The sequence below is a fragment of the Bombina bombina genome, chromosome 4 (genome assembly GCF_027579735.1).
Source record: "Bombina bombina isolate aBomBom1 chromosome 4, aBomBom1.pri, whole genome shotgun sequence".
Classification (NCBI taxonomy): domain Eukaryota; kingdom Metazoa; phylum Chordata; class Amphibia; order Anura; family Bombinatoridae; genus Bombina; species Bombina bombina.
In genome coordinates, this window is record NC_069502.1 from 975,856,837 (window position 1) to 975,928,925 (window position 72,089).

The window sequence follows — 72,089 nt, forward strand, 5'->3', positions numbered from 1 at the left end:
CAGTTCCACAACCACAGGTACAGAATTCTAAATAAAAAGTTTTATAACCATTAAAACCAAAAATGTTATATATTTATTACAGTGCGGTTGTAAGAGCCAATATTTAGGACAAACCTCTAGATTTTAAAAACTAGAATCTTAGAACATCTAAATAAAATACAAAAAGAATATGATGATCATGGAGTACTCATCAATTGCAATAATTGCACAACATTTACAAAAAATTCCTTTATATGACTTGGGATGTAAAAAGTCTCAATACATTGGAGAGGGGGAAAATAGAAAGAGATCTAAATCAAAGAGAACTTTGGTGGATACGCACTCTAAAAACTTATGCACAATGGGGTTTAAATAAAGTTATTAGAATTGCAGCTTTTATAAAGGTCTTATAATATATTTTAGTCGTTTAGCACATAATTTAAGTCCTATTATATGACATTAATAATATAACACTTTAGATCCTAACCAGGACATTAAATTACCTTAAAATATTGCTTATATATTCGCATAAATCTGGGTATGCACAATCTTAATGTTAGAATGAAATTGTTTCTTTTGTATATATAATGTATATCATCTGTATATTTTTATTTTACGATGTATATCAAACTATTCATGTTTATTCTCTCTTTAAAATTCAGTGTAATTTAGAATAAGGGGACTTTTTTCAGAACTTTTGATTGGATGTTTCCTTCCATGTGACTGAAAAAACGTCAAGAGCTCCATTCTGGATATCCTTATAATTGAAAGAAAAGAACTCCATTTCTGATTGGATAATTTCTGAACTGGTGATATAAAGACTCCCAGCGGACTTATTTGGGAACTAACAACACATGCAGTACTCGACTGAGAACTCGAAAATAGGTGACGCAGGAGTGGTGAAACTCCCACTAAATATAATTGGCCTTTCTCATTTTTTGAATTGTGAAATGTAATGTGATTAGTTTGCTCATGTTTTTCCTTCCTACTTAGTGATAATATCCCAATATATACAAGTACGCTTTATAGTGCTTGTTTTTATTGTATTTTTACTTTTTTGCACAAGAAAGGAATAATGCTGCTGAGAAGAAAGGAGGAACACATAATAAGATAGAGATGAGTAAGCTTATTATGATACGGGTGTAAATCCATTCCGTCTAATGACGTAACGGATGGTGCGAAAAAGATTGTGCACAATAAAACAACTTTTATATTTATATTCAGTTGTATCCTGATTTTAATAAAGAAACAAGACACCTGATCCTATCTTGTGGGTATATGTATTGAATACTATACATGTTTGGATAAACTACGCTATTGTGACTATTCCTCTACAGAGAGTTGAGGATACACCAACCCTTGGCGACTTTGTGTCAGACCTCAATCAAGTTACCCTCTGCATTTGCTGTGAACCAGCACCTCCATCTATATACACACATCTTTGAATCAGTCTGGGAGAAACTGCAGGATGGCTACGGTTCTACCTATTCCATAGGGGAGTATTATTCTTTTTGAATCAATATCTAAAATATTGTTATCCACTATACTCAAAATAGTTTGTGTCCCATTTTGTTTTCTATTATAAGATCAAGAAGACAGGTCAGGTACATACTAAATTACCAAGCACAGAATCAAAGTCTGAGATTGCCTTTTAACTCCTCCAATCAGGGTTGGCACCAGGAACAAGGCCAGGGTAACTTCTGATAAATATAAACTTAGCTTACAGTGTCCTTAAAAGTATCCAGACAAGGCATAAAAAACATCCAGAAAGCCAGCTGAGCTAATCTGACCATTTTTAGTGCAGCATTTGGCTCTTGCTGGAGCAACTTTTTTCCCCTATTTGATTTATATTTTCTTTTTTCTGTAGTGTAGAGATCCCTACTCCCCCTCCCTACCTCCCCTTCAAGCAATCAACCCTTTTTCTGTACATTAGGGACCCTCCTCCCACCTCCAAGTGAGTACTGTAGTGTAGGGACATCATTTGTTATTTTCTGCAGTGTAGGGACACACCCTTCCCTCTCTCCTCCAAAGGTTTATTTTCTGTATTGTAGAGATATACCTTTCCCTCCACCTCCTCACGATTTACACCCACCCACCCCTTTCCTCCCCATCCACCACTCCCAACTGTCGTAGTAATGTCAATGTCACTATCTGTATCAGATCTGCCTTAATACGGTAAAGTAGCACGATCAGTGCTCCCTTACCATATGAAGGCTGATGTCTTCTGAACCCACTGGACAGTGGGACCACAACCTGTGTCTCTGTGCAGGAGGTAGCTACTACCTCAATACAGTAAACTGTATGAATAAACTATTTCTATTGGCACAAAAGGTTAAATATATATTTTAATTTATGTTGCCATATTATAACTATCTATCTATCATCTATCTATCTATCTATCTATCTATCTATCTATCTATCTATCTATCATCTATCTATCTAATCGATTGAATGATCTATCAAAAGAACCATTGATCTATCAATCTATAATACAGTATATGTAGAGAAAGGGCAATACTTAGGAACTAAATTAATAATTTTCAGTTACTAGAATAAACCAAAAGGTACAATTCCAGTAAATTTAATGGGATGTGGCTGGTATAACAAGTAATTGGGAAAACTATAAAGGGACAATGTACTCTGGCAAGTAGCTGATAGGAGTTAAAGGGACACTGAACCCAAATTTTATCTTTAATGATTCAGATAGAGCATGCAATTTTAAGCAGCTTTCTAATTTACTACTGTTATCCATTTTTCATTCTCTTGCTATCTTTATTTAAAAGCAAGAATGTAAGTTTAGAAGCCGGACCATTTTTGGTTCACAACCTGGGTTGTCCTTGCTGATTGGTGGATAAATGCTTTCCAGGGTTCTAAACCAAAAATTGGCTGGCTCCTTAGTTTAGACAGTATATGGTACAAGCAATATACAGAAGTGCTAGATGGAATAAACACAATATTGGGAAAAAACACAATATTCTGTAATGGATGAACTAAGAACTGATACTCTCCTTTAGATCAGACCGCAGCCTTCTTGCAGTCTCTCCTTTGTGACTGTATATAGATAGGTAGTGGTGATAGATGGCTCAGGTCTATTGCGTGATTTTCTCTAGTGAATGAAGAGAAAAAGGCTTGAGGAGTATATAAAAAGCCAATTAATATGGGTGCAGTATACTCACTCCATACAATGTATTTGTTCAGCTGGAATTGGGTATAACATCAGATGACAAGAGTCCACAGGATCCAGGTGTTGAATGCCCAGAGTATTCAAATATATTAACTTCAGTAGTAGGGAAATTAATGGAAAGCCTCTTAAAAGAAAGAGTTATGACTTACATAAAGACAAACAATTTAGAGGACCAAAATCAGCATGGTTTCACTTTAGGGAGATCATGTCAGACTAATCTAATTGACTTCTTTGATTATGTAACAAAAGTATTAGACAAGGGAGGAGCAGTTGATGTAGCATATCTAGATTTCAGCAAAGCATTTGACACCGTCCCACACAATAAACTTATTCACAAACTATATCTCCTTGGTCTAGATTCAAAAATTGTGAACTGGGTGGAATGCTGGCTTAAGGACAGAAAACAAAGTGTCTTAGTAAATGGAGTTCATTCAGCAGAGGGGGCTGTTACTAGTGGTGTTCCTCAGGGGTCAGTTCTGGGGCCTGTTTTGTTTAACATATTTATCTGCGATATCAGCAAAGGGCTACAGGGGAAAGTATGTCTCTTTGCAGATGATACAAAAATTTGCAACAGAGTGGATGTTCCAGGGGGGGGTAGACAAAATGAGAAGTGATATACAACAATTGGAGGATTGGACAAACAACTGGTATCTAAAGTTTAACACAGCAAAGTGTAAAATAATGCATTTAGGGAAGAAAAATCCAAATGTTAATTACAGACTCAATGACACTTTACTGACTGTTACAGACGAGGAACAGGACTTGGGAATTATTATTTCAGATGATTTAAAACTTAGTAAACAATGTAGTAATGCAGCGAGTAAGGCTAGCAGAATGCTTGGATGTATTGGTAGAGGTATTTGCAGCAGAAATAGTAAGGTTCTTATGCCACTTTATAGATCATTAGTTAGGCCTCATCTTGAGTATTGTGTGCAGTTCTGGAGGCCATATCTTCAGAAGGATATTAACAAACTTGAATCTGTGCAAAGGAGGGCTACCAAAATGGTACATGGTCTAAAAAATAAAACTTACCAGGATAGGCTCAATGACCTAAATATGTATAGCTTAGAGGAGAGAAGGGAAAGAGGTGATATGATAGCAACTTTCAAGTACATTAAAAGGTTTAGTAAAACTGAGGCTGTGGGTATTTTACATAAAATGGAAAATTCAAGAACAAGGGGTCATGAGCTCAAGCTAAAGGGTAGTAGATTCAGGAGTAATTTGAGGAAGCACTTCTTTACAGAAAGAGTGATTGATTTATGGAATAAACTTCCTCAAGAGGTAGTAGCAACAAACACTGTGGGGGACTTTAAAAATGCATGGGACAAGCATAGGGCTATCCTACGAACTAGATAAGTTTATACTGTTAGGTAAGGTCGGGCAGACTTGCTGGGCCTATGGCTCTTATCTGCCGTCAATATCTATGTTTCTATGTTTCTATGTTTCTATATAGGACTATAAATGAATGGAAACCCAAGTGACAAAGATATCCAATGTATAATAAAAAATGTAGTAACTTACTCCATATATAAGAAAATTCCGGCCCAGCACAGCAAAGAAAGATCTTGACAGTCTTTCAAATAAGGTAAAAAAGGTTTTATTTTCTCAACGCGTTTCAATGTATTATACGTCTTTGTCAAGAGAATAAATTAAAACAAGTAATACAAATAAGTAAAACAGGTAAGTAAAAATGCTGAATATATATGCTATGACTGAAGAGCCGGTTTATATACAGAATGAACAAACGTTCCAATTTCCTGTTTGACACAGGAAATTGGACTCACAAAGTTTACACTCCTATGAATATGCATCAATATCAAACTATTACTATGTTGGAATACAATTACAATTGTAATAATGTCGCTGAATGACCTTAAAATCAATTTAAATAAATTTGGAGAATCAAAAGTATAGTTTGGTATTGATACGTTTTTTAGCCAATCAAAATACATACTAGATATTTTAGCCAATGAGCGAATGGTATGAAGAAAGTCTTCAAACAAGTAGTCCGTTGTGTGTCAGTGCCTTTTCAGGTCCGATCCGTGGTCATGTGTTGTTATAGTCCAATGGGAGAGGAGCTGTAGTTCCAAGGCAGTGTGAAATGTTTGAGGGAGGTGGCAATCCGGAATGTGTCCATGTTCATTGCGCTATGTAAAAAGGGGGGTGTCCTAGATAACATCAACATGTGCAGCTTAACCAATGAACAAGAGGCAGAGTTCTGCAATGGAAGCAAAGAAAAAGTGACCAGCAACTGTTCTTTGAACTGCTATAATGCGATTGCACCATAAAAAAATTGTGCCAAAAATATACAGTAAACATACATATTTCGTTCGTTTCATTGCTATTTAACCAGATATATGCACAGTATCAATAAACCTCTATGTAAGAAAAAGTATATGAACCGCTTATAGTATCTCTCATCAGAACCTCATATATTCTTTATTTTTCACTTTCTCCTTGCATGTCCCATACAATATGCTGATCAGGAAGACATGTGTATTATATGAGAGTGATTCCGCTGTTATCCGTGTCATAAATTTATGTTGTTAAAGGGACCGTATATTCTAAATGGTGCTTAAAGGGACAATGTATACATTATCTGGAAAAGCTAATCTTTGGTTTTAATAAATGAGTTGCAACTATTTGTTATTCATTTTTAAAGTTACAGTTAGTACGTTTGTAAATGGTTCATCCTGCAGAGAATATTCTCTGGCGGGATGGCAATAAAGATAGAATAAATGTTAGCTAGAACATAATAAAAAGTTATAAATAATCTGTCTCACTTGATAATTAGAAGAATAAAAATGATAAAAGGAATAATTGAAAATTTTGGAAACTTGTATAAACTATGAGGTGGTTTAGAAAAAAATTCTAACATTTATTCACAGTGTTAGCAAGACTAAATGCGGTTACCAATATACCCATATTTGTACAAATATATCAAATCACTGTATAAAATAAATTATTTATTTCCATTTTCAAAGTGTTTTTAAAAACTTAGTGGTGTCCTACACTTTCAAAGGCTTCTATAAGACCTTCTATTAAAAAGATATCTAAATTCAAAATTCCTAATTATATTACAACTATCTATAGCCTAAATAAAGGCTGCTATCCTAATGTCCTTGTTAAGCCCCCAATGATTGTAAGTTCTCATAGTATGTATCCACCAGAGTTCTCTTCTATCTAATTCCTTTTCAAGTGTTCCCCCCTCCAATGTGTGGACACTTTTTCTATGCCTAGCCAGAGAAGACTATTTTTATTGAGGTCTCAGCAAGAGTTACAATGCAAGGGTACCCCATGATCCTCATGTTTTTTCTCTATTTTATTTAAGTGTTCCAATATAGGTGTTTTTAGAAATCTGGTTGTTTGTCCTAGATATTGAATCTTACAATTGCACTGTAATAGATAAATAACATTTGTAGTTTTGCACGTAATGAATTGTTTGATAGTAAATGTTTTTCCTGTAATGGATGAAGTGAATGACTTGTGTATAATTGCAACCCTTACATCTACCGCAAGTGTAAAAACCTTGTAGGTTTGAGATAGATAAGGGAATTTTCGGGGTCATCCCCTTTATTAGTGAAGGGGCTAATATAAGTTTAAAATTATGACCTTTTCGGAATGTAATTTGTGGTTTAGGGGGTATAATTTTATCTAAAATGTTGTCACTTTGTAACACGTGCCAATGTTTATTAATAATATTCTTGATTTGGTTATGTCCAGAATGAAAGATTGTTATGAACCTGGGAAAGGAATTATTTTGTGATGGATTATGTTTTCGTCCTGTAAGTATCTCTACCAGGTCTAGAATTTTAATTGTAATTGTATTCCAACATAGTAATAGTTTGATATTGATGCATATTCATAGGAGTGTAAACTTTGTGAGTCCAATTTCCTGTGTCAAACAGGAAATTGGAATGTTTGTTCATTCTGTATATAAACCGGCTCTTCAGTCACAGCAGATATATTCAGCATTTTTACTTATCTGTTTTACTTATTTGTATTACTTGTTTTAATTTATGCTCTTGACAAAGACGTATAATACGTTGAAACGCGTTGAGCAAATAAAACCTTTTTTACCTTACTTGAAAGACTGTCAAGATCTTTCTTTGCTGTGCCGGGCCGGAATTTTCTTATATATGGCGTAAGTTACTACATCTTTTTATTATACATTGGATATCTTTGTCACTTGGGTTTCCATTCATTTATAGTCCTATATTTGGATACTCTGGGCATTCAACACCTCGATCCTGTGGACTCTTGTCATCTGATGTTATACCCAATTCCAGCTGAACAAATACATCTTATGGAGTGAGTATACTGCACCCATATTAATTGGCTTTTATATACTCCTCAAGCCTTTTTCTCTTCATTCACTAGAGGAAATCACGCAATAGACCTGCGCCATCTATCACCACTACCTATCCTTAGTTTAGACGCCTTCTTTTTCAAATAGAGATAGCAAGAGAACAAAGAAAAATTGATAATAGGAGTAAATTAGATAGTTTCTTAAAATTGCATGCTCTTTCTGAATCTCGTAAAAAAAAAATGGGTTTCACTTTAATTCTATTCCAAGCACTGGGAACTGATCTTTTTTTGAGTTTGAGGTTTCAACAGGGAAAAGCAACTATTTCAAATGACAAAAAGGTAAAGGATATATTTGAAAACAATGTCCTTCAACAGGTGTAGTGAATCATTGGTAGCACATAACAGGAAAGATAATTTTACAGAACAATGTCCCTTTAATATCACCTAATTTTCATACATAAATAAACTATTTTAATGTTTAAAATATTCAGACTATTCAGAAAAATTAGTCAGGCTCTTGTGCTATTCAGTATTCATTTTGTTTTCAATTAAACAAATCCTGAATATTCATTTAATATTTTAATTAGTTTTCATTAAATTAATGCAAATATTTCTTTGCTACAGGTAAAAAAGTTTGCCTGTAGTGTTATGTACTTACCTCTAGCTCCCTAAGAGCCACATTAATTGCAATCCTTCTTCACAGAGCCGCGGGGCGCTAATAGGAGGCTTAGCGCGGTGGATCCCAGCGCCTGGGCCGTGAAAAACAATCGGGATTAGCTTGCCTCTCCAGCGCGCTAGAAGTAAATATTTTTAATCCCTAAGGTAATTTAAAGGAAACAAATTAATACTGATTAATTTCATCAGTATTTATAATTTTTCTTTAAATTTCATAGTGTAATTGCTGGATATTTGTTTTGTGAAAACAAAACAAATATCAGTGTTTCTTTAACGGATTTGCATTTATAATATATATAATATAATGAATTTATAATGAAATAACTGCACATGTCTAATTAATGCTTGTGTTGTTTTTTTTTTAAAAAAATGGTTGCTATAAAATACAATATGAATTCAACTTAAATTTCATTTATATATTAGGTAATTGAGAGAAAATGTCTTCAATTTACAGCAAAATAAAGATATTTGAATCTAAACAATATTGCATCAGCAATTACTATCAATGCAATTCCTTACAATATAGTAAAGCACTATTGACCTTGAATATGTTGGCATTAATTTGGCAATAAGCTTGATGTATGATGTTTTTACATTCTATTTTATCAGCACTTCAGTACTAGCCAAAACAAACTGCCTGTTGTCTATATTAAGCAAGTAGACACAAGCCTTTTAACTAAAGTTTGCATTAACTTTGTAAAATAGCTCAAATTTATCTTAAACCTACAGCACTGAATCACTTTGCTTATTTAGTCAATGCCTAGTAGAATGTTTTCTTAAAGTTTGTGATCTTTATTATGTTTTTCTAGATATGATATCAACTTAAAGTGCCATAATAGTAAAACAATTATATGCTTTAATTGGCTAGAACATGTAATTTTACAACCATCGACCCTGCACTACTGTGTGTTTAAACCCTGCAAAGGAGTTAAACACACAGCAGAAATGCCACTCATTACCCGCAGAGCACTGCTGGTTCCGGGCAGAAACCGACACTGATACAGTCAGCAGCATTAGTTTCACATCAGAGTTGTACAACTAACACTGTTTATTGGATCAGTGGCAGGTTCCACTCAGGACCAGCAGTGCTCTGCAGGTCCCAACCGTCACTTTTACTGTGTGTTTACACTCTAAATATATATATATATCTCTACAAATAACCGATAATAATCATCATTATCTATCTATCTATCTATCTATCTATCGATCTTTCTATCATCTATCTATCAACCACACAAAACACATTTGCTATTCCTAAAAAAATATACGGGATAGATTAGGGGTGGCAATAGTGATCTATTGCTTAAAGAACGAGAGACCTTTTGGATATTCCACCTCAATACTCTGGAACCGAAGGGAATGAATAGGGAAATTTATTGGTCAGCATTTTATTAAGATAAATTTTATGATATATATTTTTTTGTTTAAAATCTTCTCAAAAAGTTATTTTTGTTTGACCTTGTTCTCTTTTTTCCTTCATTTAGGTTATTTGATTTCTACTTATTAAGCAAGTAACAAGTGAACAATGTATATAGAATCATCTATTTTTGATCTGATGTATTCATAAAAAGTATATTATGTGCAATTGATGATGTGTTTTATTCTGTATTACACTGGTGTTTTAGTTTCCACATTATCTGGAGGTTTCATAGCTGTTTTTTCTTCAATAGATTCGCCTAATGGATCCACTAGATGGCGCTGTTAGATTTAGCATAAAGTGTTTGCATAGGATGTAAGGGTTAAATCCCAGGTGTCTATTTAAACAGGTGAATCTGTGCATTTCTTTATCACATGATTAAGGGGCATGTGCCCCAAAACGTTGTGTTTTTTGACCCTATTATGGACATTATGCAATAAAGGAATTTTGGCATTTTTGGATACCCTCCGCATCTTTTTTTTCACAATTTTCGAACCTTGTTAATGGGCCATTATAGTCAAAACACAGCATGCACTAATGTTACAGCATGCAATTTTAAGACTATCAACCCTAGACTACTGTGCTTTTTTTTTTTTTTGCTTGGGACTAGCAGCGCTCTGCGAGTCCAGAGCGGGATTTTTATTTATTGTTTAACCTCATTGTGGGGGTTCGAAACACAGTAGTGCAATGTTGATAGCGTTAAATTTACATGCTCTAATTGACTAAAGCCTGTAATTGTTTTGACTATAATAACCCCTTAAAGCAAGATCATTGTAGAAATTAATAGAGTCTCACTTATTATTTTGCTAGTGGGTATCTGTCCATTATCATATGTTACGTACCCAAATTCATGATGCCTTGCACAGCAAACAAAAAGCTTAGAAATGCAGAAAAGCGACAATTACATCCACAACAGCCTTGCAAAATGGCTTTTGCTAATATTTGTAATTGTGATTTTTTATTAGGGAAATGTAGTTTCACTGCATAGGAAGAGAACTGTCTCAGAAACCTCACAGAAGCAAACAAGGGGCTGACTGGGGAATGACAAGGGTGCCCAAATGTATGCACCTGTCTAATTTTGTTTTGATGCATATTGCACATTTTATGTTATAAATATTACTGTTTCCTTCAGTTATTTGATAGATCAAAATGAAATTGCTGATCCAAGCACCCAATTATTTATAAATGAAAATCATTGAAATTGTCAGGGGGGCCTAAACTTTTGCATATGACTGTATATAGATATATGAACTTATGAATTAATAGAACATATTATAATATGTGAAGAACATTGGAATGTAAAATATTCATATTTTCATGTTGGGCTAGCGCACATATGTGATCGGGTTTGCGCACCAGTTGGGTGTTTTTTCCACTTTTAATTCATCATTGAAGGGACTGTCAATCATCGAGATCGAGCGAGCTCTCTGTGATTTCTCTCTGAGGTGGCGAAGAGTGTAAGAAGCAGTGGTCTAATGACTGCTGCTTCTTACATTACGGGAAGCAGGCTCGCATGTGCAAACCTGCCCTGCAAGGGCTCCGGAGCAGCTCTCGCTGCTTGGTGCATGAAGCTGTAAGTTCTATTGCATTGTCTTGTTATCATGCATTTGTTGATTATGCAAATCTACTGTATTTACTGATCCTTTCACTACTACAATACAATACAGACATCCTCCTTCCTATAACTGCACTGCAAATCTCAGCAAGCACCACACATTATCACATAACTGCTTTGTATTCTATCCTTCCTCTAGATTTCACTCATCCTCAAATAAAAAAAACCCAATTGTTATAGTAATGTAGTTCTTTCCCCTCTCCGGCTGTGTTCTTTTTTTCTCTCCTTTAGATTGTAAGCTTTAGAGCCTCTCTAATTGTAACTCACTTTGTATAAAAGTGCATCTGCAACTAATTGTGCACAAAGGCAGGGCACTCCTCTCCTTTTGTTTACGTTTGGCAATGTAAGTGTTGTAATGTACATTGTATAGTTTTATATAACATCTTATTGTAAGTTTTTATTGTAATGCACCCTTTTGTTTATAATGCACTTTTGTATAGCGCTGCATAAAATGTTAATGCCTTATAAATAAACAATAATAATAATAATTAAGGGGGAACCAATTTTATGGTATACTGTCCCTTTTACACTGATTTATTCCACACAGTAATTATCTGCACAATGTAGTGACCCATTTATAATTGTTGCATAGTTAATGGGCTTTAAAGGGAGAGTCTACTTCAAAAATGTTACTGAAATGTATTAGTAGAACAGCACAATTGACAATTGGGTGCTCGTGAAGACAGGTGAGCTGCCAGTTCACCCAAAGTCAGTCCACAATGTATAGATGTCCACAGCACTCAAGGTTACAAAATTCTTTATTCAGGACATAAAATAACAGCAACGTTTCGGGGTTAATACCCCTTAATCATGCATGGGTTAACAATCTATGTTACAAACTTTTATATCATGTACTTTGGCGCCAAAGGGCTAATTCCCTGGATTTCATGCATCTCTACCTCCACCTAGTGGTGAATCCCTATAATACAATCTCTATTGCTAAATATTAACTCTATTTTAAATCTAATTTAAAAAAAAATAATATATACACACAATTTTCTTGGTTACCAAATGTTTGTTACACTAAATTTGATGGTAAGAAAAAGATTTATTATATATCTAATATTTTAGATTTTTCATTAATATCCCTAAAATTGTAAAAAAAAATGGATTACAAATATACTAACATATCAAAATCTCTATTGAGGCCTTCTGGGACCATAGTCTCCAATTTATGTATCCACCTAGTTTCTTTTTGTCTAAGCAACTTCTCCCTATCTTGACCATTTCTCTGAGTTTGTATGTGGTCTATTATCTGCCATCTCATCTGGCTAATGTTATGTCCCTTCTCAATAAAGTGACTAGAGACTGGAGCTTCGGTATTGCCACACCGTATATTAGAGCGGTGTTGGCTCATCCTGTCTCTTGCTTTGCGGGTGGTCTCACCTAAATATACAAGGGAACATGGGCATTTAATGAGATATAGCACATGTGTAGTTTCACATGTATAAAATCAATTGATTCTATGCTGTTTGCCATTGTGTGGATGATAAAAGAATTTGCCCCTGATTATAGAACTGCAGCTCATACAATTTAAACAAGGGTATGTACCCAAATTCTTATCGCTAATGTGAGATTGTGTACTACCCCTACTGGGGCCTACATCTGATCTAACTAAATGATCTCTTAAATTTTTCACTCTTCTATGGGCCATTAACGGAGGATTTTTAAATATGGGTATTTTGTCATTGCAGTCCCTCAGTATATGCCAATGTTTACGTACACTCTTTGATACTTCATTACTGAGAGGACTGTATTGAGACATGAAGACCATTCTATTTTCTTTATTGTTTGATTTTCTTTCTTGCTTATCTTTTTTGAAAATATCTGTCTTTTTTTCTTCAATTCATTTTTTTGGGTAACCTCTTTTTAGAAACCTGTTTGACATTTCCTCAATTCTATGTTACAGTTATATTCATTACTGACAATTCTTTTAACTCTTAATAGCTGGCTTTTAGGTAGTGATTCAACTAATTTCCTTGGATGAAAACTATCAAACCTTAATAAAGTGTTCTTATCAATGTCTTTAGTATATAAGTCAAACTCTAGTCTATTGCCTATTTTGCTTATCTTAGTGTCTAGAAAGGTCACACTTTCCTCACTACAAGTTACTGTCAGTTCTAAACCATTCACAGATGAATTTAAATCTTTAACAGATTCCTCAAGGGAGCCAATGTTGCCCCACCATATGCCAAAGACATCATCTATATATCTCCACCAAACTGAGCCATATTGTTTAAATCTCATATTTTCATAGATGACCCTTTCTTCAATTTCATTCATAAACAGGTTGGCATATGATGGGGCAACATTGGACCCCATAGCAGTACCCCTCAATTGAACATACTCGTCTTGAAACAAGAAGTAGTTCCAAAAAAGAATGAGTCTTAACATGTCTTCAATAAACAAACCCTGAAGTTCTGTACATTTGTTGTTAATTAATAAATTCTTCATTACAATTGATATACCTGTCTCATGTTTAATACATGTGTACAGGTTTTTTACATCCATTGTAAAAAGTATAAACCTGTTAGATGGAAATTCAAGGACCATTGCTTTCTCAAGGAAATGGTTGGTATCTTTAATATAGGATGACATTTTATTAACTTTTTGTAATAAACTTACAGGATTAGACTTCAACTTTCTGTATGTATTTGTATCTTGTAACTGATCATTTATTTCCCCTATATAGTAACTCATCCATAAGGACTGTGGCGCTTCCTTTGTCTGCCCCTTTCAATATGAGGTTAGACTGACCTTTTAGTGATTTAAGAGCTTTGTGATCATTAGCTGTAAAATTGGTGTTAATGTATGTAGCAACTTTTTTCTGTTTGTGTAAATTTTTCAATTTTTTTACATCATTTTCCACCAACTCTATGTATGTGTTTATACTATGATCGTTGGTATTAGGGTTAAATGAACTATTTTTTCTAGAGAGCCCTAGTGCTGCCAATGACCAATTACTGCCTTGTTGTTTTTGTGTGATGTTGCATGTTGTTTCATTATTTGCAAACCAATATTTCAACTTTATATTTCTGAAAAATCTATATAAATCTTTCTCAAGCTCAAAAAAATTAGTGTTTGCAAATGGGCAAAAAGAAAGTCCCTTGTCAAGGAGTTCTTGTTCTTGTTTAGATAGTTCATATCTGGAGATATTGATAACAGTAGTGTCACTCTGCCTATGGCAGTTTACTTGCGGTTCTGTGTCTTCTTTTTGTTGAAAACCCTCCTTGTCGGCATGCCGCTGCTCTTGCCTCCACTTGCCGTGTTTCCAACTTTTGCATACGACTGTATATAGATATATGAATTTATGAATTAATAGAACATATTATGTTATGTGAAGAACATTGGAATGTGAAATATTCATATTTTCATGTTGGGCTAGCGCACATATGTGATCGGGTTTGCGCACCAGTTGGGTGTTTTTTCCACTTTTGTTTCATCATTGAAGGGACTGTCAATCACCAAGATCGAGCGAGCTCTCTGTGATTTCTTTTTGCCACCTCTGAGGTGGCGAAGAGTGTAAGAAGCAGCGGTCTAATAACCGCTGCTTCTTACATTACGGGAAGCAGGCTCGCATGTGCAAACCTGCCCTGCAAGAGCTCCGGAGCAGCTCTCGCTGCTTGGTGCATGAAGCTGTAAGTTCTATTGCATTGTCTTGTTATCATGCATTTGTTGATTATGCAAATCTACTGTATTTACTGATCCTTTCACTACTACAATACAATACAGACATCCTCCTTCCTACAACTGCACTGCAAATCTCAGCAAGCACCACACATTATCACATAACTGCTTTGTATTCTACCCTTCCTCTAGATTTCTCTCATCCTCAAATAAAAAAACCCCAATTGTTATAGTAATGTAGTTCTTTCCCCTCTCCGGCTGTGTTCTTTTTTTCTCTCCTTTAGATTGTAAGCTTTAGAGCCTCTCTAATTGTAACTCACTTTGTATAAAAGTGCATCTGCAACTAATTGTGCACAAAGGCAGGGCACTCCTCTCCTTTTGTTTACGTTTGGCAATGTAAGTGTTGTAATGTACATTGTATAGTTTTATATAACATCTTATTGTAAGTTTTTATTGTAATGCACCCTTTTGTTTATAATGCACTTTTGTATAGCGCTGCATAAAATGTTAATGCCTTATAAATAAACAATAATAATAATAATTAAGGGGGAACCAATTTTATGGTATACTGTCCCTTTTACACTGATTTATTCCACACAGTAATTATCTGCACAATGTAGTGACCCATTTATAATTGTTGCATAGTTAATGGGCTTTAAAAGGAGAGTCTACTTCAAAAATGTTACTGTTTAAAAAGATAGATGATGTCTTTATTACCCATTTCCCAGTTTTGAATAACCAAAATGATTATATTAATATACTTTTTACCTCTGTGATCACCTTGTAGCTAAGCCTCTTCTGACAGCTCCCTTATCACATTACTTTTTATTTATTATCTATTGACTTGCATTTTATCCAATTAGTGCAGTGTCTGCCACAAATCTCGGGCATTAGCACAATATTATCTATATGGCTCACATGAACTAGCACTCCTCTGTTGTGAAAAGCAAATAAAAAAGCATGTGATAATAGGCTGTCTTTAGTGGCTTAGAAACATGTAGAAATTTAGAGGTTTAAAGGTTATAAAGTATTTTAATATAACCATGTTGGTTGTGCAAAGCTAGGAAATGGGTAGTAAGGGCGTTAGCTATCTTTTTAAACAATAACAATTCTGGTGTAGACTGTCCCTTTAACAGAGAAGAACACCTATGTTACAACATGGCAGTGCTATTGCTTTATGGACTTTGTAATTATTTTTTCCATATTGAAATAACTAGTATAACTTTAAAAAAAAAATTCATCTACATTTATTCGCTGGCTAATCTTGGCTTTGAATATATCATCATATCTAGCATTTATTTAGGGTTAGATTACAAGTCGAGTGCTAATTTATTGCACGCACGCACGCACGCACGCACACATGCAAATGTCCAAATTTGCCTATTTGCGTGCGTGCGATAAATAACCAGCCATTATGAGCTTGCGGTAGAAATTAGCTATAATAAAATTAACCATGGATCAGATTTCTGATTTAATTTTATAAATGTCCACCAAATGCCCCAAAACTTAAGAGTTAGTTTTTTTTTAATGTAGCTTTTCTTTTTTAAAAAAAAGAAAACTGCATTTAGCAAATTTTGGGGGCTAAAGTCGGCTGTAGGGTGTTAGAAAAAAAACGGCACTGAAAAGTGCCTTTACGTTGCGTGTTCCCTGTAAATAAATATATGTATATGGATAAATATATAATTATGTGTTAATATGTGTATATACATATTAACACATGAATATATATGTATACAAGCGTAAACATATATATTTATATTTGCTGCCATTGCTGAACTACTTACCGCGTTTTCTGTGCTTAGTTTCTGACGACATCAGAACGAGGCTCTCATTGGAGCCTATGGAAGCGCATTCTCGTGAGTGCAATGTGAACACATGCTCGAGATCAAATTGCGCTTAACTTCTAATACCAACGCACATTAACGTGCGCTGGTATTACTGAGTGGAGTGCTAATATCGCTTGCGCGCAAGGGATATTTAGCGCGCTCCACTTGTAATCTAGCCCTTAGTGTTTAATGTCCCTTTAATAAGCATGTCATCCACAAAAGAGAACATGGAAACAAATATATCTGGTGCTTAAAGTCAAAATGATCCTTTACCCACTTTAGCTGTATGTATTTTAAGTAGCTATCATGTGCATTCGTTTGTTTAGCCAAATACCACACCATCAACACCCCTATCCTGCTACGTGGAAGTTCCGTGGGAAAAAAAGCGTTGCTTGCACAGGTAGGAAATAACAAAAGACAATATTCTGCCTGCTCGGTGTCTATGTTTTATAACTCCCACAAATACTATTCTTTGTTACTAGATTTCTAATAAAGATACTATCATATTTGCATGATGTCTTGACTCACCTTTGAATATTTTTTTACACAGGATATTTTTTTCCTCCATGCTTATTAATATACACAGACAGGTTTTTTTGACAGGTTTTCCCAGATTAGCAGGCTTTACTAGGTTTAAAATAGTTATAAAAATGCATTTGTTGATCCAAAATTAAAAAAAAATATATATAAGTGCATTATTTTATTTTTTTGGTCGGGGGATGGATGTTCTTGTACTGAGGAAAAAAGTTGTATGCTTAAGAGGCATGTCACTGTTCAAAGCTTAATGAGTTCCACTTATCATTCAGCGACCAATCAGTCTCTTGGGTTCAGTTTTACACAGACAAACTTCCTGTTAGCTTTAAAATCAAAATAAACAGCTTCCACTTACCCTTTATTTTATGCAATACATATATATGTAAGAATGTTAAATTATTCTCTTTCATATGCATAATATGATTTTTAGACCTCAATGTCCTTCAATTAAATTATTGTGAACACCAGTTCATAAAATATTAGTCTATCAAGTAAATCTACAAATATTTAACTGAAGCATAAATAAATACATTTTGGGATGGATTACAAGTGGCATGCGAACATTAGCGTGTGAACAATAATGTTTTTTGTGCGCAACAAAAAGCGCTTGTATTACAAGTTGAAAGTAAATATGATCACAAAAATCACAAAAATGCAATTGCATTTTACACTCGCAGGGTTAGCGTGACTAAAAACCTCACTTAAAGGGTAGTGCCTTAAAAAAAAATTTTTAACTAAACATTTGAAAAATTTGATTGTTAGGCTTGCTCGACAGAGGGCTATCGCAAACCTTCAATTTGTGAAAAGAGCAAGGAAAAGAGCAATATCTGTGAAACGCAATAAAACAAGGTATGCCGGTACACTGAAAATGACAGTTACATCCATATAAACACTATCTGATAAAAATTTGTCATACAAATATTAAAAAAAATGTTATAAGGGTTAAAAGGTATATGGTATATGACAAGGTGTTTGACTTCAAAGGACTATATTGTATATATACATAAATTTATATGTCTAAATATTTTGACGTATATATAGATATATGTATATATTTGTGTACATATGTATTAATGTGTTTTACTATATATTTACTGTACGTATTTAACATTCCAATGTCTTCACGTACATATATATATATATATATATATATATATATATATATATATATATATCTGTATATACCTATATATCTATTCCTATAGATATATAGGTATAGATATCTATTTATATTAACATTATCATATATATATATATATATATATATATATATATATATATATATATATATATATATATATATATATATATATATATAAAAATACACATAGAGAGAAACATACTCTCAGGAATGAACAACCAGCTCAATTACTTGTTAGCCTGTTCTATAGTGGTTTACCACCTGGAGGAAGCCTCTTTTTATCCCAGGAGACATAATACACATAGATTAATTCTTTTTTTTTCTATGTGAGGAACATAGGAATGTAAAATATGCGTAAAAATATTAATAATAATTATTAAAAATTATTATAGATACTTTAAATGGTCTTTGAAGCAGTATATAATATATATTCTTTCTACAGTTGACTTACAGCCAAGGGTGTAACTAGAGCTCTCTGTGCCCTAGGACAAAGGGTAGTTTGAGTAATACAGTGTTAATTTGAAGCTTATTTATCCCAGGGTACTTTGAGGAATACAGCGTTCATTTAAAGTGATTTTAGCACCGGATAGTTTGAGGAATACAGCATTAATTTGAATAGGCATTAGCCCAGGGTAATTTTAAGAATACAGCGTTAATTTAAAGCAGTTTTAGCCTGGGGTAATTTGAGGAAAGCAGTGTTCATTTGAAGCAGTTTTAGCCCAGAAATAGTTTGAATATGCAGTGTTCATTTGAAGCGGTTTTAGCCAGGGGTATCTTGAGAAAAACAGCATTCATGTGAGGCAGTTTTAGCCCAGTGTAGTTTGAGGAATGCATCGTTCATTTGAAGCTGTCTTTGCCCTGTGTAGTTTGAAACAGGAGATCAACCTTTGGATACGGAGTGGTTGTACTTAGCTTAGCAGCTTCTGAACTAAAATATCCAAAGAAACATCTGAGAGCAATTACCCATATGTGAGTACTCAGAAGCGGTCTCTCTTGTTTGGATTGCCTGCTTAGAGCGTTTGAAGTGTGGGATATGATAGGGACATAGACTGGTATGAGTTTAATGGTTATGAGATAACTTACAGTTTTGATATCACTATAAGGAGCTTAGCCAACCTAGTCCTATCTGAATGAGGTTTTTGCTGGTTAAGCACTGAATTCCATATATATATATATATATATATATATATATATATATATATATATATATATATATATATATATATATATATATATAAACACAGTGCAAAAGTCTTAGATTTATTGTTTTAGCAATGGTATAATAAAAAGATATAATTATTTTTCAGTCAACAGAAGACAACCTAAAAAAAACAGCTTCTATAGGCTAAAGTGGCAAGTATTTAGTGTGACCTCCCCTTACACTTGAGCAATTGCAGGAACCTGGCTCACATAAACCTAAATAGATGGAAACCCTAATTAATGTCATTGCTAACACCTGTATTTGACCTACTATTTAATTTCAAAATGACTGCTGTGAAAAAGGTATATTACACCAGATTTGTGCAAGACATGCTTGAGCCTTACATGCACATGTGGCATGAGTTTAATCCATTGGAAGATTGCTAATAAGATCAACTTTCAATCACATCATTTCATTCAAAATGCCAAAGATCACAGAATTTGAAAGACATAAAATCATATTTTCGCTTCAGCAAGGCCACTTTCAAAGGAAAATCAGCAAACAAACTGGATACTCAATATATGGTATTCAAGCTGTTATATAGAAATTTGAAGAATCAGGAGAGGTCAAGGACATAAAATGGACTGGAATGCCAAGAAAACTTTCAAAATCTCATGAGAAGTTTCTCTGAGTTTCTTCTTTAAAAGACAAGAAGAAGCCAGCAAGGACCTGGCTCAGCATCTGGCGAGCTTCACGGATGCCAAGTTGACCCTTCTACAGTCCAAAGAAGCGTGATCAAGAATGGTCTTTGTGGAAGGGTAGCAACCAAGAAACCACTTTTTCGGAAGGGGAAGAGGGTGAAAAGGCTAAGATATGCTAAAACTCACAAAGATTGGAATAAAGACAAATCCAAGTTTGAACATTTTGGGTCCAATCGTCAGCAATATGTGAGAAGAAGAGTTAGAGAGAGATGGAAGAATAAGTGCTTGCAGCCTTCAATGAAACATGGTGGAAGGTCTGTCCTAATTTGGGGTTGCATTTCTGCCATTGGTGTTGGTGATATTGTCCGAATTGATGGGATCGTGAATGCTGAAAAGTACAGACAGGTTTTAATTAATCATGGCATTCCTTCTGAGAAGCGACTAATTGGGAATGGTTTTATTTTTGAACATGATAACGATACCAAGCACACTGCTAATGCAGTAAAATCATATTTGGAGAGAACAACAACTGATAAAACACTGACAGTCATGGACTGGCCTCCACAGAGTCCAGACCTGAATATTATAGAGGCAGTATGGGATCACTTGGAAAGAGAAATAAATAAAAGACAACCTAAAGAAAGAACTCTGGAAAGTGCTGATTACTTTAGAAAACTTCAGGACAGTCTACCCAAAGAGTTCAAGATGTGCCCAGTGCCAAGAGAGGTCACACTAAATACTGACTTTTGCCTGAAGAAGCCATTTTGTTTTGAAAATTGTGTTTTGTTTTAATTTTGTGTACATATTTCCTGAATTTCCTGTGTGTATCTTAATAAAGAGATCGATAAATAAATATGAATGGTCATTAAAATTTTGCTAAAACAACAAATCTAATGGTGGCCTAAGACTTTTGCACAGTACTTTTGCACATCTTGCACTTTTTGGGGGAGACTGTCCTGAAGTATTCTGAAGTAATATTCTGGTATATTATACCATGCTTCTTTTAGCACTTCCCAGAGTTCTTCTTTAGATTTAGGTTGTCTTTTTTTTTCTCTGTCCAGGTGATCCCATACTGCCTCTATAATATTCAGGTCTAGACTCTGTGGAGGCCAGTCCATAACTGTCAGTGTATTATCAGCTGGTTTTCTCTCCAGAAGGAATAGCATGATGAACTAAAACCTCTCTGTACTCTTCAGCATTCATGATCCCATCAATTCAGACAATATTTCCAACACAATTGGCAGAAATGCAGCCCTAAACCATGATTGACCCTCCACCATGTTTCATTGAAGGCCACAAGCACTCATTCTTCCATCTCTTTCCAACTCTTCTTCTTACATATTGTTAACGATTGGACCTAAAAATTTTAAACTTGGATTTGTCACTCCATAACACTCTTTTCTGCTGATCTTCATTCCAATAATTGTGAAGTTTAGCATATCTTATCTTTTCACCCTGTTCTCCTTTTGAAAATGTGGTTTCTTGGCTGAAACCCTTTCAAAAAGACCATTCCTGATCAAACTTCTTCAGACTGTAGAAGGGTCAACTTGGCATCCACAATGAAGCCGCCAGATGTTGAGCCAGGTCCTTGCTGGACTTCTTCCAGTCTCTGAAAGAAGAAACTCTGAGAAACTTCTCATCTGATTTGGAAAGTTTTATTGGCCTTCCAGTCCTTTATTTTGTCCTTAACCTCTCCTGATTCTTCAAATTTCTTTATAACAGCTTGAATACCACATCTTGAATATACAGTTTGTTTGCTGATTTCCCTTGTGGCCTTGCTGATGCAAAAGTATGATTTTATGTCTGTCAAATTCTCTGATCTTTGGCATTTTAAATGGAATGAGGTGATTGAAGTTTGTCATTAGCAAGCTTCCAATGAAGCAAACTCATACCACATGTGTATTTAATGCTCAGGCATGTCTTGCACAAACCTGGTGTAATAGACCTTTTCACAGCAGTCATTTTGACATGAAATAGTAGGACAAATGAAAAATACAAACATAAAACCTCCCACAGTTTCTCCCAGTGAACTGTTAGTAGATATGATTTAGTTAGAGGGGCATTTGCTCCAATGTATAATCCACCAACTCGATATCAGTCCAGAAGACTCTGGAAATGAAAGGACTCCAATTTTGTGTTTGTATACACTGAATAAAAATAAGTGCGGTATACTCACTGAATAAAAAATCCAGTATCAGCAACGCCACAATATGACAAGAAAGAAACCTTATTGTCTTTATAAAAACATAGGTTTATTAAGCTCTATGCATTTCAACAAATCAGTCGTCTTTTTCAAGAGCAAGTTAAAAGAAGTAAGCTCCATTGTGGCAGATACTGGTGGCTTAAATACACTGTGTAAAATAAGCAGCTTCCGGTCTAACGGAAGGTGGTTTCACATAATAATCACATTCCCAATTAAACTTATTTCCAACTGAAAACAATAAAAAATTATAAAAATTTACATCCAAACTACAAAAAACGTAAGTAGAGAAAAAATTTCTAAAAAGATCTCATAAAAATTATCATTAAGTATCCCTTTCAGGTGGAAATAAAACTAACCAACACCCATCAAGCTAAAGTTTGAAATGACCAATCAAATTTAAAATTCCCATTCGAGTAGGCCCAGGTCAGTTAGTCCTCAAATAGGTACAGCAATATTTGGGAGTCACGTGTTGTTAGTGAGCCAATCCAAATTTGGTCTTCGCTTCTGTGTTAGGTTTGTAGTTCCAGTTCCCAAATAAGTCTGAGCTGTCCGGAATGAGTCACATGTTGGATTTAACCAATCATCTGTTACTGGTGTTCCAGTCTGACTTGGAAAATCACATGATTGACGGCTTCCATTTGCAGAGTCACAAAAACGTCATTCTTTTGTACCCATAATAAACAGTAAAACTAAATATCTTTATGATACAACCTTATGGAAAAGATAGAAACAATTAATCCTCAGATAACAAACATATTCAAATCATACCATTAAAAGGATATAGTGTTGGAAAAATCTTAGAACTTATTTTAATGCTGGATATTCACAAAGACTTCGTAAAATATACAGCATATACATATACAAAAATCAATATCCACTTTCAAACAAAAGCTGCAATCCTGATATCTTTATTAAGACTCAATTGGCCATATGTTCTAATGGTATGTATCCAACATAGTTCCCTTTTTATAAGCTCCTTATCTATTTGTCCTCCTCTCAGATTCAGTGACACTTTGTCTATAACCAGCCAAATAAGACCCCCTGTTTTGAATCTCTGGCAATTGTTGAAGTGTAAAGGGAGACCATGATTTGTGAGTTCTTTATCGATCTTGTTTAGATGCTCCAAGATCCTAGTTTTTAGGAATCTAGTTGTTTGACCTAAATATTGGATTTTACAATTGCACTGCAACAAGTATATACAATTTGTGGTTTTGCAACTGATAAAGCTCTTAATTTCAAATATTTTCCCAGTAACTACTGATTGAAAGTTCTTATATACCTTCTTTGAATAATTACACCATTTGCATCTTCCACATATGTAAAAGCCCTTTAAATCTGATATTTGGATTGGTTTTGGAGGGCACATACCCTTCACAAGGGAAGGGGCCAGTTGCTGTTAAAAACTGGTTCCTTTCCTAAAAAACTATCTTTGGTGTCTGAGGTATAATGTCCTTGAACAATTAATCCTCTTTGAGGATATGCCAGTGTCTCCTAATAATATTTTTAACCTGTCTGTGTCCTCTGTTAAATGTGGTAATGAATCTTGGGAAACTAGGTTGTTGATTGGTCCTGTTGTTCTTATCCTTATCAATTAGTAGGGGATTTCTTTCTAATTTATTTATTTGGATTCTCTCCTGTTCTAAAACTTTCTCCTCCATCCTATCCCAGTTCCTCCGAATCCTAAGGAGTGGTCCCCTAGGGATAGCTTTTAACCATATGGGGTGATGATGGCTCTTTTTTTCTGATATATGGATTCATATAACATTTTTTGAAAAAACATTTTAGTGTGAATATGATTATCTGATATAAATATAGAGAGGTCTAGAAAAGTGATCTCTTTTTTATTTATTTCAGGTGTTAAAACAATTAACATATCATTTTTGTTTAAATGTGTAATGAATTGATCTAAAAATTCTAGATCCCCTTTCCAAATACACAGTATGTCATCTATGTATCTCCGCCATGTGACCAGGTCTACCTCATAAGAATTATTTGCCCATACATAATGGTGCTTAAAATAATCCATATAGATGATGGCATAACTAGGGGCGAACCTGGTGCTCATGGCACTTCCACATATCTGAAGATACTGTGTATTGTTGAATCAGAAAAAAATGAGTGGGAATATAGTCAATGGCCTGTATTAAAAAATCCAAAAGGGAGTGTGCAAGGTCTGGATCTTGCTCCAATCTCCATTTAATAGCTTTTGAACCTTTTTCATGATCTCTGATGGAATAGAGGGATGTAACATCTATAGTTACCCAGTGAAAATCCTCCTTCCACTCTATATTATTTAGAATATTTAATATATGTTTAGTATCATTTAAATAATATTTCATAGTCTGTGCATACAGTTGCAAAAAAAAAAATCTACAAAGGCCGTAAGGTTGGACGTTAGTGAATCTATGCCACTGATTATGGGTCTCCCTATTGGTCTGGTTGGGTTTTTATGCACCTTAGGGAGAAAATAAAATATGGGGTCTTTGAATCAGTGTTATATAAAACATACAGGTGTTAGCAATGAAATTAATTAGGGTTTCATTTCATTTAGGTTTACGAGAGCCAGGTTCCTGCAATAGCTCAAGTGTAAGGGAGGTCACACAAAATACTTGCCACTTTAGCCTATAGAAGCCTATATCCTGTATTTTCTGATTGTATTCTAATAAAGAGACTGATAAATAATTATATATTGTCATTATTCCCTTGGTAAAACAACAAGTCTGGTGGCCTATATATATGAGAAAAATATGCGCAAATAGAATATACCACTAACCAGTAGTGGTATAAGCTCTGGAACTAATCAAGCGCAAAGCTAAGGGAGAAAACTTACTATAAATCTAGATATAAAGACGTATAAAAATGCTGACACCCCAATAAAAGCTGCTAGAAACAATACCCCCCAAACAAGCGAAATATATTTTCCAAATATTTCTTAAAACATAATATAATACAGAAGGGATATGGGGGAAATGTAACCAGCGCTAATAATAGGAAGCCAAAAAATATTTAAATATCTAACACAGTTAAAAGTGGTTATTTCATATGTGTGAAATATAATAAAACATTAAAACCTTTAACCTGCAAAAGTTACCTCATATAGATATAAATGATAAAATATAAATATCACAATAGAGCAAATGTAAATTAAAACAACAGTCTCAATCAGATGTAGATGAAAACGCATAGATGGAAAGTGAAGAGAGTCCCAACATAAGAAATCCCAATTGGTGTCAATAGGGTGTAGTTGTAAAAGAAATTAGCATTTTGTGTTTGTTTCCTTTCAATTTCAAGCACCCTCCAAACGGTGAACAGTACTCCAGGTTATCCCCGTAGGGTATATACTCACAAGAGCTACCCTCAATCTATATGAGGTAAGGTAAATGTGTGAACCCTCTGTACAGCTCTGGAATCTGTCAGATGTCTCTCCTCTCACATAAGCTTCCTGTCAGGCTCGGGCAGTGCAGGCAGTATGTAAGAAAAGAAAGGAGTGCAACAACTAGTGCAATATTGTCGAACACAGATTTATTAGAACACAAGCACTCTGTACATAACAAATGTTTGCACATTTATAACCCTCAATGATATGAGGTAACTAGAAACACGTAGATACCAATGGAAATATTACAAACGTAGTAGAATAAGGTGGTCTGCGGTGTGTCGATCCGATAATAATATTCTAAGAAGCCTTCTTCCTCAGAGGCTAGAATAATACCACCTTATTCTACTACTTTTGTAATATTTCCATTGGTATCTACGTGTTTCTAGTTACCTCATATCATTGAGGGTTATAAATGTGCAAACATTTGTTATGTACAGAGTGCTTGTGTTCTAATAAATCTGTGTTCGACAATATTGCACTAGTTGTTGCACTCCTTTCTTTTCTTACATACTGCCTGCACTGCCCGAGCCTGACAGGAAGCTTATGTGAGAGGAGAGACATCTGACAGATTCCAGAGCTGTACAGAGGGTTCACACATTTACCTTACCTCATATAGATTGAGGGTAGCTCTTGTGAGTATATACCCTACGGGGATAACCTGGAGTACTGTTCACCGTTTGGAGGGTGCTTGAAATTGAAAGGAAACAAAGACAAACGGCTTATTTCTTTTACAACTACACCCTATTGACACCAATTGGGATTTCTTATGTTGGGACTCTCTTCACTTTCCATCTATGCGTTTTCATCTACATCTGATTGAGATTGTTGTTTTACTTTACATTTGCTCTATTGTGATACTTTTTGTGATATTTATATTTTATCATGTATATCTATATGAGGTAACTTTTGCAGGTTAAAGGTTTTAATGTTTTCTTATTTTTCACACATATGAAATAACCACTTTTAACTGTGTTAGATGTTTAAATATTTTTTGGCTTCCTATTATTAGCGCTGGTTACATTTCCCCCATATCCCTTCTGTAATATATATATATATATATATATATATATATATATATATATATATATATATATATATATATATATATAGCAAGTAGAAGACAGCACTCTCTGGTCTTAATACAAAAGAAGATTTATTCAGTAACATTTTGGGAAATGCTCCCCTTCATCAGACCAACATAACATACAGTGAAACAAGCATTTATACTATAGCACAAGACCCTCCCCCTGTGTAAAAAAAACGTTGCCAGGCCAACCAATTCTTGGTAAATAAACCCAGTGTCAATCAACCACTCAAAGTGAAACATATAAACATAAATAAATGTTACAATTGTGCAAAAGTGGCATCTAGACTGCATACATATGATTAATATATAATTCATATAGAGCAGATGTTGCATGTGTGTATGGCGTGTGGGTATGGCGGACAGTCCCTGCAAGAATTATGCTAAACCCCAACCAGATTTCCTAAATTAGGCACATGAGATAAGCAGACAGACATCGTATAATCCGTACATTATGTATAGTGACAGGAGCAGGGTTGGAGAGTTACTGCCTGTTGCAGCATAATGTAGTGACAGTTATTACTGAAGAATACAACTAAACAGTCTCAAAAACACAGAGTGCTTAACGGAGACAAATTACAGTAAAAAACAGCTCTCTAAGAGATTCTGCCTAAGTGTAACAATGTGTCAAAGTCTTTCTGTGCACTAACATACATAGTACTCACAACAGAGCTGCTATTTGATCCGCAATATTAGCAATCCGGAAGATGGTAATTGTATAGCGGTAGCAGAAGAGCTGCATAATGTTGTGGACCTATGAGTCAGTTGCTTACAGATCAGGGGGCGCAAGGACATTAAGAAGCATGTTGCGGTCCAATCGGTCTGCGCATGCATATCACGCATCAAGTCCCGCCCCCTGTACCGGTAAATAGTCTCACTATGTGCCACAAACAATATAGCAAGTCAAGGCTATGTATATGAGTAGGGATAAAGTGTCTCAATCATCAATTGGCTGAAGCTGCGCTAGTGGGGCATCAAGCGGGTGCAATGGCCATATAAATATATACCCACACTATTATACATCTACCATGGGGGCCGGTAGGAGACAGAGTGCCCACTAAGTCGTAACATTATGCTAAGGCCTAATTGGCCAGATGTAAGAGCTGTACAGGGGAGTGTCGAATATAGATGTCAATCAAAAAACAATGTGTACACAAAAATGATAGGAACAGATTCATGTAGTAGTAAAATTATATCAGAATGATATGTAAAGCAGTCACCCAGTAGTCATATGTACATCAGAGGCACCAATTGTGCAAGCACGGGTAAAGTCCCTTACCCAAAGCAATGAATATTGGGATTTACAGATATGTCCTCACATTTAAGATTCCACCCCATAGAGGAGTGGGTATTACATGACACCCATGGGGTGTTATAATCAGATCAGTCAACCATGTCTACTGATAGGCTACCAATAGACACCAGTGTATCATAATTTGGAACAATCCAAAACACAGTGACATATGGAATCCTAATTAATAATCAGAACAATCAAAGAAACGACCATAACTAAATACATGGTTAAATGCAGCAAATAGCAATGTCTATCAGAAATTGAAATAAGGACAATATAAGTTTAAGCCTAACATTCCTACTGGTGCTCTAAAAGTCACAAGAAGCAATGCCAGTCAATGCCCATATTGAGACCCCTGGGGTGTATAGTACCCAGTTTATATATTCACTCAGCTTCTTTTTTTAGCAGCAATTTGCCTCTGTCACCACCCCAGGCCAGAGGAGGGACATGATCAATGAGCATGAATCTCAGGTCCGCCATAGAGTGGCCATTTTCCATAAAGTGCCTTGCTACAGGGTGATCACTGGTACCCTTATCAATTGTGGTGCGGATGGCACTTCTGTGATTCGCCATCAGTTTCTTAATGTCATTAGCTGTTGTACCTATATAGAACATATAAATTGCAGTTAAACATGTAGATTACGAATTTCGTGGAACATGTGAGGTAGTGTCGAATTTTGTACCTGTCATTAGTATGGGGGTGCTGAAATTGTGTACCTTGAAGCATGGCATTGCAAGTCACGCAGCTGGGGCATTTGTATGATCCTTTTTGGTAGTTGTAATGAATTTACTGTAGCTAAATAATTGGGTCTGTCCTCATCAGGATGTCCCTCAAGTTTCTACCTCTCTTATAGCCGATCCTTGGTGACCCGTAGCTCCTGTAGGGTAATGACTCGTCAGACTTCACAATGTCCCATTTTGCCTTCAGGGTGGTTCCCAGCGTCCTTGTTGCTGGAGTATAAGTGGTGATGAAGTTGATTCTCTTCTGAATGTTCAACTTGTTAGTCTGCTCAGTGTTCAGGTTTTGTCTAGCTTCCTTAATGAGTGCTCCGTTGTATCCTCTGTGTCTGAACCGATTCTCCATTTCCATCAGCTGGACATCCCGCCATGTTCCAAAAGTGTTTATCAGCATCACTTTCATCATCTGTGCTCGTGGAATGGCTTTGATGAATGATTTTGGATGGTAGCTGGACACATGTAAGAGCGTGTTACGGTCTTTTTCCTTTTTGAAAAGAGTGGTGCCCAGGCCTGTGTCTTCTTTGAAGATCCTGAGATCCAGGAAGTCCACCTCTGTAAGACTCACAACAGTCTTCAGTTTTACCTGCCCCCCGATAGTGTTAAGGGCCTTAATCCAATCGTCGTGAAACGTCTCCAGGGTGCCACGCAGACCACTATGATGTCATCAATGTACCGTTTATAAAACATCTCTTGGCTGTGATATCTGCTTCCACATATTACATAAAGAGGTTAGCAAAGGCTGGGGCCATATTCGAGCCCATTGCCGTGGCCATCAGCTGTAAATAAAACTTCTTTTCAAACTTGAAGTAGTTAAGCTTAAGACACATGGAGAGTAGGTCAATGATAAAGCCAGTCAGTGGTCCCACATAGGGATATCTGTCCAGACTTCTTGCCACAACCTCCATCCCCAACTCATGTGGGATGATTGTGTATAGGTTTGCCACATCAAGGCTAGTTAGCACATCATCCTGTTGTATATGGGTCATTTGTGCCAGACAGGTAATCAATGCAGAAGAATCCCGTATGTAAGATCGCTTATTCAGAACCATTGGTTGGAGTTGTGAGTCGATATATGTTGCCAGTGGTTGGAGTAACGACCCACAGGCTGAGACAATAGGTCATCCGGGGGGTGGGTTTAGCTGTTTATGGATCTTAGGAATGGTATATAGTATAAGTCTGATTGGATGTGGTGTAGTCAACCAGTCCTGTAGGGTAGAGTCTATCCAGTTATTCTGTATTTCTTGTTCAATCAGTGCGACAATGCACACTTTGTAAGAGATCGTTGGGTCACAGGAGAGAGCCTTGTATGTACTGGTATCTGCAAGTTGTTTCTCAATCTCATGTCTGTAATCCTCGTAGTCTTGCACAATAGCCCCACCCTTGTCGGCTGGGTGTATCACAATCAATGTGTCAATACCCATTGTACCTGTTCATTCAGAACGTGTTTGCTCAAGTTGACCGTCACATCCTCCTCCGTCTGCGTGGGAATGGGGGTCTTCTTCCATACCCCGCCCCTCCGGGTATGTGGTCGTCGCATCTGCCTTTGGAGCAGGTAGTTATCCCTAAAAAAGGCTGTTCGGTGTTGTTGCTTTCTTGTGCTTGTCTTTGGTTTACTTTCCCCTCTGATTCAGAGTCAGAACTAGTATCCACAGTGCTCATTTGGTGATGGGCATAAGTCCTCTGTCACGGCTGCCGTCTGGGTTGATAGTAGGCTCACTCCTCAGGTCCCAGGGTCCACCTGTAAACCTTCTTTTCCCTGTGTTTTTCACACAGGGGGAGGGTCTTGTGCTATAGTATAAATGCTTGTTTCACTGTATGTTATGTTGGTCTGATGAAGGGGAGCATTACCCGAAATATCACTGAATAAATCTTCTTTTGTATATCAATCCACATTCTAGCACCCTGGCATATGATGAACTGTTCGTGAGAGTGCACCTGTCTCTTTGCTTTAATATATATATATATATATATATATATATATATAAACAGTATATATATATATATATATATATAATATATATATATATATATGTGTGTGTGTGTGTGTGTAGTGTATGAATGCAGGATGTTTGTAGTGTGTAGTATTTGTATATATGTACATATTATGAGCCAGATTACGAGTGGAGCATAAACGTTTGTGCCCAGCGATAAGGGGTTTATTGCTGGGGTTTGCGCTCGTCGGGCTTACCGCTGGTATTAAAAGTTGAAAGCAAACTCGATCGCTTGAGTGCAATCGCAAGTTACCCTAAAACACTGCTTTTCAAACCTGTCCTCAGGCCTCACCAACAGGCCAAGTTTTCAGCAGGTAAAATAACCATGTTTACTAATCAGTTGATTGTTTCATCTGTGCTCCACTTCAGATATCCTCAAAATGTGGCCTGTTAGGGAGGCCTTAGGACAGGTTTGAAAACCAGTGACCTAGAATGATTACCATGACTTCAGAGATCTGGTTAACTGTTTACGGAAACATAAAAGAGTCACAAAACACATCAAAAATACATTACAAAATATAGTTACACTCATAATAACACTATCTAATAAAAATGATTAGAAACAAGTATTGCATACAAAAGTTATCAAAGGCTGAAAGATATGAGGTCTCGGGTGTTAGAAATAAAAGCAGGCAAAGGGCTTTAACATAGAGATACATACATATACATGTCTAAAGATATATATATATATATATATATATATATATATATGTATAAAACATAATTTATATAAGAACTTACCTAATAAATTAATTTCTTTCATAGTTGCAAGAGTCCATGAGCTAGTGACGTATGGGATATACATTCCTACCAGGAGGGGGCAAAGTTTCTCAAACCTCAAAATGCCTATAAATACACCTCCCACCTCACTCATAGCTCAGATTAACCAATAAGTGAGGTGTAAAAAAAAAAAAAGGAGTAAAAAGCATTTAAAAAGAGGAACTGGAAAAAATAATGTGCTTTATACAAAAAAATCATAACCACAAAAAAAGGATGGGTCTCATGGACTCTTGCCAATATGAAAGAAATGAATTTATCAGGTAAGTTCTTACATAAATTATGTTTTATTTCATGTAAGTGGCAAGAGTCTATGAGCTAGTGACTTATGGGATATAATACCCAAGATGTGGAAGTCCACGAGTCAGGGAGGGATAAAATAAAAACAGCTATAACCGCTGAGAAATTAAATCCAAAAAATAATTAAGTTTTCTTAAAAATTTCAAAAACTCAAAACAAAGGCATAAGAATCAAACTGAGACAACTGCCTGAAGAATCTTTCCACCAAAGGCTTGTTCTGAAGTTCTGAAGAAGCAAAAACATCAAAATGGTAAAATTGTGTAAAAGTATGCCAAGAAGTAGCAACTGATCTAGTAGAATGAGCTTTAATTCTCTGCGGTGGAGACTACCCCACCTCCAAATAAGCTTTGTGAATCAAAAGTCTTAACCAAAAAGGCAGAGAAATAGCAGAAGCTTTCTGACCTTTCCTGGAGCCAGACAAAATAACAAATAGACTAGAGGTCTATCTGAAATCTTTAGTAGCATAAACATAATATTTAAAAGCTCTTACCACATCCAAAGAATGTAAAGACTTTTCAGGAGTATTCTTAGGATTAGGACACAAAGAAGGAACAACAATTTCCCTATTGATGTTGTTAGAATTCACAACTTTAGGCAAAAATGTAAATGAAGTCCGCAAAACAGATTTATCTTCATGGAAAATCAGATAAGAAGACTCACAAGAGAGAGCAGACAATTCAGAAACTCTTCTAGCAGAAGGGATAGCCAAAATAAATAATACTTTCCAAGAAAGCAATTTAATGTCCAGAGAATGCATAGGCTCAAAAGGAGGAGCCTGTAAAGTTTTCAAAACCAAATTTGAATCAAAGCCTGAACAAAACATGTCAGGAAGTTTAGCAAACTTTCTATGAAATAAAACAGAAAGAGCAGAAATTTGTCCTTTCAAAGTATTTGCAGACAAACCCTTATCAAAACCATCCTGAAGAAACTGTAAAATCCTAGAAATTCTAAAAGAATGCCAAGAATAATCATGAGTTAAACACCAGGAAATATACTGTAGGTTTTCCAAACCTGATAAAAAAATTTCATTGAAACAGACTAACAGACTTACAAGCATGTTTCATAGTGCTAATCACTGAGTCAGAGAAACCTCTATGACTAAGCACTAATGGAAAAATGGCCCCTGAGACAGAAGGTCTGGCCTTAAAGGAAGTGGCCAAGGCTGGCAACTGGACATCCTGACAAGGTCCGCATACCAAAACCTGAGATGCCAAGCTGGTGCTATCAGAAACACATACGATTATTCTATTATGATCTTGGAAATCACCCTTGGAAGATGAACCAGAGGTGGAAAAATGTAATCAGGTTGGTAAAACCAAAGAACTGCTAGAGCATCCACCATCTCCACCTGAGGATCCTTGGACCTGGAAAGGTATCTTGGAAGCTTCCTGTTCAGACGCGAGGCCATCAGATCTATTTCTGGAGAACCCCACATCTGTACCAATTGAAAAAACACATCTGGATGGAGAGACCACTCTCCCGGATGTGAAGTCTGATGACTGAGATAATCTGCTTCCCAATTGTCTACTCCTGGGATATGAATTACAGAAATTTGACAAGAGTTGGATTCCGCCCAAGAAAGTATCACAGATACTTCTCTCATTGCACAAGGACTGCAAGTCCCCCCCATGATGATTGACATATGCCACTGTAGTGACATTCTCTGTTTGAAATTGAATATAAAGTTCTCTCTTCAATAGAGGCCAAGTCTGAAGCGCTCTGAAAATAGCACAGAGTTCTAAAATATTGATTGGTAACCTCGCCTCCTGAGGTTCCCAAACCCCTTGTGCTGTCAGAGACCCCCAGACAGCTCCCCAACCCAAAAAACTTGCATCTGTTGTTATCACAGTCCAGGAAGGACAAACAAAGGAGGACCCTTGAAAAATAAGGTGATGGTTTAACCACCAAGTCAGAGAGTGTTGAATGTTTGGATTTAAGTATAGCAACTGTGATATCTGAGTATAATCCCTGCACCATTGGTGCAACATGCAAAGCTGTAGAGGTCTCATATAATAACGAGCAAAGTGGATCGCGTCCAATGCTGCAGTCATGAGACCTAAAACTTCCATGCACATAGCCACTGAAGGGAATGATAGAGACTGAAGGGTTTAGACAAGCTAAAACTAACTTCATTCATCTCTTGTCTGTCAAAGAAAGAGTCATGGACACTGAATCTATCTGGAAACCTAAAAAGGTGACCTTTGTCTGAGGAATCAAGAAACTCTTTTGTAAATTGATCCTCCAATCATGTTTTTGAAGAAACCACACAAGTTGTTTTGTGTGAGATTCTGCTAAATGAAAAGATTGAGCTAGTACAAAGATATAGTCCAAATAAGGAAACACCGCAATACCCTGCTCTCTGATTACAGAGACCTTTGAAAAGATTCTTGGAGTTGTCGCTAGGCCAAATCAAAGAGTGACAAATTGATAATGCTTGTCTAGAAAGGAGAAGCTCAGAAACCGATAGTGGTCTGGATGAATCGGAATGTGAAGATAAGCATCCTGTAAGTCTATTGTGGACATGAAATGACCTTGCTGAACAAAAGGCAGAATAGTCCTTATAGTCACCATCTTGAAAGTTGGGACTCTTACAAAATGATTTAGAGATTTCAGATTCAGAATTGGTCTGAATGAATCTTCCTTCTTTGGGACAATGAACAGATTTGAATAAAAAAAACAAACCCTGTTCCTGTTGAGGAACTGGAAAAATCACCCCTGAAAGCTCTAGATCTGAAACACACTTCAGAAAAGCCTGAGCCTTCACAGGGTTTGTTGGAACATGGGAAAGAAATAATCTTCCCATGGGAGGTCTTATTCTGAAACCTATTCGATACCCCTGAGAAACAATATCCTGAATTCACTGATTTTGGACAGAATCTGCTCAAATATCTTGAAACAATTTCAATCTGCCCACCCCATCAGTTGAACTGGTTTGAGGGCTGCACTTTCATGCAGTCTTAGGGGCTGTATTTGGTTTCTTATAAGGCTTGCATTTATTCCAATTCTTGGATGGTCTCCATTTGGAACCAGAGGCCTTAGGGGAAGGAGTGTTTTTTTGTACTTTAATCTGACAAAAGAAATGAAAACGATTGGGAGCTTTAAATTTACCCTTAGATTTCTTATCTCGGAGCAGAAAAACTCCCTTACCCCCAGTGATAGTGGAGATAATAGAATCCAATTGAGAACCAAATAAATTATTACCTTGAAAAGATAGAGATAGTAATCTAGATTTTTTTTGGTTGGATAGCATTCCATGATTTAAGCAATAAAGCTCTTCTAGATAGAATAGCTAACAACATAGATTTGATATTATTCTTAATAATATCAAATATATCATCACAAATTAAATAATTAGCATCTTGAAGTAAACGAACAATGCTAGACAAATCAGGATCTGATAACTACTGTGCTAGACTGTCCAACCAAAAAGTTGAAACACCAGCAACATTAGCTATAGAAATAGCAGGTCTAAAATATAGCCAGTATGTAAATATGCCTTCCTAAAATAAGATTCAATCTTCCTATCTAAGGAATCCTTAATAGAAGTACTATCTTCCATAGGAATAGTAGTACGTTTGGCAAGAATAGAAATACCTCCATCAACCTTAGGGACTTTCTACCAAATCTCTAAATTGGACACAGGTAAAGGATAAAAAATTTTAAACCTAGAAGAAGGATTAAAAGAAGTACCAGGCTTAGACCATTCCTTAGTAATCATATTAGAGATAGCATCTGGAAAAGGAAAAACTTCAGGAGTAACCTCAGAATTCTTAAAAAAAGAATTCAAATGTTTGCTATTCTTGATATCAAGAGGACTAGATTCCTCAATACCCAAAATAACCAATACTTCTTTAAAAAAAGAAAGGTTGATTAATCAATTTCAGTGTCTGAAGTAGGATCTTCTGAACCAGAGAAATCCTCATCAGCAGAAAATACTTTAGTATGCTGTTAATCAATACAAACTTCATCAGATTTATGAGAAGTAAGGAGAGACCTTTTACATTTATTTGAAGACGGAATAGCAGTCATAGCCTTCTCTATGGCTGCAGCAATATAATCTTTTATATCTACAGGAATATCATGTACATTAGAATGTGAAGGCTTAACAGTAGATGTATTTATACTTATAGAAACATTATCAGCATGAAATAATTTATCATAACAAGTGCCATATATTTGAGCTAAAGAAGGAAGATCAACTCATTTACATACACACTTACTTAGCTTTGGTAGATTTGTTTTCAGGCAACTTGATTCCTACTATAACATCAGAGGCAGGATCAGTTTGAGACATCTTGCAAAATGTAGCAAAAAAATTAAAAAATAACATTTAAACAAAATACTGTATCCAATTTCCTCAAAATAGCAGTTTCAGGAATGGGAAAAAAATGCATATGAAAAAATACTTATATGCAAAACAGAAGCAAACATCATAGCCCTCTGTAACAAAGAAAGCAGAGAGCAAAAGAGGGAGACTTAATATAACAATTTTCTTTGCACCAAAAATGACACTAACAAAGATGACACAAATGCAGAAAGAAGAAACTTTTGGCGCAAAGGTTAACAGGATTGCATCATAACAGGTGCGACTTCGCGCAAAAAAGATAGCATCAGCAAAGACGCAAGAAATGACATGACTCGCGTCACAACAAACTCAATCTCCACTACAAAAATATTCGCACCAAGAATGATGCAATAAATATAAGCATTTTGCGTCATTGTGAGCCTAATTTGCCCACAAAAATTTGAAAAAAACAAGTCCGAAGTTACAACTAGCTGGAACCCGAGGTAAGAAAAAATTACTAAATTTCTCCCAAAACGTAATTTTCCATGCTGAAACTGTTAAACTGCAAAGGGAAATAAACATAGACCTGACTCATGGCAAATATATGCAATATATATTAAAATTTTAAAATATAAAGTGCCAAACATAGCTGAGAGTGTCTTAAAAAAAGATATATACTTACCTGAAGACACCCATCCACATATAGCAGACAGCCAAACCAGTACTGAAACATATCAGCAGAGGTAATGATAGAGGAGTATAATATCGATCTGTAAAGGGAGGTGGCAGATGAATCCCCATGACCGAATTTACGGAGAGCCTTAGAATAAATTTCCCATAGGTGAAAACATGGCAATACTTCCTTCATATCCCTCAGACAAACACTGTACTTTGAGATGAATTGGGCTTCAAAATGCTTAGAAGCGACTTTCACAGAAGAAATTAAGCACGACTTGCTTCACCATCCTCCAACGAAGGCAAAGTTTGTAAAACTGAGGTATGAGTGAGGTAGGAGGTGTATTTATAGGCATTTTGAGGTTTGGGGTTTGCCCCCTCCTGGTAGGAATGTATATCCCATATGTCACTTGCTCATGGACTCTTGCCACTTACATGAAAGAAAAATATATATATTTATGTGTGTTTATGTGTACATATGTATTTATGTATTTATATGTGTATTTGTTTTTAAAGACATATATACAGGTTTAAACACATAAATACCTATCTACACATATAGAGACATATATAGAAGTGCATTGGAGCCCTTTGCAGTTAACTAGATGAAAACATGTTAAAGCATATTTATGCAATATTCATGTTTAATAAAGGTTTTAACTATGTATTGTTATATAGACGTATGGAGAGAAATATACATTAAAGTTAAATTTGAGTCCCCAACTTAATTATATTATGTATCATACAGGGAAGCAAAGTGTATCAACCCTGTGTAAAGAGAATCAATCTCTAAGCTAATTAAATGGGCAGGGGGGTGCTCTATATCCTAGCATAAACGTAGACAAATGTGAAGAGAAAATGGATATATCAGAGCACACAATCGCCACAAATAAAAGTGATGTGTAAGTGAGTTGGCTGAGAGCGAGCCAAGTATAATAAAATATAACTTTTAATATTACATATAAAATAAAATAAAGTTGGTGAAGAACATTCACACATGTACAGTGCAGGGTTAAAAACAATTAAAAATTGGGAACTGAATGCTGAGATGCCCAGGTAATAACCATTAATGTGAGTTTGAATGAGAGAATCTGGCAGGGAGGCACCACAAAATGCTCACGGATTGCACAAAAAACTAAGCTATAAAAGAGGATTGACCTCACACAACAATATATCTATCTAGTGCAATGCTGGAGCAGTGCCTAAGCCTGTCAGAGTCCCAAACAATAGTGTATCAGGTAGTGAAGTAGTTAACAAAACTCGAATATCAAATGTAAGATGTAGGACTAATAATAAAAAGAGCCCAAAACAAATACTGGACTAGTATACACTTTGATTACGTATTAGTTACATATACCATTCCCTATAAGGTACCAATTACCACGTAACCCACATAAGGCAAATAGTTTCAGCATTCATAGAGAGCGCCTGATGCGCATTTCACCACGCTCGTGGCTTTGTCAAAGGCAAGCGTGGCGAAATGCGCATCAGGCGCTCTCTATGAATGCTGAAACTATTTGCCTTATGTGGGTTACGTGGTAATTGGTACCTTATAGGGAATGGTATATGTAACTAATACGTAATCAAAGTGCATACTAGTCCGGTATTTGTTTTGGGCTCTTTTTATTATTAGTCCTACATCTTACATTTGATATTCGAGTTTTGTTAACTACTACACTACCTGATACACTATTGTTTGGGACTCTGACAGGCTTAGGCACTGCTCCAGCATTGCACTAGATAGATATATTGTTGTGTGAGGTCAATCCTCTTTTATAGCTTAGTTTTTTGTGCAATCCGTGAGCATTTTGTGGTGCCTCCCTGCCAGATTCTCTCATTCAAACTCACATTAATGGTTATTACCTGGGCATCTCAGCATTCAGTTCCCAATTTTTAATTGTTTTTAACCCTGCACTGTACATGTGTGAATGTTCTTCACCAACTTTATTTTATTTTATATGTAATATTAAAAGTTATATTTTATTATACTTGGCTCGCTCTCAGCCAACTCACTTACACATCACTTTTATTTGTGGCGATTGTGTGCTCTGATATATCCATTTTCTCTTCACATTTGTCTACGTTTAACTATGTATTTACTGTAAATGTTTCACATTCCAATATTCTGCCCAAATTCATTGGGGTAGATTTATCAACTGTCGGGCAGACATGATCCACTGTAGTGAATCATGACCGCCCGACATCTCTAAACGCCGACAGCATGTGCTGTCAGCATTTAACATTGCACAAGCATTTCAGGTGAAATGCTTATGCAATGCCGCCCCTGCACATTCGTGGCCAATCAGACGCTAGCAGGGGGTGTCAATCAACCCGGTCGTATCTTACAACTGCTGCTTCTTAACTTAAGTTTCTCAGGGGGTGCCAATCAACGATCGGGATGATTGCAGCCTGCCACCTGTTTTTCTGGCAATTAAGTAAATTCATTGGGGTAGATTTATCAAATGTTTCATTGCCAGTCTCTGAGGTTGCCCAAAATGTTGTCAAGATTCAAAGAAATTTGTTCTCACAATCTACTAACGTCCAGCTATAATAAATAAGGAATTCCTGTTCAAATCAGCCAATATGATTTAAGCAGCTCTTGTCCTATTGACTGATTTGATTTTTTTAAGCCAATATGAATGCAACAGTACCCCAATATAAAAGGGGTACCTTGCATTCAATCCTCAGTGTGCGTCGATGATCATACAAAGAGGATGCTGGTCCTGTTCTGTGGTCACCTCCGCTCCATGCCACCTTCACCCTGGGTGAAGATAGAAGAGGTCCCCATGCTGGATGAAGACCTTCACCGTCTGGAAGAAAACCTCTGCCAGACTTCAGGAACAGTGAGTACCTATTTGGGGGTTAGACTTTTTTTTTTTTTTTTTTTTTTTTTATATTAGGGCTTTTTTATTTTAATTTGCAGTAAAAGAGCTGAATGCCTTTTTAAGGGTGATGCCCATAATATGCCCCTTATGGGGCAATGGGTAGTTTAGGTTTTTTTAGACTTAGTTTTTTTATTTTGGGGGGTTGGTTGGGAGGGGGGTTGGTTGGGAGGGGGACTTTGTAATTTTTTAATGTAAAAGAGCTGTTTAACTTAGGGCAATGCCCTACAAAAGGTCCTTTTAAGGGCTATTGGTAGATTATTTTTAGGTTAGGGGTGTTTTTATTTTGGGGTGGCTTTTTTTGTTTTTGTAGGGCTATTAGATTAGGTTTAATTTTTATTATTTTGGATAATTTAATTTATTATTTTTTGTAATCTTAGTATTATTTTATATTCCGTAATTTTAGTGTTAGTTATTTTTGGTCATGTTAGTTTTTTTGTTATATTTCATAATTTTAATGTATTAAAAAAAAAAAAAAAAAAAAATTAGTATTAGGATTTTTTCATTTTGTAACTTTGTTTTTTTTTTATTTTTCGTTAATTTTTTTTTAAAAATAGTATTGTTAGGTTAATTTATAGTTTAATCTTAGTTTTTTTTTTATTTAACAGGTAAGTTTTGATATATTTTAAGATAGTTATATTGTAACTTTAATTTAAAGTATAGAGGATAGTTAGGTTAAGAAGTTAATAGTTTAATTTAGTGTGTTGCGATGTGGGGGGCCGGCGGTTTAGGGGTTAATAACTTTATTATAGTAGTAGCGATGTGGGGGGCTGGCGGTTTAGGGGTTAATAACTTTATTTATTGTAGGTGATGTCGGGGGCGGCAGATTAGGGGTATTTAGACTAGGTGTTTATGTTAGGGTGCTAGGTTTTAACATAATTTGTCTATGGGGAAAACGTGCAAAAGCACGTCAAGTCAGGCCTTGGGTTTTGTGCGGTATGCAGCTTAATGCACCACACCGCACAACAAAAGAAGGTTTATCAGTAAATTGTAATGGCAGCACTATGGAGAGTGCGATACCGCTCCTTTTTTTTGCGTTATTTACACACCCGGTTTAGCGCATAACTTGTAATCTTGGTGATAGTCTCTTCAAAGTTTTGTCTATATCCACTCCTTGTGTATCATGTGACAACCATCAGCCTATCACAAATGCATATACATATATTCTGTGAAATCTTGCACATGCTCAGAAGGAGCTGGTGACACAAAAAGTATAACTCTTAAAAGACTGCACATTTTGTTAATGGAAGTAAATTGTTTAAAATTGCATGCTCTATCTGAATCATGAAAGTTTATTTTTGACTTGAGTGTCCCTTTAATGAACATATCACTCATCTACAACACTTGTCATACTGATTCACACCCACAATATATTCGACAGTACATTTTTATCATGCTGCTGTTAAAGTATTTATCGAAGGCATGAAGTGACGTTTGCTGTCCTAAGCGTTGACTTAAGGCTTAACATATTAAAGTATTTTGTCTTACTTAGATATTCAAACAAAATATGAGGAGATTCATATCTCAGTCTTGTTGCAAATTTGTGTTTCCCTACGTATGTTACTTTGAAAATTGGACTTAAATATTGTCAGTAAAGATAAACCAAGCGTAGAAAGGAATGTCTGCTTTTCATTTTGTATGTATAAGGTAGAAGAGCAGGAAGACAATGTTGATCGTTCATAACAGTTTTATAGATATAGATCAGCCTTTTAGTAAAATAGAAATCTAAATAATTATCACTCATAATTAAATGGACATTGTCTATAAACATCCATATTTACTTGTCATACACTTACATTTAAATAAATATGCACTTTATTTTGTAAAACAATTGTTTAAGACTAAAAATCTCCTCTGAATTGTATTTATAAAAAAAATACTTATTCAGAATTGTGTATACCTAGATTACAAATGGAGTGCAATCACTACTGTGAGATATACAAACACATTTTACTGCTACCGTTTAAAAATATATTGAAACTTTGCTTGCATGAAACTCACGGGGACCGATTTATCATTTGTCGGACAGACATGAACCGCTGTAGCAGATCATGTCCGCCCGACATCGATAAATGCCGACATTGTATCATTGCACAAGCATTCGTGGCCAATCGACCGCTAGCAGGGGGTGTCAATCAACCCGATCGTATCCGATCAGGCTGATTGCTGTCCGCCGCATCAGAGGTGTCGGACGAGTTAAGGGGAGCAGCGGTGTTATTACCGCTGCTTCTTAACTTATGTTTCCAGCGAGCCTGGAGGCTCGCACGAAAAATGCTGCATTTGCAGCATAATAAATTGGCCCCACAGTATTAACTAACACTCCCTATACTTTCAATGATGAGTGCAAAACTGAAACTCACCGCCATATTACAAGGTTAACCCTTGCATTCAAGTGATAATCACATTAACGCTAGAAATGTTGCCCAAAGTGAAAATCTCTGGTAATGTCATTATAAAATCATACAGAACTTCAGAAACCACAAAACTGGCCTCTTGGGTTTTATTTTAGCATTATTTCAAGACCCTTCACAAAGAACATTGCTTATGTGCATAGACAAAACACACTAGTTTTAGATGTACTTAAAGGGACAGTGTACTTTAAAATTAGTTTCTCCATGATGTGTTTACAATGACTTGCTATACCAGCTGAAGAGTTTAAAATATATAGGAAATTGCTCCTTTATGTATATTTTCTATATGAAATAGCAGTCTCTGCTTATTGAAACCACAAGCTCATGAAATTGTATTATCTCATTCAAAATATTTTATTTTCTCTCTGTCCTCTACCTTTTCTCTATCTGCTTGACATCTTTTAAATATTCTATACTTTTCTATAACAAGTATTTAAGTATTGAAATTTACAGTATAGGTGAGGATACAACAGATTTAGGCAGTTATTTCAAATAAAAAAAATAAAATGAAAACAATTTAACACACTCCAGCAGGTAAAATGGATGATCCATTAAAGGGGAGAAAATAATTACAGTACACTGTCCCTTTAATATACAATGATCTAGATTCAATAAGGCTTTTTTTGAAAGTATATATACATTTGTATATGAGATATAATGTATATACATTATTCTCTAAACTGTTCCTTATACATTTTTCTAAGTCTGTTTACTGTAAAAAATGCATTTAGCATTTTGGTTTAGAAACAAGATTAACAGGATAGGATATTAATATTCCTGTATAAAAACATGGCAGTGACTTTTCCCAGTCACGATAGTGCGTTTTAAGACATTTCTCACATTGTAGAACGTGTTTTGTGCAAAGGCACCATTTCTAACATTTAAAATAATGAGCCACTTCTTTTGCACTGTACTGGTCGCTTTTATGAAAATCCGTATTGCACTGTTCCAATCACGTTTATGAAAACTCTACCAACCACATGTATGCAATCTCACTGTAACAACTACACTTGCATTAATCAGGACCTACATTTTTCAGTGTACCCTATAGAAGTCTATAATGTGAAGTATTTATCATGGCCATGTTATCCACCCTCTAGATGTTAGCATGCCATTTATCTCAAGCACTAACTTTATATATATATATATATATATATATATATATATAATATATATATATATATATATAATATATATATATATATATAATATATATATATATATATATATATATATATATATATATATATATAGGAACAAACGTTTGCACCCACAGGTCTTTTTTTAAATTTTTTAATATGGAACGTTTTCGGGGTATTACAACCCCTTCATCAGCATAAAAACGTTTGTTCCTGCATACTGCCTTATCTTTGCACCCAGGTTGTCGACATTTGGTGGGTTAAACTGGAAGATGTTTAATATATATATATATATATATATATATATATATATATATATATATATATATATATATTTATTTTATTAGATTTCTTTTACATATAACAAATAAACATTAATTATAAAAGCATACTTGGCTCATATGACTTATTACAAATCTAGAAAATTAATCATTAACATAAAAAACAGCAAAATAAGGAGAATGAAATACTTGAATGTTTAGTCAAACCAGCTCTAAGTATCACCTGGATTAATAAAGTAATAGGGAAAGCCTAAGACAGCTAATGGTAAATTTCAGAGGGTTCTGAAACAGAAAAGGAAATGTATAGAGAGAAGATATAGGACAAGAAAAGACAATAGGATTCCTTAGCCAGCACTTCCCATATCCTTACAGTATAATTTAGTCAGAGATTAAGCACCCAATGGTCAATCAGAACCACAGCAAAAGCAAAGAATCAGAATGCACAAATAGTATACAAATTGTGTAAATTTATTGACTACCAAAATATACAACGTAAACATATCTCTGTAACCCTTAAATATTTAAAAATACAAAACCATGGCCATGGTAGAGAGAGTTATAAACAATTAAAAATAAAACGTCTATAATATGCATATGTTAAAGGGACACTGAACCAAATTTTTTCTTTCGTGATCCAGATAGAGCATGCAATTTTAACCAACTTTCTAATTTACTCCTATTATCAAATTTTCTTCGTTCTCTTGCTATCTTTATTTGAAAAAGAAGGCATCTAAGCTTTTGTCTTTGTTCAGTACTCTGGACAGCACTTTTTTATTGGTGGATGAATTTATCCATCAATCAGCAAGGACAACCCAGGTTGTTCACCAAAAATGGGCCGGCATCTAAACTTGCATTTCAAATAAAGATACCAAGAGAATAAAGAAAATTTGATAATAGGAGTAAATTAGAAAGTTGCTTAAAATGGCATGCTCTATCTGAATCACAAAAGAAAAAAAATTGGGTTCAGTGTCCCTTTAACCCCTTAATGACCGGACCATTTTTCAATTTTCTTACCCTTAATGACAATGGCTATTTTTACATTTCTGCAGTGTTTTCCTCTTACTCGTTTACTGTACCCACACATATTATATACCGTTTTTCTCGTCATTAAATGGACTTTCTAAAGATACCATTATTTTCATCATATCTTATAATTTACTAAAACAAATGATAAAATATGAGGAAAAAATGGAAAAAAACACACTTTTTCTAACTTTGACCCCCAAAATCTGTTACACATCTACAATCACCAAAAAACACCCATGCTAAATAGTTTATAAATTTTGTCCTGAGTTTAGAAATACCCAATGTTTACACGTTCTTTGCTTTTTTTGCAATTTATGGGGCAATAAATACAAGTAGCACTTTGCTATTTCCAAACCACTTTTTTTCAAAATTAGCGCTAGTTACTTTGGAACCCTGATATCTGTCAGGAATACCTGAATATCCCTTGACATGTATATATTTTGTTTTAGAAGACATCCCAAAGTATTGATCTAGGCCCATTTTGGTATATTTCATGCCACCATTTCACCGCCAAATGCGATAAAAAAAAAGTTCACTTTTTCACAAATTTTGTCACAAACTTTAGGTTTCCCACTGAAATTATTTACAAACAGCTTCTGCAATTATGGCACAAATAGTTGTAAATGCTTCTCTGGGACCCCCTTTTTCAGAAATAACAGACTTATATGGCTTTGTGGTTGCTTTTTCGTAATTAGAAGGCCGCTAAATGCCGCTGCGCACCACACGTGTTTTATGCCCAGGAGTGAAGGGGTTAATTAGGAAGCTTGTAGGGAGCTTGTAGGGTTATTTTTAGTTTTAGTGTAGTGTAGTAGACAACCCCAAGTATTGATCTAGGCCCATTTTGGTATATTTTATGCCACCATTTCACCGCCAAATGCGAGCAAATAAAAAAAAAAACTTTACATTTTTCACAATTTTAGGTTTCTCACTGAAATTATTTACAAACAGCTTGTGCTATTATGGCAGAAATTGTTGTAAAAGCTTCTCTGGGATCCCCTTTGTTCAGAAATAGCAGACTTATATGGCTTTGGTGTTGCTTTTTGGTAATTAGAAGGCCGCTAAATGCTGCTGCGCACCACACGTGAATTATGCCCAGCAGTGAAGGGGTTAAATTAGGTAGCTTGTAGGGAGCTTGCAGGGTTAATATTAGAGATCAGCCTCCCACCTGACACATCCCACCCCCTGATCCCTCCCAAACAGCTCTCTTCCCTCCCCCACCCCACAATTGTTCCCGCCATCTTAAGTACTGGCAGAAAGTCTGCCAGTACTAAATAAAAGTTTTTTTTTTTTTTAAATAAAAATAATAAAATATTTTAGTTGTGATGGACCCCTGCCTTAGCACCAACCTCCCTGATCCCCCCCTCCAGCTCTCTAACCCTCTCCCCTACCTAATTACCGCCATCTTGGGTACTGGCAGCTGTCTGCCAGTACCCAGTTTGGCCCCACAAACCAAAGTATTTTAATTTTATTTATAACTTTTATTTTTATTTTTAATTATTTCTGTAGTGTAGCAGATTGTGATCACTTCCAGCACTCTGTTAGACAACTGACGTACCAGGTTAAGGGGTTAATCATTATGGAGAATAATATCAATAAAGGGCCCTAATATGTATGCAGTTGGACATCTAAAACAATAGTGCTGTTATAAGGCACTGACATACATCATTGAATAATTCTCATATTTATGAATACTTGATTCAGAGTAACAAGCATGTATAACAAGTATAGACGTATAGATAAATACAGTCCAGCAATATTCCACAATTAGTTCTTATGGTCATTAGATGAAGCAAGAAATGAGTTCTTGTGATAAGGCAGTTAGTAGCAGGTTAATAACTTGTTATGATAAGCAGTTTGTGCATGTTAGTCATTAACCTTAGCAGCAGCAACCATTAGCAGAATGGCAGTCCCTTCATATAGTGACATGCAGCGGGGAGACTATACACTTAGTGCACATATATGCAGGTGTGATGATTATTCAAGGGAACTCCTACTGAGAGCTTTACTCTCTTCTAAGGGGCCCTTTTCAGGTCTCATCACTCCCCAGAAAGTTTTTTCCTCTCCTGCATGTTATGCCAAAATACTGATAAACAGTCACAATCCTGCGGATGTTATATCCATACGACCTGTACTCCTCCCCGAGTCATGTTAAAACATGCAACACGTGTTTCGCCGGTAGCGATGTCGCGAATAGTTCGCCGGAGAACAGTTACCGGCAAACATAGCTTGTTCGTGTTCGCCGCGGCAGACGAACATATTCGATGTTCGGTCCGCCCCCTATTCATCATCATTGAGTAAACTTTGACCCTGTATCTCACAGTCTGCAGACACATTACAGCCAATCAGCAGCAGACACTCCCTCCCAGACCCTCCCAGCTCCTGGGCAGCAGCCATTTTAGATTCATTCTGATCCTGCATTCTTAGTGAGAGGAGGGATAGTGTAGCTGCTGCTGATTTTATAGGGAAATTGATAGCTAGGCTAGTGTATTCAGTGTCCACTACAGTCCTGAAGGACTCATCTGATCTCTGCTTTAAGGACAGCACCACAAAAAGCCCTTTTTAGGGCTACATCAGTCATTTTTTGTTTGTTTTTTTTCTTTGTAATCTAATAGCAGTTGCCTACCTGGCACTGCCAGCCTGTGTGTCAGGCTCACAGCATATACTGTGCCTACTTGCTCAGTGCCACCACTCATATCTGGTGTAACATTAGTGTAAATTTAAAAAAAAAAAAACTTTTACATCAGTCTGCTATTGTAATTTAATTTCAGTTGCCAGGCCAGCCTGCCACTGCCAGCCTGTGTGTCAGGCTCACAGCATATACTGTGCCTACTTGCTCAGTGCCACCAGTCATATCTAGTGTAACATTAGTGTAAATTTAAAAAAAAAAAACTTTTACATCAGTCTGGTAATGTAATTTAATTTCAGTGTAACAGTGTAACATTAGTGTAAATTTAAAAAAAAAAAATTTTTTACATCAGTCTGCTAGTTTGTGCATGTTAGTCATTAACCTTAGCAGCAGCAACCATTAGCAGAATGGCAGTCCCTTCATATAGTGACATGCAGCGGGGAGACTATACACTTAGTGCACATATATGCAGGTGTGATGATTATTCAAGGGAACTCCTACTGAGAGCTTTACTCTCTTCTAAGGGGCCCTTTTCAGGTCTCATCACTCCCCAGAAAGTTTTTTCCTCTCCTGCATGTTATGCCAAAATACTGATAAACAGTCACAATCCTGCGGATGTTATATCCATACGACCTGTACTCCTCCCCGAGTCATGTTAAAACATGCAACACGTGTTTCGCCGGTAGCGATGTCGCGAATAGTTCGCCGGAGAACAGTTACCGGCAAACATAGCTTGTTCGTGTTCGCCGCGGCAGACGAACATATTCGATGTTCGGTCCGCCCCCTATTCATCATCATTGAGTAAACTTTGACCCTGTATCTCACAGTCTGCAGACACATTACAGCCAATCAGCAGCAGACACTCCCTCCCAGACCCTCCCAGCTCCTGGGCAGCAGCCATTTTAGATTCATTCTGATCCTGCATTCTTAGTGAGAGGAGGGATAGTGTAGCTGCTGCTGATTTTATAGGGAAATTGATAGCTAGGCTAGTGTATTCAGTGTCCACTACAGTCCTGAAGGACTCATCTGATCTCTGCTTTAAGGACAGCACCACAAAAAGCCCTTTTTAGGGCTACATCAGTCATTTTTTGTTTGTTTTTTTTCTTTGTAATCTAATAGCAGTTGCCTACCTGGCACTGCCAGCCTGTGTGTCAGGCTCACAGCATATACTGTGCCTACTTGCTCAGTGCCACCACTCATATCTGGTGTAACATTAGTGTAAATTTAAAAAAAAAAAAACTTTTACATCAGTCTGCTAGTGTAATTTAATTTCAGTTGCCAGGCCAGCCTGCCACTGCCAGCCTGTGTGTCAGGCTCACAGCATATACTGTGCCTACTTGCTCAGTGCCACCAGTCATATCTAGTGTAACATTAGTGTAAATTTAAAAAAAAAAAACTTTTACATCAGTCTGGTAATGTAATTTAATTTCAGTTGCCAGGCCACCCTGCCACTGCCAGCCTGTGTGTCAGGCTCACAGCATATACTGTGCCTACTTGCTCAGTGCCACCACTCATATCTGGTGTAACATTAGTGTAAATAAAAAAAAAAAAACTTTTACATCAGTCTGCTAGTGTAATCTAATTTCAGTTGCCAGGCCAGCCTGCCACTGCCAGCCTATGTGTCAGGCTCACAGCATATACTGTGCCTACTTGCTTTGTGCACCACTCATATCTGGCTGGTGTAACAGTAGTGTAATTTAAAAAAAAAAAAAAACGTTTACATAAGTCTGCTAGTGTAATCTAATAGCAGTTGCCTGCCTGCCACTGCCAGCCTGTGTGTCAGGCTCACAGCATATACTGTGCCTACTTGCTCAGTGCCACCACTCATATCTGGTGTAACATTAGTGTAAATTTAAAAAAAAAAATTTTTTTACATCAGTCTGCTAGTGTAATCTAATTTCAGTTGCCAGGCCAGTCTGCCACTGTCAGCCTGTGTGTCAGGCTCACAGCATATACTGTGCCTACTTGCTCAGTGCCACCACCAGTCATATCTGGTGTAACAGTAGTGTAAATTAAAAAAAAAAAAAACTTTTTTGACTGTGAAACATCAGTCTGCTAGTGTAATCTAATTGCAGTTGCCTGCCTGCCAGCGTGTGTGCCAGACCCACTTGTCCAGTGCCACATCACTCATATCTGGTGTTACAGTAGTGTAAATTTTTAAAAAAAACTTTTACATCAGTCTGCTAGTGTAATCTAATTTCAGTTGCCAGGCCAGCCTGCCACTGCCAGCCTGTGTGTCAGTCTCACAGCATATACTGTGCCTACTTGCTCAGTGCCACCAGTCATATCTGGTATAACAGTAGTGTAAATTTAAAAAAAAAACTTTTACATCAGTCTGCTAGTGTAATCTAATTTCAGTTGCCAGGCCAGCCTGCCACTGCCAGCCAGCCTGTATGTCAGGCTCACAGCATATACTGTGCCTACTTGCTCAGTGCCACCACTCATATCTGGTGTAACAGTAGTGTAAATTAAAAAAAAAACCTTTTACATCAGTCTGCTAGTGTAATCTAATTTCAGTTGCCAGGCCAGCCTGCCACTGCCAGCCTGTGTGTCAGGCTCACAGCATATACTGTTCCATACTTGCTCAGTGCCACCACTCATATCTGGTGTAACAGTAGTGTAAATTAAAAAAAAAACTTTTACATCAGTTTGCCAGTGTAATCTAATAGCAGTTGTCCGCCTGCCACTGCCAGCCTGTGTGTCAGGCTCACAGCATATACTGTGCCTACTTGCTCAGTGCCACCACTCATATCTGGTGTAACATTAGTGTAAATTTAAAAAAAATGTTTTACATCAGTCTGCTAGTGTAATCTAATTTCAGTTGCCAGGCCAGCCTGCCACTGCCAGCCTATGTGTCAGGCTCACAGCATATACTGTGCCTACTTGCTTTGTGCACCACTCATATCTGGCTGGTGTAACAGTAGTGTAATTTAAAAAAAAAAAAAAACGTTTACATAAGTCTGCTAGTGTAATCTAATAGCAGTTGCCTGCCTGCCACTGCCAGCCTGTGTGTCAGGCTCACAGCATATACTGTGCCTACTTGCTCAGTGCCACCACTCATATCTGGTGTAACATTAGTGTAAATTTAAAAAAAAAAATTTTTTTACATCAGTCTGCTAGTGTAATCTAATTTCAGTTGCCAGGCCAGTCTGCCACTGTCAGCCTGTGTGTCAGGCTCACAGCATATACTGTGCCTACTTGCTCAGTGCCACCACCAGTCATATCTGGTGTAACAGTAGTGTAAATTAAAAAAAAAAAAACTTTTTTGACTGTGAAACATCAGTCTGCTAGTGTAATCTAATTGCAGTTGCCTGCCTGCCAGCGTGTGTGCCAGACCCACTTGTCCAGTGCCACATCACTCATATCTGGTGTTACAGTAGTGTAAATTTTTAAAAAAAACTTTTACATCAGTCTGCTAGTGTAATCTAATTTCAGTTGCCAGGCCAGCCTGCCACTGCCAGCCTGTGTGTCAGTCTCACAGCATATACTGTGCCTACTTGCTCAGTGCCACCAGTCATATCTGGTATAACAGTAGTGTAAATTTAAAAAAAAAACTTTTACATCAGTCTGCTAGTGTAATCTAATTTCAGTTGCCAGGCCAGCCTGCCACTGCCAGCCAGCCTGTATGTCAGGCTCACAGCATATACTGTGCCTACTTGCTCAGTGCCACCACTCATATCTGGTGTAACAGTAGTGTAAATTAAAAAAAAAAACCTTTTACATCAGTCTGCTAGTGTAATCTAATTTCAGTTGCCAGGCCAGCCTGCCACTGCCAGCCTGTGTGTCAGGCTCACAGCATATACTGTTCCATACTTGCTCAGTGCCACCACTCATATCTGGTGTAACAGTAGTGTAAATTAAAAAAAAAAACTTTTACATCAGTTTGCCAGTGTAATCTAATAGCAGTTGTCCGCCTGCCACTGCCAGCCTGTGTGTCAGGCTCACAGCATATACTGTGCCTACTTGCTCAGTGCCACCACTCATATCTGGTGTAACATTAGTGTAAATTTAAAAAAAATGTTTTACATCAGTCTGCTAGTGTAATCTAATTTCAGTTGCCAGGCCAGCCTGCCACTGCCAGCCTGTGTGTCAGGCTCACAGCATATACTGTGCCTACTTGCTCAGTGCCACACCACTAATATCTGGTGTAACAGTAGTGTAAATTTTTTTTCAAAAAACTTTTACATCAGTCTGCTAGTGTAATCTAATTTCAGTTGCCAGGCCAGCCTGCCACTGCCAGCCTGTGTGTCAGACTCACAGCATATACTGTGCCTACTTGCCCAGTGCCACCACCACTCATATTATCTTGTTTAATAGTAGTGTAAGTGTACATTTAAAAATAAAAAAACTATTTTGACTGTGAAACATCAGTCTGCTTTTTTGTGTCAGGCTCACAGCGTATACTGTGCCCACTGGTCCAGTGCCACCACTCATATTATCCTGTTTTATAGCAGTGTAAGTGTACATTTTAAAAATAAAATAACTATTTTGACTCTGAAACATCAGTCTGCTTTTTGTGTCAGGCTCACAGCGTATACTGTGCCCACTGGTCCAGTGCCACCACTCATATTATCTTGATTTATAGTAGTGTAAGTGTACATTTTAAAAATAAAAAAACTATTTTGATTGTGAAACATCAGTCTGCTTTTTTGTGTCAGGCTCACAGCGTATACTGTGCCCACTTGCCCAGTGCCACCACTCATATTATCTTGTTTAATAGTAGTGTCAGTGTACATTTAAAAAAAAATAAAAAAAAATTGACTGTGAAACATCAGTCTCATTTTTTGTGTCAGGCTCACAGCGTATACTGTGCCCACTCACAGTAGCTTGCACGCATAGTAGCACTAATTGAAAAAAAAATGAAAGGCAGAGTCAGGCCAACCTGCAGGGGCTGTTGTGGTCATGGTGCTGTGATTCCCTTTGGCCATAGAATAATGCCCAGTGTTAGGCCACGTACCATGAACATGAAAAGTTCTGATGAAATAGTTGACTTTATAACACAGGACACCCAATCTTCTACAGCTTCCGCTCGTAACCTTGACGCACCATTCTCCTCCTCTAGCTTAGCTTCGGGCACCTCTCAACTTACCACTCGCCCGCCTGCCACCACCACTGACACTAGCACCACAGCCGCCTCACTTTTCCGGTCAGAGGAGTTATGTACACCTCAGTGTGAAGAAATGATTGATGCGCAACCATCATTGACAGAGGATGTAGATAACTGATATGTCTCAGTCAGGCAGCATTACAGACATGGACGATGCACGGTGTGATGATGATGATGATGATGTTGTAACCGCCGTTGGTTCTGTTGTTGAGTTGTCAGATACAAGTGAAGGGGTTGATGTTGATGATGCGTCCGTGGATGTCACGTGGGCGCCCGGTAGAAGAGAAGAAGAACAGGTGGAAAGTTCAGATGGGGAGACAGAGAGGAGCAGGAGGAGGTGACGAGTTGGGAGCAGGGGGAGGTCGTCGCAAGGAGTTTGTGGCACTGTCAGAAAGCATGCATCGGCACCTGGGGTCATCCAGACAGCACGCCAATCAACGCATGCTGTTGCCACCACCAGAATGCCGTCATCGCACAGCTCAGCAGTGTGGCATTTTTTTTATGTGTCTGCCTCTGACAACAGCAATGCCATTTGCAACCTGTGCCAAAAGAAACTGAGTCGTGGGAAGTCCAACACCCACCTAGGTACAACTACTTTGCGAAGGCACATGATCTGACATCACAAACGCCTATGGGATGAACACATGAGGACAAACAGCACACAAACTCAAAGCCGCCATCCTCCTCCTGGTCAAGCATCTTCAGCCACGTCAACCACTGCTGTGCTCCTTGCCCCCTCTCAACCATCCGCCAATCCGTCTCTCTTCCGGAGCAGTTCCTGCTCATCTGCCCACAGTCAGGTGTCTGTCAAGGACATGTTTCAGCATAAGAAGCCAATGTCACCAAGTCACCCCCTTGCCTGGCGTCTGACTGCTGGCTTTTCTGAACTGTTAGCCCGCCAGCTTTTACCATACAAGCTGGTGGAGTCTGAGGCATTCAAAAAATTTGTAGCTATTGGGACACCGCAGTGGAAGGTACCCGGACAAAATTTCTTTGCACAAAAGGCAATCCCAAACCTGTACTCGATTGTGTGAAAGGAAGTAATGGCATGCCTGGCACACAGCGTTGGGACAAGGGTCCATCTGACCACTGGTAGCTGGTCTGCAAAGCATGGTCAGGGCAGGTATATCACCTACACTGTGCATTGGGTAAACCTGCTGACGGCTGCCAAGCATGGAATGCCTGGCTCTGCAGGGGAGTTGGTGACAGTGCCATGACTTGCAGGCAGGCCTGCTGCCACCTCCTCTACTCCTCCTACTCCATCCTCTTCCATAACCTCCTCGGCTGAGTCCTCTTCTGCTGCTGCGTCTTGCTCCACATTAACGGCAACCCCCCCAGCTCCCCAAGTACTATTCCACATCCCGGATACGGCAGTGTCACGCTGTCTTGGGGTTGACTTGCTGAAAGCAGAGAGTCACACCGCACCAGCACTCCTGTCCACCCTGAACACACAGGTGGATCAGTGGCTGACTCCGTACCAACTGGAGATCGGCAAAGTGGCTTCTGACAACGGAAGTAATTTGGTGGCGGCATTGAAATTGGGCAAGTTGACACATGTGCCGTGCATGGCACATGTGTGTAATCTGATTGTACAATGCTTTGTGCATAAGTACCCAGGCTTACAGGATATCTTGAAGCAGGCCAGGAAGGTGTGTGGCCATTTCAGGCGTTCCTACACGGCCATGGCGCACTTGTCAGATATCCAGCAGCGAAACAACCTGCCAGTGAGGAGCTTGATTTGCGACAGCCCGACACATTGGAATTCAACACTCCTAATGTTCGACCGCCTGCTCCAACAAGAAAAAGCTGTTAACGAGTATTTGTATGACCATGATTTTTTTGCCACGTTACTGGACGCTCATGCGCAATGCCTGTAGGCTCATGCGTCCTTTTGAGGAGGTGACAAACCTAGTCAGTCGCACCGAAGGCACCATCAGCGACTTCATACCATTTGTTTTCTTCCTGGAGTGTGCCCTGCGAAGAGTGCTGGATCAGGCCGTAGATGAGCGTGAAGAGGAAAAGTTGTGGTCTCCATCACCACCAGAAACAGCCTTATCAGCATCCCTTGCTGGACCAGCGGCAACGCAGGAAGAGGATTGTGAGGAAGAGGAGTCAGAGGAGGAATGTGGCTTTGAGGAGGAGGAGGAAGACCAACCACAACAGGCATCCCATGGTGCTCGTTGTTGTCACCTATCTGGTACCCGTGGTGTTGTACGTGGCTGGGGGGGAAGAAGATACCTTCAGTGGGATCAGTGAGGATGAGGAACGGGACATGAGTAGCTCGGCATCCAACCTTGTGCAAATGGGGTCTTTCATGCTGTCGTGCCTGTTGAGGGACACTCGTATAAAAAAGCTGAAGGAGAATGAACTGTACTGGGTGTCCACGCTACTAGACCCCCGGTATAAAGTGACTGAAATGTTACAGAATTCCCACAAGTCAGAAAGGATGGAGCAGTTCAAAAATAAATTAAAAAGTATGCTTTACACAGCGTATAAGGATGATGTCACAGCACAACGGGAATCTAACAGGGGAAGAGATGAAAGTAATACTCCTCCTCCCATGACCACGCCGGCAAGGACAGGACGCTTTCCAGACATGTTGTTGATGGAGGACATGCAGACCTTTTTAACTCCTATGCATCTCCACAGCCCTTCGGGATCCAGCCTCAGAGAACGACTCAACCGACAGGTACCAGACTACCTCGCATTAACTGCGGGTCTCGACACTCTGAGGAGCGATGAACCCCTTGACTACTGGGTGTCCAGGCTTGACCTGTGGCCTGAGCTATCCCAATTTGCAATCGAACTTTCTGTCAGAAAGGACCTTCAGTGCAGCAGGAGGTATTGTCACTGAGAAGAGAAGTTGCCTAGGTCAAAAAAGTCTAGATTATCTCACCTTTATTAAAATGAATGAGGGATGGATCCTGAAGGGACTGATATTGGGCGATACATTCGAGTAAAAAAGGCCTGATGAAATGAGCTGCCTTGGGCTAAAAATGGTCCACACGCTGCTGTATTTTATCTTCGAATGCCGGATGACTTGCGTGACTTATCCGCCAACAACTAGGGTTCAAGCCGCAATGTTTTAGGGCACTTTCTAACTGTCAAACAAACATCAATTTTTCTGGCCGCTGCTACAGCAGCGGCTGCAACAATGCCTAATTTTTCAGGCTTGTGTACATGCCTAATTTTTCTGGCCTCTGGTGCTGCACTGTGGCTTCAAAACCCAAACAAAAAAAAAAGGCACATAACAGGGATTAAACTGCTAAGAATAGTACTACTTAACACACCACTCATATCTGGTGGCACAGTAGATTGCACGCGCAGTGCTCCAAATTTTAAGTAGGAGGACCGACCATGCATCTTTTTCCATCTCCCGGTTCCTAAAATCCATGCCATATACACCTCCCCTGGCACCTCAACTGCCTCTGGGTCCCAGACCGCACGTCTTGTAATTTTCTGTCTGGGAAATTATATATTTATCAAATCTATCTATTTATCTATCAAATCTATCTAACTATCAATCGTATCTATCAAATGTATATTGCATCTATTGATCTATGTAATCTATGTATCTATCTATCAAATCTATAAATCTCGTGGTTGTGCAGATGGACTGTTTTGCGGTTGTTTGTGGTGCGTTACACGGGGAGTTTGGTCTGTCACTGTGAAACGGGCGTAACCCTTACACTACCTGATCGATACAACATCATACCTGATGTTTTAAAGCACGTTATTCCAAACAATTTAGGAATGTTAGGTGATTTATGCCCTTTATAGCTTAAAAACAGACTCTGCATCAACTATGTAATTTTCCGTGGGAGTTTTGCCATGGATCCCCCTCCGGCATGCCACAGTCCAGGTGTTAGTCCCCTTGAAACAACTTTTCCATCACTATTGTGGCCAGAAAGAGTCCCTGTTGGTTTTAAAGTTCGCCTGCCTATTGAAGTCAATGGCGGTTTGCCCGGTTCGCCGGTTCGCAAACAGTTGCGGAAGTTTGAGTCCGCCGTTCGCGAACCGAAATTTTTAGGTTCGCGACATCACTATTTGCCGCTAGGAACTTCTGGTGCAGCTTCTTCATAGCGAATCAGTATATATATATATATATATATATATATATATATATATATATATATATATAGGGAATAAAAGTAACTTGTGCTGATGACTATTTACTTTACAACAGTTAAACAGTTATTAAAGAAAAATAATAAATTTCATATAGTAAAAATATTATAACAGCTAAGAATTGTTTACCACATTAAGGGCTAGATTATAAGTGGAGTGCTAATTTATCGTGTGCAAATAAATGGGAATGTTTGCCCGTTTATGGGCGCACGATAAATAACCAGCCATTACAAGTGGCTGGTTATTGCTACCACGAGCTTGCAGTAGCAATTAGCACTCAGATAATTAACCAGAGATCAGATCTCTAAAGAGATTATTTAAATCCCAAATTTAGGATTGTTTTTAGAAGAGCCCCAACTATCAAAAGTAAATTAGCACCAAGCAAAGTTGTCAGAGATAACAAGCATTTTATTGTAAATAAAAAACATACTTTTTTAGATAACTTCAAACCCCGGTGTGGGGTATTTAAATGCCACAAATTCAGATGTAGTATGTGCAAGTGTGTCCCAAACATCAGACCAACATCACAGGAGAACAATACAACATTAGAAATTGCTTAACACGTGAATCAACTTTTGTAGTATATTTGAAACAGTGCATTTGTGGGGTTCAGTATATAGGGTGCACGAGCCGTAAAATAAAAAGACGTTGGTGTGAGCATATATGAAATATAAAAAATACATTTTTAAAACACAGTGTATTCAGACACTGTACCCATACTCATAGAGGGAGCTCTAAAACACTCTCTATTTTACCTATCGAACAAATACCTAGGAACACTCACAACCCTTTACTACAACTTAGACGTAGAGAAACCTGGTGGATCCACAAATTACACTTGTTGATCCCTGAGGAAGTAAATGAGTGTGTGGATCTGGCAGCTTTCGACCTGTAACATGTATAACCCACACCATCCTATTAGAAATAGACTTTTTCTCTTGCATGGCAATTTTAATAATCATATTCTATTTACATACTGTCATTATAAATAGACCACATCTCCTCACCATATTATTTTAGTCATCGATTCATTTATCTACTTAGCACTTTTTCATGAGGGTATTTGTTATAATTATTCCTAGACTCTAAGCACCTACAGTATATTTAGTGTTTGTTATCACTTTCACAAGATCAACCTTGTCTTGTAACATTTACTTTATGGCATAATAATATGACCATACACAGTCTGATCTTTGATGGCGATTTTTGTTGTTGCCAGAAAAGATATATGGCTATCTGACACTTATGTATATGATTCGTATTTGGTAACACTAAGTATCATTATTCTATCAGATTATTTCACTCTTACACACCCCCTATAATGTATTTATTATTAAGGTCATCTTTATTTATTTATTTTCAATCTTCGTTATTTTGATTTCTAATATCCTGTTTTGACACATACCACTTTTTATTGAGGTATTAAGGGTAGATATATTCCTATCTGAGCTCTGTTTAACATTATTTCTCTTGTCTAAGTCTTTTCACACACAGATTGGTTAGAATAGATACATTTGTTAATAGTGTCATTTAATCAATTTTAAGACAAAGTGATATTCGTATGTAGACGTCACATAGGAGGAGGTACCGATTGTGACGTATTAGAACATGGCCCAATTGAGCTCTTTAATATAATAAGGGGATTGTTTACCTAAGAGAAAGAGATGCCCCTAACTCACTTATTGGTACTCGTTTGTAGATGTCACGTAGTAGGAGGCACTGATCGTGACATATTAGAACTTGGCCCAATTGAGTGCTTTAACGTAATAGAGGGTTTTGTTTATTTCATGGGATTGACCCCCCCCCCCCCCCCATTCCATCTGTTTGTTTTTCAGCGCTTGTAGAAAAATGTAAGGTATTCAATCAGTGAACTGGATTTTCATCTACTCATTTTGTTCTGTGCGATCCAGGTCAGACTCATTATCACTTAGAACCCTCTGATGCACTACCATTTTCTACTCTCCCTATCGCTCCTAGAGAGACCGCTCCTGATTTTGATTTTGAAAGGCCGGTTTTGCACTACGGTGATTTTGGACTAACTATAAAAAAAAATTAATACAGACAATATCAGATTTTATTACAATGTATTATTTTGAGACACATTTGGCATACATTTATAACATAGTGTCACTACACATATTAAAGGGATACTGAACCCAAAATGTTTATTTCATGATTCAGATAGAGCATGCAATTTTAAGCAACTTACTAATTTACTCCTCTTATCAATTTTTCTTCTTTCTCTTGCTATCTTTATTTGAAAAGAATGCATCTAAGCTAAGGAGCCAGCCAATTTTTGGTTCAGACCTGGACAGCACTTGTTTATTGGTGGGTGAATTTATCCACCAATCAGCAAGAACAACCCAGGTAGTTCACCAAAAATGGGCATACATTCTTGATTTTCAAATAAAGATACCAAGAGAATAAAGAAAATTTGATAATAGGAGTAAATTAGAAAGTTGCTTAAAATTGCATGTTCTATCTGAATCACAAAAGAAAAAATTTGGGTTCAGTGTCTCTTTAAGTAAAGACTCTGAGTATATGAATCACTTTCTTGTTATTCATCTGGTATATTGTGGATGTTTTATTGTTTTATTGGTATATCATTTATCATTTTCTATGACATGTATTATATATATGTTTGATTATACTCATATTCTGATCTTTTAGTATACACACTTTAGGATTTTAGTCACATTTGTGTTGATGAAGCCTTTTGTATTATGACATCACTTGATTGGTCTACACCTACAGACAGGTGTTTTCTAACTCTTTTCAATACGTTTGGTTATATATTGCAAGTGAATTTTTATAATCTTATGAAGCCTGGTGAAACAGCTCTGTTAAAGCTAAGAAACGTGTTGCTGATTTTATAGTTTTATCAAAGTAAGTTTTTAATCTTACCACTTGCTGCCAGCTTTTTATTGCTGATCATTTATTATCCTGAACTGAAAAGACAAACGTTTGGGAAATGTTTGAGAAAAGCCTGTGAGGACTCACTCCACTACTGTTGGTGAACTGCAAGAGGCAAGTCTGTGTGATATACCTTTAAGGTATATCCCTCCCACTCCTCTATCCTTTATAAGGAGGACCTTTTCTCATAATCAGTGCCTGATTATTGAAGTCTAGCAACCTCCTGCTGAGATCTAATACCGCACGGATCTCACCTTTTGTGCTGTAACTCAGGTTAGTCTCTGCTGATCCTCCAAGCTGTAAGAGCTGAACACTGACGCCGCTCCGCTATACCGGAAGTGAGTCACACACTCTCTCACTGGAGCCGCAGCAGTCACCGCACAGAGAAGCGCTTCCCAGCAAGGTAAAACAAACATTTCTGTTAACAGCCGCTGATCCTCTTTCACTGCATAACCTTACTCCTGGCTCCACTATCACCTTAATAGTTTTATGCTTTAGAGACTCGATAGCATTCTACTGTATATATACGGACTATCATATACCAGCATCTGCATAAACTTGGAATACCGCATTTGGTGATCTTCATTGGTGTGCCTGGGATGTATATATTTTATGTGAGTGAGTGTGTGTGAAATTTCAAGTGAACATATAAGAATCTGAATACAAATTCTATCAAATTATCTCTGGGACTTATTATACTTTATTATAGTGAAGTCCAGCAGTCCAATCCTTTTTCTACGCAGCAAATCCTCATTGTTGTGCATTAATTCAGCTCACAGTGACACATCCTTGCAACTCAGCATATTTCAAGGTGTGTTCACAAAGGAGCAACAAAACAAACTTTTGCATAGTCTGTATTGTGGGTTCATTACAGAATAATCAGGCCATATAATATTCAGTTGTGAAAGTTAAATTGAATATGAATCCCACAGAAATAAAAAATGAATTCACAAACATCTATCAAAAGTTAGACTATCTAGCACGTGCAATACAAGAGGTACAAGCAGAAAATACAACTGTTAAAACTTTATTAAAAGACTGCATTACATCCAGACAACAGGAAATACCTGAACCTCAAGTGCAAACACCATTGCCTTTCTCAGGGAAACGCTCAGATTTTCGTGACTTTAAAAATGCTTGTAACCTGCTGTTTTCCCTTAGACCTTGCACTTATCACTCAGAACGTATCAAGGTTTGTACCACCATCTCATACCTGGTTGGAGAACAACGAACCTGGGCAAACAGGTTTTTCGAAAATAACAACCCTATATTAGACTCTCTTACAGATTTCTTTGCAGCTATGACCAGTCTTTATGAAGATACAAACACCCAGCTCTGTGCCGAAACCAAATTACGTGCCCTTAAGCAGGGTAAGAGGACTGTGGAGGAATACACCACTGAGTTCCAGATGTGGTTGCCAGATTCGCAGTGGAACGAGATCAGCCTCAAGAATCAATTCCGCCTGGGACTTTCAGAGGCATTGAAAGACGAGCTTTCAAGATTAGAAATTCCTGACACTCTATCAGCATTGATCAAACTAAGTACCACATTGGACAGGAGATTAAGGGAAAGGAAAGCAGAAAAAGGTCTCTTTGAGAACCCCACAAGACATCCATACTCTTTAACTTCTGGTCCTGAAAGAAATTCCAGTCAAAGTACTCCCATGGAAATAGGAGTAATAAAAGGTCCTTTAACCCAAGAGGAGAAAACCAGAAGGAGACTCGCTAACCTCTGCTTATACTGTGCTCACAAGGAGCACTCCGTAGCATCATGTCCCTTACTGGCAAAACAAAAGAAGGGTAAGCCTATTAACACTATATCTGTTTGTAACCACGCTGATTCCTCTCAACTCACATTATCTCTCTCATTACAGTGGGACCAACTACTTATCCAGAGTGACGCACTTATTGATTCTGGGGCATCTGGCAATTATATTGATGTAAATTATGTAGAAAATAATAAAATACCCACTGAGTGTAAAAAGCAACCAGTATTCATTAGATTAATTGATGGATCTCTGATACAAAGAGGTCCTATTACTCACCACACAATTCCATTACTTACCACTATAGGGGGTCACACAGAATACTTAACATACGATATCATACCCATTGAAAAACATCCAGTCATTCTGGGGTATACCTGGTTAGCTACACACAACCCGAATATAGATTGGTCAATTAACAAACTTCAGTTCACTTCCACATATTGTCTAACAACTTGTTACCCACATTGTACTATAGCGAATATTGAGATTGGTGTTCCATCGGTATATTCGGATTTGGCTGATGTTTTTGATCTCAAGGAAGCTGAATGCTTACCACCCCACCGACCTTTTGATTGTCTGATTGAAATAATTCCAGGTTCCCAGATTCCTTATGGAAAAATATACCCTTTGTCTCAAAACGAATTGACGCATTTATGTTCCTATCTAGATGAGAATCTAAAGAAAGGGTTCATATCACATTCTACATCCCCAGCTGCAGCTGGTATATTTTTCGTGAAGAATAAAGATCTGTCATTACGTCCAATAATTGACTACAGAGCTCTTAACGCCATCATGATTAAAAATCGCTATCTTTTACCTCTGATACCAGAACTCTTGGAAAGACTAACAGATGCCACCATTTATACAAAATTGGACCTGAAAGGTGCATATAATTTAATACGTATTAAGAATGGCGATGAATGGAAAACTGCCTTTCGAACACGTTATGGATTGTACCAGTATAACGTGATGCCTTTCGGGTTGAGCAATGCACCAGCGACTTTCCAGCACTTTATAAATGAGATTTTTAAAGATCTCACAGATATATGCATCATCATATATTTAGATGATATCCTCATCTATTCAAAGAACCTCCAAGAACACGAAAGGCATGTAAGATGGGTACTCACCCGTTTAAGAGAACACAGATTGTTTGCCAAAATGGAAAAATGTAGTTTCCATGTACACCAAATTAAATTCTTGGGTTACATTATCTCCCCAAATCAGATCCAGATGGATCCAGAGAAAACTACTAAGATCCAAGAATGGCCCAGACCCAGGACAGTACGAGCTCTCCAGAGATTTCTGGGGTTCTCAAACTTCTATAGAAAATTTATAAACAATTTCTCCACTATAGTTCACCCCTTAACTCAACTAACAAGAAAAAATCACAAATTTCAGTGGTCTGAAGATGCTCAGAATGCATTTGTGACTTTAAAGAATAAATTCACAACAGCACCGGTACTCACTCTACCTGATTACAAAACACAATTCATATTAGAGGTAGATGCCTCAAATTCAGGCATCGGAGCTATTTTATCACAACAAAACCAACAAACTCAGGAAATACATCCTACAGCGGTCTACTCAAGAACATTATTACCAGCCGAATCAAATTATAGTATCGGAGACAAAGAACTCCTGGCTATTAAAAGTGCACTGGAGCATTGGAGACATCTCCTGGAAGGAGCTAACAAACCTTTTCTAATTTACACAGACCATAAGAACCTTGAATATTTAAAAAGGAGTAAAACATTATCCTCACATCAAGTCAGATGGTCACTGTTCTTGGATAGGTTTGATTTTTTCATTACTTATCGACCTGGACATGCAAACACTAAAGCTGACGCACTCTCAAGAATGTCTGATGCAACAAATAACACTATAACTCTAAACCCAATCATATCACATGACAAGTTTATAGGTACACTCTCTACTTTGGAAAAAGAAATTCTTGAAGAAATCCAAGTAGACCAAGAACAGCCTCTTAACTGTACAAAAGATCCAGAATCAGGATTACTATATCATAACAACAAATTATACGTTCCTAAAAGAATTAGACCTGTAATTCTGAAATACCATCACGACAATGTTTTGTCTGGACATAAAGGGGTACAAAAAACCACAGATCTGATCAAACGTCATTTTTGGTGGCCTTCAATAGAGCAAACAATCACTCAATATATAAATACCTGTGATGTTTGTGCAAGGAACAAAACAGAACATAGAAAACCGATTGGGTATCTAACATCGCTACCAATCCCGAGTATGCCATGGTCCACCATTTCAATGGATTTTATCGTAGATCTACCAGTCTCTCAACAGTATAACACAATTTTGGTGGTAGTAGATCACTTAACTAAACTTGGACATTTCATACCTCTCAAAAAATTACCCACAGCCATGTACACAGCCAAGGTATATCTGAACAACATAGTCAGATTACACGGAATGCCAGAGGTTATAGTCACTGATCGTGGTACGCAGTTCACCTCCGCTTTTTGGAGATCTTTATGTAAACTTCTTCAAATAGACTCCAGATATTCAACTGCATACCACCCTCAGACTAATGGGTTGACTGAGCGGCTAAATCAAACACATGAGCAATACCTTAGATGTTATCTCACACATATCCAAGATGATTGGGTTGATTACCTCCCTATGGCAGAATACTCGTACAATAACTCCATCTCATCCTCTACTAAAATGTCTCCTTTTTACGCCACCTACGGATATCACCCAACAAATATTGCCTTCTCCCGCACCTCAGTTAACTCTCCTACTGCCGCAACATTTGCCTCTGATCTACAGGATAGGCTTCAGTTATTGAAAAACCATTTACTAGAAGCCAAAGCCAACCAGAAAAAATATTACGATTTGCATCATACTCCAAGTCCTGTCTATCAGAAAGGTGATTTGGTCCTACTCTCAACCAAATACCTAAAATTGCAAGTGCCAAGCAAGAAACTAGCTAGCCAGTTCATAGGACCATTTCCAATTGAAAGCATTATTAATGACAATGCTGTTCGATTGACTTTACCAAAGACGTATGCTGTACATCCTTCTTTCCACGTCTCCTTGTTAAAACCTTACAAAAGTACACCCCGAGGCATACAGCCACCTCCGGCTCCTATTCTTCTTCATGATCACTTGGAATATGAAGTTGACCGCATATTGGACTCTCGTATCCGTAGAGGACGTCTACAGTATTTGATTAAGTGGAAGGGTTACGGTTCTGAGGATAATTCTTGGGAATTACGGGACAACTTGCATGCACCCATCCTCTTGGCTGCCTTCCATCATCGGCACCCTGACAAGCCACGTTAGCTTGTCGCCTTTCCGTTGCCTTGGGGGGGCATATGTGATATACCTTTAAGGTATATCCCTCCCACTCCTCTATCCTTTATAAGGAGGACCTTTTCTCATAATCAGTGCCTGATTATTGAAGTCTAGCAACCTCCTGCTGAGATCTAATACCGCATGGATCTCACCTTTTGTGCTGTAACTCAGGTTAGTCTCTGCTGATCCTCCAAGCTGTAAGAGCTGAACACTGACGCCGCTCCGCTATACCGGAAGTGAGTCACACACTCTCTCACTGGAGCCGCAGCAGTCACCGCACAGTGAAGCGCTTCCCAGCAAGGTAAAACAAACATTTCTGTTAACAGCCGCTGATCCTCTTTCACTGCATAACCTTACTCCTGGCTCCACTATCACCTTAATAGTTTTATGCTTTAGAGACTCGATAGCATTCTACTGTATATATACGGACTATCATATACCAGCATCTGCATAAACTTGGAATACCGCATTTGGTGATCTTCATTGGTGTGCCTGGGATGTATATATTTTATGTGAGTGAGTGTGTGTGAAATTTCAAGTGAACATATAAGAATCTGAATACAAATTCTATCAAATTATCTCTGGGACTTATTATACTTTATTATAGTGAAGTCCAGCAGTCCAATCCTTTTTCTACGCAGCAAATCCTCATTGTTGTGCATTAATTCAGCTCACAGTGACACATCCTTGCAACTCAGCATATTTCAAGGTGTGTTCACAAAGGAGCAACAAAACAAACTTTTGCATAGTCTGTATTGTGGGTTCATTACAGTCTGCTGGATGACTGTGAGACTCCAGCCTGCTATATTTGCACCAAGAGGGGTGCTTTCTCACATGTGAGTTAATTTCCATTTTCTTACATTTATTACAAGATTTCATGCAATACTAGGCCACGTGGCACCTATGTTTTTCTCCATTCTCTACAGATTACTAATTTTCTAATTGTCCCCCAATTTGCCCCAAATTTCAGATTCTTGTAGTTTAATAAAAACAACTGCACAAAACTGTTTTAGGGGTTAAAAGTGGCGGGTGTTTTTTTTATTTTTATATCTCACATTATATAGTAATAGTTCAACAAAATGTTGGGATTTAAAATGAAGGTCAATTTTCAACAATGAGTGCCCAGTTTTTAAAAATACTTTTAAAAACAGGGGCACTTTCATTGATGAAAATTAACATTGCACTGGATTTGAAGAAATACTTACCTTTTACTCCTGCAAAACCGGATCGCCGATCTCAGCCTCAGTTCCTCTGTACTGACGTCAGAAATGATGAAAACCGGCTTCCTCCAATCATGCCTTGCACCCCAGAGCGTCCACCTCGTGATGCCTGGCTGTGATTGGAGGAAGCCAGTTTTGTCATTGCTGTGTTTGTACAGCAGGAAGAAGAAGGAGGGGGGTCGTCGATCCAGCTTTGCAGGAGTAAAAGGTATTTCTTCAAATCCAGTGCAATGTTAATTTTCATCAATGAAAGTGCCCCTGTTTTTAAAAGTATTTTTAAAAACCGGGCACTCATTGATGAAAATTGACCTTCACTTTAACAACTTGAAGATTAGGTCCCAACTGGACACCTAATTGTTGAACAGTTTTAGTAGACCACATTAAATCTTAGCTAGATTTAGGGAAATTCATCTAAAAACAGTGCCTCTGTTTGATAAAGGTTAATTTTATAATAGGACAAATACGGCCCAATAGGATTTGACAGTGTTAAGGTGATGTTGTCCGCAGATAAAGCTTCTTCCTCAATTGTCTCCTCAATTGCAAGCGCAAAAATAATCGGGGACAGGGGACAATCCTGTACAATGAAGATAATTCAAACTATTGTAGCTATCTTAAAAGGAATTTAATGGTTGCTTACTAGGGCCTAGATTTGGAGTTCGGCGGTAAAAGGTCTGTTAACGCTCCGCGGGCTTTTTTCTGGCCGCACCATAAAATTAACTCTGGTATCGAGAGTTCAAACAAATGCTGCGTTAGGCTCCAAAAAAGGAGCGTAGAGCATTTTTACCGCAAATGCAACTCTCGATACCAGAGTTGCTTACGGACGCGGCCGGCCTCAAAAACGTGCTCGTGCACGATTCTCCCATAGGAAACAATGGGGCTGTTTGAGCTGAAAAAAAACCTAACACCTGCAAAAAAGCAGCGTTCAGCTCCTAACGCAGCCCCATTGTTTCCTATGGGGAAACACTTCCTAAGTCGGCACCCAACACCCTAACATGTACCCCGAGTCTAAACACCCCTAGCCTTACACTTATTAACCCCTAATCTGCCGCCCCCGCTATCGCTGACCCCTGCATATTTTTTTTAACCCCTAATCTGCCGCTCCGTAAACCGCCGCAACCTACGTTATCCCTATGTACCCCTAATCTGCTGCCCCTAACACTGCCGACCCCTATATTATATTTATTAACCCCTAATCTGCCCCCCTCAACGTCGCCGACACCTGCCTACACTTATTAACCCCTAATCTGCCGAGCGGACCTGAGCGCTACTATAATAAAGTTATTAACCCCTAATCCGCCTCACTAACCCTATCATAAATAGTATTAACCCCTAATCTGCCCTCCCTAACATCGCCGACACCTAACTTCAATTATTAACCCCTAATCTTCCGATCGGAGCTCACCGCTATTCTAATAAATGGATTAACCCCTAAAGCTAAGTCTAACCCTAACACTAACACCCCCCTAAGTTAAATATAATTTACATCTAACGAAATAAATTAACTCTTATTAAATAAATTATTCCTATTTAAAGCTAAATACTTACCTGTAAAATAAACCCTAATATAGCTACAATATAAATTATAATTATATTATAGCTATTTTAGGATTAATATTTATTTTACAGGCAACTTTGTAATTATTTTAACCAGGTACAATAGCTATTAAATAGTTAAGAACTATTTAATAGTTACCTAGTTAAAATAATAACAAAATTACCTGTAAAATAAATCCTAACCTAAGATATAATTAAACCTAACACTACCCTATCAATAAATTAATTAAATAAACTACCTACAATTACCTACAATTAACCTAACACTACACTATCAATAAATTAATTAAACACAATTCCTACAAATAAATACAATTAAATAAACTAGCTAAAGTACAAAAAATAAAAAAGAACTAAGTTACAGAAAATAAAAAAATATTTACAAACATAAGAAAAATATTACAACAATTTTAAACTAATTACACCTACTCTAAGCCCCCTAATAAAATAACAAAGCCCCCCAAAATAAAAAATTCCCTACCCTATTCTAAATTAAAAAAGTTACAAGCTCTTTTACCTTACCAGCCCTGAACAGGGCCCTTTGCGGGGCATGCCCCAAGAATTTCAGCTCTTTTGCCTGTAAAAAAAAACATACAATACCCCCCCCCGACATTACAACCCACCACCCACATACCCCTAATCTAACCCAAACCCCCCTTAAATAAACCTAACACTAATCCCCTGAAGATCTTCCTACCTTGTCTTCACCATCCAGGTATCACCGATCCGTCCTGGCTCCAAGATCTTCATCCAACCCAAGCGGGGGTTGGCGATCCATATTCCGGTGCTGAAGAGGTCCAGAAGAGGCTCCAAAGTCTTCCTCCTATCCGGCAAGAAGAGGACATCCGGACCGGCAAACATCTTCTCCAAGCGGCATCTTCGATCTTCTTCCATCCGGAGCGAAGCGGCAGGATCCTGAAGACCTCCAGCGCGGAACATCCATCCGGACCGACGACTGAACGACGAATGACTGTTCCTTTAAGGGACGTCATCCAAGATGGCGTCCCTCTAATTCCGATTGGCTGATAGGATTCTATCAGCCAATCGGAATTAAGGTAGGAATTTTCTGATTGGCTGATGGAATCAGCCAATCTGAATCAAGTTCAATCCGATTGGCTGATCCAATCAGCCAATCAGATTGAGCTCGCATTCTATTGGCTGTTCCGATCAGCCAATAGAATGCGAGCTCAATCTGATTGGCTGATTGGATCGGCCAATCGGATTGAACTAGATTCTGATTGGCTGATTCCATCAGCCAATCAGAAAATTCCTACCTTAATTCCGATTGGCTGATAGAATCCTATCAGCCAATCGGAATTCGAGGGACGCCATCTTGGATGACGTCCCTTAAAGGAACAGTCATTCGTCGTTCAGTCGTCGGTCCGGATGGATGTTCCGCGCTGGAGGTCTTCAGGATCCTGCCGCTTCGCTCCGGATGGAAGAAGATCGAAGATGCCGCTTGGAGAAGATGTTTGCCGGTCCGGATGTCCTCTTCTTGCCGGATAGGAGGAAGACTTTGGAGCCTCTTCTGGACCTCTTCAGCACCGGATTATGGATCGCCAACCCCCGCTTGGGTTGGATGAAGATCTTGGAGCCAGGACGGATCGGTGATACCTGGATGGTGAAGACAAGGTAGGAAGATCTTCAGGGGATTAGTGTTAGGTTTATTTAAGGGGGGTTTGGGTTAGATTAGGGGTATGTGGGTGGTGGGTTGTAATGTTGGGGGGGGGTATTCTATGTTTTTTTTTACAGGCAAAAGAGCTGAAATTCTTGGGGCATGCCCCGCAAAGGGCCCTGTTCAGGGCTGGTAAGGTAAAAGAGCTTGTAACTTTTTTAATTTAGAATAGGGTAGGGAATTTTTTATTTTGGGGGGCTTTGTTATTTTATTAGGGGGCTTAATAGAGTAGGTGTAATTAGTTTAAAATTGTTGTAATATTTTTCTTATGTTTGTAAATATTTTTTTATTTTCTGTAACTTAGTTCTTTTTTATTTTTTGTACTTTAGCTAGTTTATTTAATTGTATTTATTTGTAGGAATTGTGTTTAATTAATTTATTGATAGTGTAGTGTTAGGTTAATTGTAGGTAATTGTAGGTAGTTTATTTAATTATTTTATTGATAGGGTAGTGTTAGGTTTAATTATAACTTAGGTTAGGATTTATTTTACAGGTAAATTTATTATTATTTTAACTAGGTAACTATTAAATAGTTCTTAACTATTTAATAGCTATTGTACCTGGTTAAAATAATTACAAAGTTGCCTGTAAAATAAATATTAATCCTAAAATAGCTATAATATAATTATAATTTATATTGTAGCTATATTAGGATTTATTTTACAGGTAAGTATTTAGCTTTAAATAGGAATCATTTATTTAATAAGAGTTAATTTATTTCGTTAGATGTAAATTATATTTAACTTAGGGGGGTGTTAGTGTTAGGGTTAGACTTAGCTTTAGGGGTTAATCCATTTATTAGAATAGCGGTGAGCTCCGATCGGAAGATTAGGGGTTAATAATTGAAGGTAGGTGTCGGCGATGTTAGGGAGGGCAGATTAGGGGTTAATACTATTTATGATAGGGTTAGTGAGGCGGATTAGGGGTTAATAACTTTATTATAGTAGCGCTCAGGTCCGCTCGGCAGATTAGGAGTTAATAAGTGTAGGCAGGTGTCGGCGACGTTGTGGGGGGCAGATTAGGGGTTAATAAATATAATATAGGGGTCGGCGGTGTTAGGGGTAGCAGATTAGGGGTACATAGGGATAACGTAGGTGGCGGCGCTTTGCGGTAGGAAGATTAGGGGTTAATTATTTTAAGTAGCTGGCGGCGATGTTGTGGGGGGCAGGTTAGGGGTTAATAAATATAATACAGGGGTCGGCGGGGTTAGGGGCAGCAGATTAGGGGTACATAAATATAACGTAGGTGGCGGTCGGCAGATTAGGGGTTAAAAATTTTAATCGAGTGTCGGCGATGTGGGGGGGGCCTCGGTTTAGGGGTACATAGGTAGTTTATGGGTGTTAGTGTACTTTAGGGTACAGTAGTTAAGAGCTTTATGAACCGGCGTTAGCCAGAAAGCTCTTAACTCCTGCTATTTTCAGGCGGCTGGAATCTTGTCGTTAGAGCTCTAACGCTCACTTCAGAAACGACTCTAAATACCAGCGTTAGAAAGATCCCATTGAAAAGATAGGCTACGCAAATGGCGTAGGGGGATCTGCGGTATGGAAAAGTCGCGGCTGAAAAGTGAGCGTTAGACCCTTTAATCACTGACTCCAAATACCAGCGGGCGGCCAAAACCAGCGTTAGGAGCCTCTAACGCTGGTTTTGACGGCTACCGCCGAACTCCAAATCTAGGCCTAGGGATGGGCAAATGTGTTTATATTCGAATTCGAATGTTAGAATGAATGTTATTGTAGAAATTCGATTTACATAATAGAATGTTGATAAGAACAAATATTGTTAAAAATTCGATTTTCAAATGTTATTTACAGTTTTTGAATATCACATTCAAATTCGAATGTCACATTTGAATTTGAATGTCACTTTCAAATTCGAATATTACATTTATAAAACACAATTGTAGACTAGAAACACTTTTTCGAATTTGAATGTCACATTCAAATCGAATATCACATTCAAATCGAATATCATATTCAAATTTGAATATTAAATTTATAAAACACAGTATTAGACTAGAAATACTATTTCGAATTCGAATGTCACATTCAAATCGAATATCACATTCAAATCGAATACCACATTCGAATTGAATATCACATTTATTAAACACAGTTGTAAACTAGAAATACTATTTTGAATTTGAATGTCACATTCGAATTCGAATGTCACATTCAAATTTGAATATTACATATAAAACAGAGTATTAGACTAGAAATACTATTTCAAAATCGAATGTGACATTCAAATGTAGCATTCGAATTTGAATATTACATTTATTAAACACAGTTGTAGACTAGAAATACTATTCGAATATTACATTTCTAAATTGAATGAATACATAGCTAAACAGTCTATTATTCTAACGAATATTTTCGAATTTTATTGAAAAATTCGAAAACAAAAATTCGAAAATAGAATGTTAGAATGTTATGTAAACATTCTAAATTCGATTCGAACAAACGAATGTATAAAAATTCGTTTTAAATTTCGAATTTTTAGAAACATTAACCCATCCTTATTGCTTACTATTATTTCAAACATAAATATATATTTAAAAACAAAAATGTATGTTTAAAATAATAGCAAGCAACCATACCTTTTAAGATATCTACAATACGTTAAAAATATGTGTTATACATGACTATGCATATAATTTAATCATTGACCCCTAAACTGCCATAGCCTAAAACTAGCTGTAGAAGCTAAGGCCCTACACATAAATAAACAATATTTAAAATTATGCATTTTAATGTAGAATGCATAATGTTTAAATTTTTGCATACAAATTAAAATTTAATTAATGTTGCTTGTTGTGTTTATTATTTCTAATTAAAGACAGTATAATTAAAATTATATAGAAAAGAAAACCCGGAACTGCTAGAAATCAAGGAATTTATTTAAAAAAATACTTAAAAACTTATAGGTTCACATGGAATACAAAACTATAAAAACAAGCATGGACATGCCAGGTACCTCTTACGCGTTTCGGCCCTGACAGCCTTAATTATAGACTGAGTGCCATTTTAAACTGTGCTAAATTTAAATACACCCCCTCTTCCCTATTGGTTAAGCAAATGTCCATGCTATACATCAGTGCTGGAAGTTTAAAGGGACCTATACACATTTAATTTCACACTTGGATTACA